Source organism: Lygodium microphyllum, chromosome 8 (genome assembly GCF_053477565.2).
Source record: "Lygodium microphyllum isolate KBCC chromosome 8, Lygodium_microphyllum_v1.1.10, whole genome shotgun sequence".
Classification (NCBI taxonomy): domain Eukaryota; kingdom Viridiplantae; phylum Streptophyta; class Polypodiopsida; order Schizaeales; family Lygodiaceae; genus Lygodium; species Lygodium microphyllum.
The window spans coordinates 102,222,356-102,294,444 of NC_141142.1; the positions used below are offsets into that span (position 1 = coordinate 102,222,356).

Below are 72,089 nucleotides of genomic sequence, written 5' to 3' on the forward strand. Positions count from 1 at the left end.
AAAAATGATGATCAATGAAGAAAAACGAGCTCTTATTTATAGGAGAGGGGAGAGCTAGTACAAAAGGGGAAAGTGGAGTAGCACAAGACAAGTGTCCAGCCACATGTCATGAGATGTGACAAGTGGTGGGACACTTGGAAACTTGTGTGACAAGTGTCTTGACACTTGTCTCTTCTCTATGGCCTTCCTTTTTGGGTTGAATACTGTCAAGAATAGAAACAACCAAATTTAGTAAGCACAGTCAGAGTACAGAACTTACTATTTTTAGAATGACATCCCTATTTTTTAGGACTAGCATTTTTAGGCTAATTCGAGGCTCCTAAATTTTAGGGACCTCCTAAAATTTAGGGATCTCCTAAAATTTAGGGACCCCCCCAATATGGGTGTCATATGAAAGCTTTTTCCGTGTACATCGCAAAAATGGTATCCGAATCTTCATGTGACTTTTCTATGCAAAGAAATGTGCATTTCAAGCTTTCAGCCCACACATGCACATTATACAAGCATTTCATGATCATGCCATCTTGTTGATTGTAACTGTCTGTTCTAGTGGATCTAGCCCACACTTCAAGGCATCAATCCTTTCTGTGTGCGAGTCTAACCCTGATATGCGTGAGTTCTAGTCACAGGCGCCCAATCGGATCATATAGGTGGAAGTGTGAACTATCTTTTCTCTAACCCACTGCGTGGGTCCACCATAACCTGTGACCACTCATCAGTGGCCAGCTCCAATGCACTTTTCTTTATATCTAATTAGTGCAAAGGAAATAAATTTAATAAATCATTATATAGACAAATTAATGAAAAAGGATACAAATTCTGTTTCTATAGAGTTGTGACATGATTTGAGGCCATTTCGGGGTCTGTTTTGGAGGCGGAAGTTTTCTGCACGCACTCAAGAAAAAGCCATGTTTTATGATGTGCGACCCACTGTTCTACATGTCGATGAAAAGTTACCACAGATATTGCATCGTATGCTCGTGTGCAGAGACATTGGGAGTTACAGAATCATCCTTGGTTCCTATATATGCAAATCGTCACTAGGAAGTGACTGTGTGGTCAAATACCACTTTCGCCAGTTTTGTAGATTTGCCCTTGTGAGGCTGAAGCTGTGTTCTTTGCAGTGACAAAATTTTTTACAGTGTTCTATAATGGCGTCTGATTCTCTTTCACAGATTGTCACTGAAAAGCTTGACAAGAACAACTTCCAAGCATGGAAGTTTAGAATGACGAATTTCCTTATGGGAAAAGGATATTGGGAATTTGTTGCAGGAAATAAAGAAGAACCAGTTCTTCCTGATGTTCCCAATCAACAGCAAATGCAGGCATTTAAAGCATGGCATGAGAGAGCCAGGAAAGTTATGTACTGGCTGTCTATCAGCATTTCAGACTCTATGATTGTGCATATTCACGATGCAAGTACGCCAAAGGAGGCATGGGATACTTTGTCAAAAATGTATAGCACAAATACGCAAGCCAGGAAAATGCAACTCAAGCACGAGTTGCAAAATGTGCAAAGAGAAAGTATGAGCATCAATGACTACCACATGAAGGTGAAGAAGATTGCAGATGCACTTGCTTCCATTGGGTCGCCAGTGGAAGATGATGATTTAGTTTCTGTGACCTTGAATGGTCTAGGAAAGGATTATGCGCAGTTTCGGACATCCATTTCAGTTCGTGAAAGATTTCCTGATTTTGAGGAGTTGATTGCTCTTCTAATTTCTGAGGAGCAGAGAAATGGTGGTGCATCTTCTTCAGGAGGAACTTCAAAAGAAGCTATCTTCTACTCAAATACTGGAAGAGGTAGAGGCAGAGGTAGAGGAGGCCGATTTGGAGGCCATGGTAGAAATCAGAATATGCAGCAAACTCAAGAAAACCAGTCCTATGGAGGAGGACGTGGTAACTCTAGAGGCAGGGGGAGCCAAAGAGGTCGTGGTGGATGGCAAAGAGGCCAAAATGCAAACAGCAATGTTGAATGCTACTACTCTGGTAAAATGGGTCATATGGCTAAAGACTGCTATAAAAAGCAGAATGACATCATGAATGGGAAATTGCAACAAGGGAATTATGCATCTTCTAGTAGACAGGGTGATGACACAAATGAGCATTTGTTTATGGTGCAGCACATGAACAATTCTGTGACAAGTGCAAAAGAAAGCAACGATGTGTGGTATGTTGACTCAAGTGCATCAAACCACATGATAGGTTATGCAGAATGGATGGAGGATGCAAGGAAAATGGAAAAACCAGGATTTGTGGTGGAGACTAGTGATGATACTGCACATCCTATTGTGCAGATTGGAAAAATTCATTTGTCTATGCAGGATGGCAGAAAGAAATACATGTCCGATGTATTTCATGTCCCGAATATCACCAAGAATCTGGTTTCTGTTGGTCAAATGGTTGAGCAGGGCTTGCAGGTCAGATTTTTTCCTCATGGATGCTTTGTTGAGGATATGAAAAATAAAGGTCGCTTAATAGCAAAAGGAAAGAAGGGCAGAATGTTTACGTTGGATGCAAACATGTCTGAATTGAGTACAGCAATGTTTGCACATGGGACCGGTGTAGTTGCAGATATTGATATTTGGCATAAACGCATTGGTCATGTTAATGTACAGCGACTTAAATCAATGCATGCCAAAAATATTGTTGCAGGATTGCCTAAATTCAAGGTTGCAGAAATGCATAAGGTATGTGAAGCCTATCAATTTGGAAAACGGGCAAGGAAACCATTTCCTAGACATGTTCAAGAGAGTAAGAAGCCATTGGAATTAATCCACTCTGATGTGTGGACTACTAAAGCTGCATCTCTTGGAGGCTGTCATTATTTTGTCACTTTTATTGATGACTATAGCAGAAAAGTTTGGGTGTATATTATGTAAAAGAAAAGTGAAGTTTTTGGGCATTTCAAAACTCTTAAAGCTATGGTTGAAAAAGAAACAGGCCTGCAAATAAAATGCCTAAGGTTAGATGGAGGGGGAGAGTACCTCTCAAATGAGTTTGCAAGGTTCACGCAGGAGCATGGCATAAAGCAGCAATATTCATGCAGTCATACCCCACAACAAAATGGAATTGCAGAAAGGAAAAACAGGCATATTGGAGAGGTATCTCGTGCCATGCTCAACGAAAAAGACTTGCCAGATTTTTATTGGGCTGAGGCAATTGCTACAGCAGTCTACATAATGAACAGGACTCCCACTGCAGCCATACATGGGATGACTCCAGAGGAGAGGTATACTGGTAGGAAACCAGATATTTCTCATTTCAAAATTTTTTGTTGCATTGCCTATGTACATGTGCCAGATGAGTTGAGATCCAAGTTGGATCCAAAAGCTGAGAAGTGCATCTTTATTGGTTACTCTCTGCACCAAAAATGGTATAGATGCTATAACCCTTCTACTCATAAGTTTACAGTGAGCACAGATGTTGTTTTTGATGAGATGAGTAGCTAGTATAAACCAGTAAATGTGATTGATGATGTAGATGCACAAAATGGTAATGCTGCACAGAATTCACAGCAACAGTCACAAAATATTAGTGGACCTGGAGCGTCCTCTAGCAGTGGTTCACATTCTTCGCCATGGACAGGCAGATTGAGATCAGGAGAATCTTCTCAAAGCAATGCAGATAATGGTATGCAGGTATCACGCAAAGGAAAAGAGAAGGTTGATCAGCCCATGTTTGATGTGAATGCAGGTCACTCTTATGTGGATGGTGAATCCAGTGGCTCAGAACAGAGCATTGATGATGAGTTGGGTATTCCTTCTATTGTTACACCTGGATTAAGGAAGACCAAGGATGTTTTGAGAGCACCTGGGAGTGAACCTACTTTGCGCAGGTCTACGAGAACTAGGTATCCTATGGATAGGCTGAAATATGATAGATTTACAGCCATTCACTATGCATATATGGTCAAAGTGATACAAGAACCAGAACCCACTTCTTTTGAGCAAGCCATGGGAAAAGAAAAATGGGAGAAAGCCATGGATGAAGAAATGGATGCCTTGGAAGCAAATGCTACATGGGAATTGGTACCTTTGCCTAAAGGTAAGAATGCAATTGGCTGTAAGTGGGTTTATAAGGTGAAGCACAATGCAGATGGTTCTGTGAACAGATACAAGGCAAGATTAGTAGTCAAGGGGTATGCATAAACATATGGCATTGACTATGAAGAAACATTCAATCTGGTTGCAAGGATGGCAACCGTAAGAGCAGTCATTGCTATGGCTGCATCAAAGGGATAGTCTTTACATCAAATGGATGTAAAGAATGTCTTCTTGCATGGTGATTTGCAAGAAGAGGTCTATATGGAGCAGCCACCAGGTTATGTGCATGCTGTTCATCCTGAGTTTGTTTGCAGGTTGAAGAAAGCCTTGTATGGCTTGAAGCAAGCATCTAGAGCATGGTCTGACAAGATAGGACAATATCTTGTCACTATTGGCTTTCAGATTTTCAAGGCAGATTTCTCACTTTATGTGAGAAAAACAGAGAAAGATATTATGCTACTTGTCATTTATGTTGATGATTTGATTATGACAGGTGACAGTGATGAAGATATCCTTCATGTGAAAATGCTATTGAAGCAGAAGTTTAAAATGAAGGATTTGGGAGAGCTGCGTTATTTCTTGGGCATTGAGGTGATTAGATCACCAAGTGGGATACAGCTCTTGCAGAGGCAGTATGGATTGGACATGCTGTCCAAATATGGGATGACAGGCTATAAGCCTATTTCAGTTCCTTTGGAGCAGAATGTGAAGCTGAGCGCAGATGCAGGTGAGCTTCTGGAAGACCCTACTATGTACAAACGCATAGTAGGAAGCTTGATTTATATGACTATTACCAGGCCAGATTTGAGCTATGTTGTTGGATTGGTAAGTCAGTTTATGCAGGCTCCAAGGAAACCGCATTTGGATGCGACTAGACGTATACTCAAGTATGTGAAGTCCACATTGCAGTATGGACTATTTTATGAGACTGGGGTTCAAATACAGTTGCATGGATACACTGATGCTGATTGGGCTGGTAGTATTTCTGATAGACGATCTACCAATGGATATGTGTTGTCTTTTGGGAGTGCTGCAGTCACTTGGAGCAGCAAGAAACAGCCTACAGTTTCCTTGCCGAGCACAGAGGCTGAGTACAGGGGCACAGCAATGGTTGCATGTGAGGTAGCTTGGTTGCATAAGCTACTTTATGATATGCATCAGCCTACAGATGGGCCAGTTGTCATTTATTGTGACAACATGAGTAGTATACACTTGGCAAATAACCCAGTCTATCATGCTAGAACAAAGCACATTGAGGTGCATTATCACTATGTGCGGGAGAGGGTTTTACTAGGTCTTATTGATCTAGTTTATGTCAGCACAGAGGATCAGGTAGCTAACATATTTACGAAGGCATTGGGCACAGAGAAGCTGCGCAAGTTCAGAGACCTGCTTGGTGTGCATGAATTGGGATTGAGCTCGAGGGGGAGTGTTGAGATATCGAGCTCCACTCGTGATATGCCAGGGTGACCGTTGTGCATTTATGTCACCGACTTGTCAGTTGCAGATGCGGTTGGTACACCGCCCATGAATAATAGCTAGATGACAACTATCCTTATCTACTCTAGTTCGTGGCTCAGTTAGTATGCCACCTTAGTTAGTTGTCTTTGGTTTGAGACCCATATATAGGGTTCTTCTATTTCTTTGTAAGAGAGTTCTTTTTGGCTTACACAACTAAGAAGAGGAAAACTGTTTTCAGCCTCCACCTCTGTGTGTATTCCCCCATTGTGCAAGCAAAAAAGCTACAAGTGAGACTCCTTCCTTCTCTCCCACAATCTTGACAGCCATAATGCCTTTAGGATAGCCATATACCATCATCACATATAATCGCCTCAATACCAAAAAGTATCTTAGCTCACCCAAATCCTTCATCTCAAACTTCTTCTCAAAAAGGTCCTTCACTTGAGTAATCTCACTATCACCATTACTTGTAATAATCAAATTATCCACATAAATGACTATGATTACCAAACCTACATCTACCCTCCTCACATAAAGTGATTGATCAGCATCAGAAACATAAAAGCCAATATTGACAAGATACTCTTTGATCTTGTCAGATCATGCTCTAGGTGCTTGCTTCATCCCATATAGATCACCTTCTTTAACATGCACATGTATGTGGGATGCTCTGAATCCCCATAAGCTACTAGTTGCTCCATATACACCTCTTCTTGCAATTCACCATCCAAGAAGGTATTATTTACATCCATTTGCTACAAACTCCAACCTTTGCCTACTACTAAAGCAATCACACATTTAACTACCATCCTAGCAACTAGACTGAATGTCTCTTCATAATATATGCCATATGTTTAAGCATATCCTTTTGCAACCAGCCTATCCTTAGGACACTAAATTCCAAGTCTCATTAGCCTCTACTGCAACCATCTCCTCATCCATTGATGCATTGCAATGAGCATGACCAACAACATCCTCAAAACAAGTGAGTTCAATATCCTCAACCACATTTACCATATAACCGTAATGATAAGCTACATAACATTCAAAACCAAATCCTTTAACAGGGTATTTGACCCTACTAGACATGTGTAGCATTGGATCACTAAGTGCAGCATTTACATTACCATGTGCTCTCTATACACCTAGTGTCCTAAGTAAAGGAATACTGGGCTCATTATCCAAATTCTCTAAACCATGGAATCTCCATCAAACCCCAAATGACTAGTAGATGCATCATTACCATTTGATACTTTCTTCTTCCCTTTGTTTTTACTTGCAACACTTGACGTTACTTGGAGAACATGTGGCTTACTCCCACCATTGACATGTGGATTATTGGATTGCTTTATGTTTGGGGTCAATAGGGTGTCTCACTTTCTTTTGCAATGAAAAACTTGCAAGACCACATCAGTCCAACATTGACTAATATGGTTTCTATCTCTCATGGTGGCTATAAAGTCCTTGGTGGATAGTGCATTAAGGGATTCCATGACAAAGAAATGGTAGATGTGATACCTTCATCAAGACATTCATGCATATTTTAGGGTTTTTGCTTTCTTCAAAAGGATTTAATATGGCAAGTAGGGATATGGGGTCTAGTGTTTGTTTTGCTTCCTAGTTACTATTGTACTCAATGGCATGTTAACTACTCAAGTATGCTTTAATAGTTTAGGTTCTTCTTTATTGCTTCTTATATCTACAAATTGCTTAGAGGATTTTGTAGTCATGGACTCTTTGAACATGGTGTTTAAACAAATTAGTCTGAAGATAAACATTTCTAAGCCACTTATGCATATATGTTTAAAGATTTCAAAGCTTTTCATTATCGAGGTAAGACTTATGGTTTTCTAAGGAATCCAATTGGTTGGTAGTTTAGATGTGCTAAGAAATCTGAGGTTACTTCTCATATATTTTAGATTCTTTTGAAAAGGTAGACACTACCATTTGATCAAGATTGAAAAGTTGATGGGCCCCTTGTGAAAACATTTAGACAATGCAACCTATAGTTACCTTGCAAAGCACATGAAATCAACATTTCAAGGTTGTGCTATATTGGAATTAATACATACAAAAATATGGAAGGATCTAAGAGTGAACCAACCATATAATGTTTTGCAGGTAGGAATATGAGCTCATTAGTATTTCAACCATATTCATAAAAGTTCATACAAAGTCAAGGAGGACTGACCCACATCTCTATATTCAAAGCCACTGATGTTTGGGTGTTTGGTTAATGGAGCAAGCAATCCCCTTTCCTCTGTCAAGAAAAGACAAGACTTCATACAATCCAATGCTAGGTGGCACCTCAGAGTAAAGGAGTCATGGACCAAGCAAGAACATTGAGGCACCTTCAGAACTTGGAAAAAATGACTTAAGAAAGCTATGGGGAGTGATTCATGGGGTTGCCCTATTTAATATTTGGAAGCATAGGAATGGATTGGCCTTTGGCCATTCAAATTCCAAATATATATTTGTTTTCTCCCTCAGCAATGTATTTTTTGTTGAAGCACCTATATATTTAAGAAGTTAGCCAAGAAGGATGTTGCTTTCAAGATTTTATCTAGGCTTTTTGGTACCTTGACATAGTTGTTTTACCCATTGTGGTGCTGTAAATACTCTTACTTTCTAATACAAATTGCACATTATAAAAAAGGTCAAGCACCTAAGCAACAACGATTACCCTTTTCTATTTGTCATGTTAGTACCATTATTCTTACATAAATGTTGTAGAAGCATGAATGGTACATTGAGCTAAAAAGGTAATGTGGATTATTGTCAACATCACATTAGTCATCAATATTTTAGTTTTGACATTTCTTTAAAAGAGACAAATCTATACTTTATCAAAAAAGAAAACAAACTCATAATTTACACCTCCCACATCATATTACCAAAGTACATGGTACCTCAAGAAGTAGTAACTCTTTGAATGTGGGAAAATCTTGGCTAGGAAAGGATAAGCCACAAGCTTGCTACAATTCATAACATTAGACTTTGAATATAGCACACATTCATATCCAAAAAAGACAATAAAAATGACAAATTTGGAGATACAAGTGGTAGATTGCATCCTAAATAATAAGAATGGTCATGTCTAAAATTGCACAAAATGAGAATTAACTAAAAACACCATTTTAAAAGCATTGTGACCACACAAGCCCCAAAAATAAATCCACTTTGCTTTACCTTACTCCTCAAGAGGAAAATTATTGCAATGCCCTATCCTTATAGATTCTCTTTGCTCTTAGAACCCTACTAAGAGGCAGACTGTTGTAACACTTTGTCCTTTTATATTCTACTCTGATACAAAAGTACTACTTTTCCCCCCCTACAAAGCAAGCACAAAAACAAAGTAGCTTAAATTCACTTACAAGTTAGCATAAATGTTGTTAAATACATTCCAAACTTTCTACTCTTATAATTACAATATCATATACGTAGATTCTAACCCATCCATTGACTTTAAAATAGTAACTCCTCTAAAAATTTGTGTCCCTCAACTAAGAAATTAACTTATATATCTTATCACGTATTCTACATCTTTAAAGGTTCCAAGGACACAACACAAAAATTGCACTAGGACATGTTCTATGAGGACACAAAAAATCTAAAGCCATTAAGAAAAACATGGATGAAACTTTGGAAACAAAGGAACGGAAACAATAATAATGTATCAAAAATGAAGATGACATAGTAACAATGGAGGTGGTGGGTTCTTGTAAAACTTTGTTCGACTCTCTAATAGAAAAATGTAATGTACCATGTTTCTTTGTGCTAGATTTATAGATGTATCAATGTCTTGAAAAGGTACAACTTCACTTCTATATTGTGTTTGTGTATTAAGCTTGAGAATGACTAACATATCAATAGAATCCAGAACACGTTGAAAGTTAAAGGCATGTGTAATAATAGCAAAGTAGTATTTTACAAACTAAGCTTGGCTGATTAGACCTACCATTCTAGCAATTAGACTCTATAGCCTAGGTTCATTCACATGTAGATGGTAATAGATCTGTTACCATATGGGTTATGTTCTATTTTAATGCACATATACATGGTTATAGTTTCACCACCCAATGAGTTTCACATGTTTTAATTGGATTCAAAGAGAATGTCGAAACACCTACACAAGTATGATCCAAGAATTTTCATAGATACTAAATGCTAGAATGGCCCCTTCCATGCGTAGCTTTTAAGAGTACGTATTACCACCATTACATAGCCTTCAATTGACACCAAACATAAGAGGAGATGTTTTTAACTACACAAAGTCATTGTGCAAATGATTATCAACATCTATATATGCAAAAACCATATGTGACACATATGTCAATAGGTGAAAGATGCGAAGCCTCAACCATGAGACAAAAGAGAACCAACAAATTGAAGACATGGATACACACAATGGAGCTATTCTCATGAGGGGATTTCCTAGAAACACTCTTCTAAGTGGTTTTTGGTATGTAGGAAACCTCTTTTCTTCACATTATGAATTTCTAATCTACCCAAAATTTAAAAAATGCAGAGTGTCAAATTTATGCCTCTTTCTCAATCATCGTGGGAGCTAAATCCAAAAAAAGGAAAGACCAATGTCTTATTTTGAGACCTTTCCTTAAGCAATAGTTTCCAATAGAGAAGATGACTCTTACAATAACAAGTTATGATCCCAATCCTTAGAATCAAGTTCAAGACTTAACAACAAAACAATGGCCCTAAAAAACTAGAAGATGACAAGGCCTGAAACAAATGTTTAATAATCACTCAATATTCTACATTTTCAAATTAAGGACTTCATGAAGATTCAAAGCATAAGAGCAATCGTGATTCACATACAGGGTCCCACGAACTTCTATGGAGAAATTAATTGATAATAACATAAGTTCCTTAAGCGAGTCAATGTAGTAATGACTTTGCATTAGCTATTGCTTGAAAGGTTAATACACTAATATTCATTCATAACATTTATGGTACCTAATGCAAAAATTTGTAACTTGATATTGAGGAAATCTTTATTTAAACTCCCTATATTTTCCATTTTCACAACCAAGCCTTTTGTAAACCTCAAGGCTTCTTTGCATTTTGATTATTGAATTAGCACTTCGTATTATTAGTGTAAAAAATCAAGAACTTTTCTCACTTGCTCACCTTCTCACTCACAAATATAAATACATGTACCAAACAAGTACTACACACAAATTGTTTTACAATCACACACTTGTGTGTACAATAAAACAAGTCATGTGTACAATAAGACAAGCTAGCATCTAGGTTTACAAGTCACTAAAGGCTAGAGAATGTCAAACATGCCAAAAAATAACCAAATCAACTTTTTCTTTTAAAAACCCCCAAAGTTGGGCCAAGACAAATTGAGAACTAGATGTGTTCTTTTACAAACCCAATACTTCTTTCAAGATCATTTGAGGCTATAACAATCATCAATGAGAGGACATTTTCTTGCATGCATCAATCAACATCATCAACAAACATGAATAATTATGAGCAGCTATGTCGACTTCCCTACAAACTACCATTCACAACACTGTAGAGCTCCACAATACCATTTTAAAACTGACCAACTTAGTTGGGCTATATACTTCTTTACCTTCCAAAGGAAAGAGAGTATTACAAATGAAAACAAAGAATGTAAGAGCAAGGTAATGATACTTGAATTTGCACAGTCCAAGCTTCCCTTACATGAATAAAATTTTTATAGTGGCGTACCTTCTATCTGAGACAATTTTTCTAGCATATGACACATGCATATATACCCAACATACGCTCAAAACACGCACAAGAGAGTGCAACTTGAAAAACAATAGATCTTGATCACACCAAGATCCTCCCTTTCGACAACCCTAGTAAAGAGGAGAGCCAATCAAAAGTTCAACTGGCCATGAACCCCCTTAAACCTGCATGGATACATGATGTGGGCCTACAGGTCCAACCAAATTGTGCATTCAAGAATATTTGAACTAGTGAGTTTGTAGTGATGAGCCCAAGGCTTGAACATTAACACCATCCTATGACCATAGAGTCTCATTGGCTCACCATTGCACCAACACCCATCAAAACATTATGAGAAATTTTAGGGCCTCGAGCACAATAACCCTTTGCCTATGATTGGCCTCAAGAATACTTGAACTAGTGAGTTTGTAGTGATGAGCCCAGGGCTTGAACATTAACACATCATCCTATGACTATAGAGTCTCATTGGCTCACCATGGCACCAACGCCCATCAAAACATTATGAGAAATTTTAGGGCCTCGAGCACAATAACCCTTTGCCTATGATTGGCCTCAAGACTCCTATTTATAGGCCTCCTCACTTTACCTTGCCCCACTTGACTTTTAACCATTGCTAAACACTTGCTAGTACTCACAAATCAATTTGATATCCATGGTTTACCTCATTTAGATTGACTTAATCCTAGGGACTTTGTATATTTCGTCCTCATTAACCAATGTTGGTTGACCTAATCCTAGAGCCCTATCATATTTCTTCATTGTGAAAGTGTAGACAACATCCTTAACTACAAAACTAAGACTGCTTGTGACTATACAAGTAGCCTCCACCTTAGGGCTTCCACTTAAATCAAATAGTTTAAATATGTCATGTGAAGGGGCCATGACCTTTAATCATGAACCAATTCCAATTCACGTAAACATGTATAGGAATAAGCTTCGCAATTGTTAAGGCATCAGACCATAATTTGCATTCACCAAGTCATGGGTCGTGCAACTCCAAAATCCATGAATGCACCACAATTTGCTCAATGGGATTTGAAACTTGTGATCCACTTACCTCTAATTGTCTCAATTGGGGTTAACCTCATTAAGCCTCAGAACAAATGTCGCATACTTCAACCCATCCCATTACATATATGCCCAACAATCTATTTTCTTAAGAGAGAGAAACAAATATATTATTATAACTTGGTTACATTATACCGTGTAAAACAAGCTTTGTCAAACTCCTAAATTTATAAAGATCTTATATAATTTGGCTAGCTCGTAAAATGAGCTTCCTCAAACCCCTAAGTAATATCTAATTCAATAATAACTCGATCACCTTACATCATGTAAAACGAGCTTCCTCAAAATCCTATGGAATATCTAGTTTAATATAACTTGACCACATTATAGCCTGTAAAACAAGGTTCCTCAAACTCATATGTGATATCTGGTTATAAAGATATAATAGCCAGAAAAGTCTATTAACAAAACTATGCTAGCGTGACATAAGCCAAAGCAATTAAAAACCCAATTCATTTTTTTTCTTCCAATTAAATCGACAAAGATGATATCTAAAGAGACTCGAGATCAATAGAATACCATTGGAGCTATGGTCCAAATCCCTCATGAACTTGTTCTTGCTAATCTTTAAACTTGCAAATCTCTTGACATATCCCATTTCACTCTAATAACCTTAGAAACAAATGAGCATGTGTCTCCAATGCTAGCTTACAATGAAAGAGCTCTACAAAACAAATTCTTGATCCTATTACATAGTCTAAAATTCTTAAAAAGATCTAAAGCATGGGACCACCAAGAACAAAATCCCTCATAAACTTTATCTTGCTAATCTTTAAACCGACAAATCTCTTGGCGTGTCCCATTTCACTCTAATACACCTTAGAAACAAATAAGCATGTGTGTCCAATGCTAGCTTAAAATGAAAGAGCTCTACAAAACAAAATCTTGAACCTATTACGTAGTCTAAGCTTCTCAAAAAGAACCCATAATTTCATTGCAAGGGAGCTCAAAATGCAAGTTAGCTTTCTTAAAGGTTGGGGTTGAACCATAGATCAAAAGATCTTGGGTGACTCACATTTGGTAAGTGCTTTTGCAATGGTGAGCCATTTTAATGTTGGGAGGTTGATCAAAGCTTCTACTCGAAATAAACAACTCCTACCTTAAAAGAGTTTATCACAAGTTTGTATGGTTTCCACTTGACATAAAAAAGTGACTTACTCCATAGGCAAAACAAGAACCTAGGCAAGATTTGACCTTGATTACATCCAAAGCATGCCAATATTCCAAGTCCAATTGATCAATGGCACATAACTTGATATTCTCGAGTCCCCTACAACTAATCTCAAGGATCATATTTATAGGCCTCAACTATAACTTGACCTAAACTTTGACACTTTGTTAAAGCTCATTAATATTGCCCACTTGACTATCCACACATTGCTAATCTTCATAGATGCATTGCTCAAGTCCCTAGTACGTACTTAAATATTAGAGCCTAAGCTAAACCCTAAGCCAAACACGAATGTGGAGGATCAATTAGGAAGTGCCCAAGAGTAGTTCAAGTGAGAATGTTGAATTTTGTCTTTCATTCTTTAGTCTACAACTTTACTAGGATTGAGAGCATCTCCTTATTCTCCCATAATTGACCACCCATTATTTATGAGGCTTCAAACAACACAATGTGGAATCAAAATCTTCTAGTAAAACCATCTGCCTTTGTGAAACATTGCCCTTACTAGAACCAACCTAATCATGTGGGTGCAAACAATATGTAGCACAATTGAAGATAATATTGTAAAATTTATGTTACTCACACAACCATCTAGCAAATAAAGGGCCATCTAGTAAAAGAACACCTTGCAAGGATGAAAAGTAACGATAGATAAGTCCAATATAGTAACTATAGGATATTGTCGTGATTATTTTAGCCCAAAACCCCCACCATTTTTATCTTGAAGCTAGTTCTATTACTCTAATTTATCAAAAGCACTATGTTTACCTTATGTCACAATTGCATGCAACACCCATGCTGAATACCTTCGCTCCAAAAAACAAGGCTTACAAAATACTACTGCAATTTTGCAAACCTCTTTTATCATCTCTGATAATCCCTCCTTAACATGCTCACTCCTATATGGAATCCCAAAATTAGTATATTATAATATAGACGTCAATATGACGGATTGTGACTCTCATTTCTTACCATCTTTTTCCCTTCAACATTTGCTCCGACGAGCAAAGAGCATGCTTTTGAATTGGAACTTTCTGATACCTCAACTGGTCTAAGGAAAATTCAATGCCCTTTTAACCATAGTGACAAGCAGCTTTATGATAAGAGTAGAGAAGTATCCAAATTAATGTTCATATCCATTCGAACTCCTGAAATACAAGGTACATTAACAAAAACGGTTGGGAACAATGTTACAAACCCAAAATTCCCACTTATTAAGACCCAATTTGATACACAAAAGAAGAGCTATACAAATTTCAAGTGACTCAATTTTATTTTTTCTGGAAAAGAGTAGAGTATGGAAAAGTGTTGTACCAAACAAGGAAGAAACTGATCTGTTGACATCACAAGTCTCCAGTTCACATGCCTTCTATTCCAAAAAAATTAAGTACAAAGCACTAACTTGATGCACTTTGGAGAGCAGTGGAAAACTACTAAACTGCAGCTGCTGAACCGAAGAAGGGATGCAGGAAAATCAGAATTCGAGTATTCCATCACTAGCAGGAAATTAACAATTTCCCTCCAAATACACAGTTGAAGGTCCTACATAAGCCTTCTCATGAAAGACAATGGACCAAATCTGGGATAAATACCATCTCTTTACTAAATTACAAAGGCTACTCTCAAGCTTAACTTTTGCGTCTCCAGATCTCTGTAGCATTCATCTGCTGTGTGCCACCTTCAAATATGGATAATCTCCAGTACAAGTTGGAAAACCAGGAAAGCACCACCATGTCTCAAGTATTGGATTTAGATGCTCATCCCTGCTGCTACCACAGCAATAAGGGCAAATTCATACACTCCAATTTCTTAGCATCTAGAAGCAGACGTGATACAAGTAGCGACTTTAATAACAGTCTAGCAAGCTTCAGACTCTTGAGAAGAGCAACCAAACAACCAACACCCGTAGGATTTCATGCCAATGCATGGATGTAATCACATTAAGAGGGAAAGAGACAAGCATCAAAAAGTCGTCTGCAGCTGTCACATAGTGCATGTAGAGGAATGGCAAGCTAAAAAGGGGAAATGAATAGAAAAAGCAGATAACAGGGGTGATATTCAGGGCTCACTACAGCCTTCCAAGTTTTGTTACTTGTAAAAGTTAACAATCTCCTTTCATGTGGCCCATGGGAATAGGTCCTGACCCACCAACTCTTTATTGTGCTAAGACCGACTCCTTTACTCACCAGAATTCAAGTTCTTAACTGTCCACATTGAAGCCTAAAAATAGGCACTGATGATACATCAGCAACAAGGCTTTTTCAACAGAGTAGTAATTTGCATAATATAGGCACTGATGATACATCAGCAACAAGGCTTTTTCAACAGAGTAGTAATTTGCTTATTACGCAAAATTGTCAACCAAACCTGGCATAGTGTGAAATCCTTGCAATAATAACCCTTAAAACCGCAAGCCTGCTCTAGTACAGCAAGCTGTCTGATGGGATATGGTCCCAAGAATATGCATGCATTTGCTTAGATTTACCCAACACCCTGGAAAAAAAAAACTTAACAGCTCTGACGTAATGCATTTGTAACAGATAGATTCTGACATGCACAGCCATACAGCTACACAACTGCACAATAAAAGGATGGTATCTGTACTTCATTGAAAGCCATATCCATGATCCATTAAGACATCAAATTTACCTCTACTAACATGGCATTCACATTTAACTTCTATATGGGCATGTATGTTTTTAAGAAAAACTAGTGCATCTACAGAGATGGTGAGTAACAGATTTATGAGCCGGGTAGGAACATACTTCATGGAACTAGAAATTATATTATGTTAAATCAAGAAAAACCTTGATCACTTTCCTCTGTGGTTGAATTGCAGAACTGCCGCCGTCAAAATACCACTAGCAGTTCAGTTGAATATTGGTTGAAACATGCAGTTGAAATATACAAAGGTAGACACCAGTAAGGCCTTACCTCACTTGTTCTTTTTAACATTCGCAGAATTACACCATCTTTAAGCCAGCCCCATCATAAATAGGAGCATAACCAAAATGCAACCCAGTTCACTCCCCAGTCACAGCTTCAGGTATTTGTCAACATAACCCTGTCAAAGAACAATCCTACAATTAGAACTGTAATAGTTCAGAATAAACACAGAGAGAGAAAGAAAGTTGTAGTAGCATCTACAAAAGGCCAAATTGGCCTATGAGACATAATAGATACATCTTCAAGGAACTGTCATGTTTCCCAACTAAAGTAAAGGAACTGTAATCTAAAAGAATCATCTAGCTAGGAAACAAAATAACTGGAAATACTAAAAACAGCACTAGAGATCTAATACAATGTGGAACTGATATGGGAGTCAGTATCATGCCAAGCTCTCTCTCATGGATCTATCCAACATAGATAAGCTGAACTGTTGAGGTAGAGCTGCTCGATGGTGTGCTAGTATTGCATGTATCCTCCGATGGTGCTTCAAATAGGGATGTGGACCGGCAGGCTGTGGGCAGCATGCTCTGCATCTCTCAGAGGCTCTAACTAAGGTGACTCCTTGTGGTGGAGCCACAACTTGATATGGAGTATGCCCTGAAGTATCATGTGTAGCTACAACTAAAAAGTCTCCCAGAGTGTGCCGTCGTGAATCTCCAAGGTACCTCCCTTGGGCTGTAAGAGGTGATCTCTATGGCAGCATAGCTCCAAAAGGAAGAATCCAAGTCAATGCTGATCTGAGAAGTCCATCACCCTAGATAATGGTCAGAAACCCTCTCAGAACAAGCAGTTGAAGCACCCTCTGATTTCATAGTACACTGGTCACCTACATATGTGCTCCAACTCAAGCTGGCAAAGCTGCAAATCTAACCCTCCAGGGAAAGGGAATCTGCTCCATAGCGACCAGTCATCTATCCGTGGACCGTAACTACTATAAGAATGTGCGAAGCTGACCAATGGCACACCATACTAGATGGGATAGTTGTCTGTCCATGTATCTCAGTCGGATCACAAAACTATCAAGGGATACATGTAGAAGATGCTTTTGGTAGAAAGCCAGCTTTGTCCCCACATCCTATAGGCATCAACCAAGTGCTAGCCCTGGGTAGCTAAACAATGTCCATCCTCATGATCCTGTTGAGCTTCTCTTAGCTGAGCTCTAAGAAAGGGGAGTCCAAGCTACATTGTAGAGGTGGAAGGTGATCCATATGTAGCCTTTGTAGCTACACCAATGTGTCTACCTGAGCATACAGGCACAAAATGCACCTTGCGATTCGCACAGACGGCAGGGTGTGGGTGGCTTGGGTGGGAGATGTATATTAGTGACATCAAAAAGTCAAATTGACCTGTAAGGCCCAAATTCAAATCAATATATAGATGATGTCATACAAAATGCAATCGAACATCAAAATGTAAGCTAATGACCAATGAGCATCTAGGAGTACATCAAATAGAGGGGAATATTGCTCTAGTGTTACATGAATAAAACCTATAATGTCCCTGATTGGGGCTACAATGTAAATACTATCACCTAGATGCAATCCTATAATGTCCCACATTGGGTGCTACAACGTAAATAGTATAAGATGGATGCAATCCTATAATGTTCCATTGTAACTTAGAGAGTAACAGATCTCAGTCTAGGTGTAACAATGTTAGGCTTATCTTGAAAATGATAACAGATGCATCCGGCCACTATATCTAAATCATGGTCCGAGCCCTCATGGAAGGGACAAATGGTTCAATCGATCTCCAAAGCTCACCTAAAGTAACCCCGACAACCAGCTCTTAAGTCGATGGGAGGAAATCTAATGGGACCTAGGGGGCCTAGGGGCCTAGAAGATGCATGTAGTTGCTCATGGCTAGTTCTCTCAATGGTTCATGCTGATAGACGCCCTCAATAAGACCCTATGTTTCCATAATTCTAATAAGAAGAGGTTGAGGCATCTCTTATCTAGAACTCCAAGATCCAAAGATCGGATCGTAACCATCTCACAGGATTCATTCAAATCCCCCAAGGATCTCATAATAAGTTGGTATTGACACATGAATGCCCTTCCATCTTGGTTTCCACATGGCATAATCAAAACATCTAGACCACTAAAACTACTATTCATGCTTCATATCTACCTATCTTCTAGGCTTGATGGAGAAATTGACTAAACCATTGTGCTCCATGTCCTTTATGTATATCGTTGGATTTTGTGCCTGAGATCAAACAAGCATCCATGTCCTAGGAAAGGGGAGATACCATATATACAAACCAAGTGCTTACCTATGCATACTAATTATATATCATTATCTATTGCCAATTGTCATGATTAGCCCAAAGCAAGTCAAGAGTATCCCTACTATAGGAGTCTTTGTGATCTAGTAGGAAGGCAGTGCCCTTTAGCAACACTTTAAGCCTTTAACACCTTTCTATGACAAAAAGCATGTGATCTTCTTTCCATACCAAAATTAATACAATAGTCATTTCCAACTACATTTGTACTACTCTGCCTTCTTCTCTCTTTCCATGGATGGGTAAAAGATTTGAGCATGTTGAATAGCACCTTACACTAATGAAACACACGAGAGCATTGCTATCCTACCTAGAAATCAGCTTGTAGCAATCCACTGCCAACTGCTGCCCAACTTGCCCAACAGTTACAACCTTGAGTAACATTGTACTCGTGAAGCTCGTGGCTCTCCAAATGATGGTGTTCTCTGCTGCCACCAATATGTTGTTTCAATGCTGATCCCAGCTGTTTTTCCAGTTTGTGGAGGCTGTTTATTGCTGTGCTACTATTTTGCCCTCATCTGTGCAAACAAATGATAGCAAATTGCATTGTTCTTGGCCCCCCCCACATATTGGAGGGAGTCCAAGTTGTGTTAGATCAGCTAAACTAGTCCAACGCATGCTTATATCATAGTTCTACGGAGTTCCAAAAACAAGGGAAACAAAAATGCCAAAAATTTGAGTTTAAACCAATTTTGGAATTGGGGAGTTGTGGCGGTGGTAATCTTTTCTCCTTTTTTTTCCTTTTTTTAAAGTGTGTGGGGTTTTGAACTTTAGCATTAAAACCATACATTGGTACTTTAAGATATCAATGCATGCATCACCATTTACACAAAACTTCAAGCCCTCATATCACATGAACTTCATACATCATCATTACAGGATTGAAGAATATTGAACAAACAATGTGTGCTGAGCATACATGATCACTACAAGACTAAACAACATTGAATAAACAATGTGAGTCGAGCAGGTAACAAGGCTACAATCTGTATGGAAACGACATACTAGCATAAACCATGGAGGCAAAAGCAGGCTGCATAAAGGAGGAGAACGAGCCTGGAGGCAAGCAAAGATGGAGGAAAAAAATGCAGGGGGAGGGGGCTCAACAAAGGCACAACAACTGTTGCACAAAGAACACATGCATGCTCTAGCCTAGCTTCTTCTTTCATTGCACATTCCTCCTCTTACTTTCCTACATCTTTAGCATGCATACCTTTTAGCAGTGGAACCATCTCAAACCCAACACATTGCACTAACAAGCACTTTTCATTGAAGTTGAGGCATGTATGTTTTACGGTCTTATGTGATATTTTTGCTCCTAACTATTAAAAGTGGTGCAACAATGGAAGCACAAACAAGTGCTGAAATAAACTTCTAAACACAAGATAGAAGAGAAAGAAAATAGAAGAATACTATGAAAGAAGAGAACTCGGAGATGTGCTCGAAAAATGGAATCCATATACCAAACATGAGACAATCACAAACAACAGTGAGTCATTCGTTGCGCAAGCAATGACATTGGCTCCTCTCTCCAACAGGAAGTCCACCTCCTGAATGATAATGGCTAAAGAGGAGGCGAAGCCTCACAATAAATAGGCATAAAATGTGAAGATATGTTAGGATTTGCACTAAGGAAACACAACATGTACAAAAAAGACTGAAACACAAAGACTCAAACAGAGAGAAGCAAAACTCAAACCCTAAACACAAAAAGCAAAACGCCCCCGAAGGGAGAGATGGCAACAACCTATTACTTGGCACCAAATGCTAAAAACGCAGGCTAATCAAGTGCTATGATAACACAACATGTACAACAAAGACTCAAACAGAGAGAAGAATACTCAAACCCTAAACACAAAAAGCAAAACGCCCCCAATGGGAGAGATGGCAGCAACCTATTACTTGGCACCAAATGCTAAAAACGCACGCTAATCAAGTGCTATGATAACACAACAAATGGTGACCTCCAAACAACAAGGCGATAGCTGAAAACAGGGCCGCCTAGGGCTGCAGTTTGTGATGGCTGGACAGCAGATAGTAAGTGACTGATGGCTGAAATCTGCACAGTAGAGTGAGAAACCTGTCCAAAAGGATCAGACTAAATGGTGGGCAATTATAGATGTTGAAGGGTGGCCCAAAAAATTAGGGTTTTGGGGGACCACCAAAACTCTCTCGAACCGCGCACCAAATTTGTGTTTTTCATTAGTTAAGCGTGTTTTGGGGCTGTTTGAAAATGCTAATCAACTGCAAAGAGTGGTTTAGCTCAACATAAAATGGGGCGTAAATAGTAGTTGGTCCACCAACATTAAATGCTAGTCGCCTGCACTCACACATGAGCTAACAATCTTGCTAACACCCTCTCTCGGATCATGGGTGATTTGATACAACGATGAAAAAAGAATGACTCATCATAGTCCATACAACATAGAACCACCAAAGTAGAACTATGGATATCCAAGCAATGGATGATCAAGCCCCGACCAAGATGCCTCGGAGAGAACCTAATGTTCATATCCATCGTATCAACTCCTAAAAATAGAGAAAAACCATAGCATGTCCCTATGTCTGTTATCAAGGTCTCACAATAGCATACAAGATCGTCCAATCAAAAATGCCTATAACATACATGACCATGGATTCCCCACCTTTGGCCAAACCACCAGAGTGTCCCCTCATGTGAGCACAAGACTAGGAGCCAAGCCCACTCTCTATCAAATAACCAACTCATCATAAACATGGATGTCAATCTTAGCTCCAAGGTTTGAAACCACCAAACTTTGGTCAATGTGTCAGGAATGTCCCTCTCTGGAACCTGTGCACCTCTATACTTGTATGGGTGAGGCTCAGCTGCCCCATCTCACCACCTTCTTTCACTCTCTCTCTAACACTAGAGAGTCGTGAGGGATAACCACTTCACCTAGACTAGAAAGTAGTAAAGAGGGGGGCAACTAAGCCCTTCCCTCAATCCAAAGAAGCGGATCCCTTCCATGCCTTGGACTTCTCCTTGGTCGAAGGATCAAAGTTTGAGTCTGAGTCTGAGGATGACTCGTCGGAGGAGTTCACATCCCACTTCTTTTTCTTCTCCTTCTTCCATGAGGCTAGTAACTCCTTGTAGTCCTTCCACAAGTTTCCCTTTCTACCATAGTGATAACATTGTGCCTTCAACTTCTTCTTCCGATCACCCCTCTTTGAAGTTGTAAAGGCCTCACTAGAACCTCCATAATGAAATGGAAGCCTCCCCTGTAAACACAAAGATGCCTCATGCTTAAGCAACATTGAGAACATCACAGGTGTAGATGATGTTTGCGCCCTCAAATAGTTACCACTCCAAACTCTAGGAGGAGCTTGTAGAGAACTGTTCCCATGAGATGGCCCTTTAGAAGGGCAAACAGCATATGTCAAAGCTAGTCGTAGACTTGTGTAGCACGGAGTAAAAATGACTGAATAGTGTCCTTACACTCAAACGTCATCTACTGAAGCTATCCATAAAGAGTCACTTTACGCATGGTGGAAGATGCCTCATACAACATCTCAAGCTTCGACCATATTTCTAGAGACATCCAGCAAGAGGTAACCGCTAGTAGGACTTCTTTAGAAATACATCAAAGGCACGAGCATCATCTAAATCCCATGTAAGCACAACTTCCTCATGGTTGTCCTTATCAAAATCTTCAGCAAGTGAAAAAGGACACTGAGGATGGGGAATAGCTACACAAACAATATTCCAAATCCACCTCTACACTGTGAGAGTGCACAATAGAAGGTCAAATACACATACACGCACATAGCAAAAAATGAAAAAAGAAAAACTAGCCGACTGGCCCTAAATCTGACTAACCTACAAAAAATGCCCAAAAAAGGGCTGCCTGCCACCCGAGAAGGAAATGCAAACACACACAAATGCTGAATGAACTGACAAAGCTCTTCTGTCTCCACCCAAACTTTGATGGGAGCTCACAACCAAGAGATGACAAACTCACATACTAAAATAGGCAAGCTAACACCCCCTCTCAAGAGTCTGAAGACCCAACAACCTCATGTGATGAAGCAAAGAAGCCTTGGGCAAAGGCTTCATAAAGAGATCAGCCGCATTGTCCTCCATGGGACAGTAGGCCACCGCCAGCTCCAAATCCACGATCTGCTCTCAAACAAAGTGGTACTAAACCTCAATGTGCTTCGTGTGAGCATGAAACACCAGGTTCTTGGCCAAAGCTAGGGCACTCTAGTTGTCCACGTGTAACTTTACCCTTGATTCAAGTGTCTGTACTCCCTTCTTTGGCCAAAGAAGACCGGCTTGATGGCTCCAACTACTCACTTTGGTCATATAAAGTGGAGTGTATCCTTGATACCTTCGATCTTTGGGAGTTTGTTACCCACTCTATTCTCTGTCTAGTGGAGAATCCCACCGTTGGATCATCAATGGATCGTGTGACCTTATGGGATCAGCTCAACTCTAGGGCCCGATCTTTCCTCTTTACGAGCTTACAAGATTCTGTCCTAGTGCATGTGCGCACGTTACAGAAAGCAGCGGAAGTGTGGACAAAGCTTGCTTCTTTTTGTACCATCAGAAGACATTTGCCCACCAAATTACTCTCGAGAAGAAATTACGAATGCTTATTGTTGATGATTCTCCTTCCATAAAGGATCATATCAACAGGTTGAAGAACATAAGGGATGAGCTTGCATCCCTAGGCAGGATGATCTCTTCAAAGGATATGACTATGATTCTTTTAACTTAGCTACCATCTCCCTAGTTTGATGTCTTTTACACCAACCTTCTTACATTGAAAACCCGTGAGAAACTTCTATAGGAGGAGCTTGCCCCGCTTGTTTTGGAGTATGGCGAGCATATCAAAGAGGTAGCCAATGGATCCACCTTCACCAAAGCTTTTGTTGCAAGTTTGGGAGGGGGAAATAAGAAGAAAGGAAAGCCAACGGCTAAACAACAAGAGAGTTCTTCAGGCACTAACTCCGACACAAAAAAGCCTAAATGCCCATATTGTGGGAAGGGGACATATCTAGAGGAGAAATGTTGGAAGAAATACCCTCATCTTCATCCACAAGCAAAGGATGGAGCTAAAACGTCCCAGCCCTCTACCTCTACCCAAGGTTGTCTTCACCAAGCAGGCTATTTGTATTGAGGATTCTTCTAAAGGGGCTGTTATCACAACAAGTTGGTAAGAGAGTGGGCTTTACAAGCTTGATTTCCCTTCTATTATGCAGGGTCCTCCGACACAATTGTCTATTGCTACACTCATTTCCACTTGTACACCATCTTTTCCACTGGTTCCTTCCCATTCCCCACCCTCTCCTCTGGTGCTTCCCTCGTAACCCCCATCCCCTTCAAAGAGGCACGACCGGTGATGCAGTTGTGGATTCCTTGGTCCCTAGAGTTTTAGAGGGAGTTTCCCGAGATAATGAAGAGGTTCTTCACTCATCAACAATGTTCATTGACGGACTTCATTGATATAGACATTCCTCTTGCCACCCCACGATCCGTTTCTTCCTTGGTCTTTCACCACATCCAAGATCTGAGAGGAAATGTTAGCAATCATGTTTGTCATGCCTTGTCATCTCTTGCATGTGAGCCTCAATCAAAGTTAGACGAGGACTTTTGGAGCTCTGATAGATGTGTCGTGTTTTATTGGGGGAGGCTACTCATTCTAGAGTGACTATCAAAGTGCATTTCTTTCGTTTGTCGAGTTCCAATGTGTTTTCCAAGAGCAATTTTTACATTTCCTAGGCTATCTACATCTGCTGAACATTGTATAGTCAACCAACATTTATGGCATTTCCAAATTTTAGTAGGCCAATTTAGGGCTTTTGTGGATATTTATAGTCATTCGCTACTTGGTCATCATTCACATTATCTTCTTCCTTCCTTCCTTGGAAAGTGCACGCTCCGACTCTGTCATCTTCCTCCGTCTCCGATCCTGCCATCATCATCAATCTGATTTGGTGCAACTGACATTGTGGGCTGCATGCAGGGACTGATTAGTCCATCATCATTGTATCAAGATTCTTCTTCAATCAGTGCAATATTCTTCCCTCATCTCTCATCTCTCTCTCTCTCTCTCTCTCTCTCTCTCTCTCTCTCTCTCTCTCTCTCTCTCTCTCTCTCCATGTTTCTCTTCTGTTGCGCACTCTCACAGCATCATCACTGCTTGATTCCATCAAGCTGTATGAAGACATATTGCTGTAATTTCTCAGCTAAGTGCAAAAATCAACACTAGAACAAAGCTTTGATTTACAATCAAGTGGCTGGCTCGAGCCCACCAAATCAAGGGAATGAGTGGTATCTCAGCAATGGAACCTTGAAACCAGTCTCCCTTCTTGAAAAGTGTAGTAATTCCCTTATCAAAGCACTTAATTACAGCAATAAAAAAATAAACATAATTTGAAATGCACAATTTACCTTAATAATCTTCGACATTAGACACCCTGTTGGCCCCAAAACTCACGCCCCTTTCAGTATTTCTTTAACTAAAATTACTAATGAATTGAGTACAAGCTGAAATTCCACAATCTCCTTTACTGATCCAAAAGCCCCTTGCCATACAAACAATCAACAAGCGATTTGGGCCAATTGCCCCTTGATTTTCACCTAAGCTTTGCACAAATCAAACCACCAACTGATCAAATGCTGCCCCAATTCACAATGGATGGCTAGGATCTAAAATCCCTATCAATACAACAAATTGCAGGTGTTGATTTCAATGTATAACGCCTTATTCTATTAGCACAAGTCCCGAGGTGGCTGCAAAACCCTAATTTCTAAAGAAATTTAGTTTTTACAGTAGAAATCCCTCTGTTGTCCACCAAATATGGCTGAGATTTGCTAAGAATGGTTGGGAAATGCTGAGATCTCTTGAGAATGGGCTAGAAAAGGTGAAAGAATGACACACACACAGAGAGAGAGAGAGAGAGAGAGAGAATTCTCTAAATTTTCACGCTGGAAATGTTTGAAATCTGATTGCTGCCTGTACCAGATTGTGTTAGATGTTCTCGCTTGCTGCTAGGAGGGCAATAAATGCTATCACCAGCCACTGACTGCTGTCAGCTACACTTGGGAGGGCTAAAACTGCTGTCACCTACTCATGAAGGGTCTTCTTGTGCTCCTACCTGCTCCAGAAGGTCCTCCAATGGTTACAAATCAGACCAGCAGCATCTCCTTCCTCTCTCTTGCAAGCTGAATGCATTGAAATGGCTCAAACCAAGCCCAAAAACGTTTTTCCTCAGTTGCATGGGTAATTGTGCCAAGTGGCAGCCTTCTAAACCCATTTTCCAGCATTATCCAACCATTAAGTTAATTTTCAAATTTGAATAATTTTGAAAATTAATTTCAGCCCTTTTGACCCTGCCCAAAATTAAATGTGTCCATCCATAATTAAAATGGCTAGGCCACTTGCAACCTGGAGTGATCCCCAACCTCTATTGACCCCTAGACTCGCATTTATAAATTAATTACCGCTAGTCCCTAGTGTCACCACTAACACTTATTGGCTTGTCATAGGGTCAAAACTAACACCAACTAACTACCAAAACTTAGTAAGTATAACTTTACACAACTTTTGCCTTTGACACCCACTACATCCTCGAGGTCCTTAGCCTGACAATCCTACTGACACTAATTTGTCTTTTCAATTTGGCACTAACCCTTACAAGATCTATAGATTTATTAGAGCGAAGACTTGGATCATTCGGTACTCATCATCTTGGTTGCCCCTCCTTGATGGGGCTTCATACTCTAGACCAATAAGGAGTCTTTTCCTTTGAAGGCCAAGTTCTTGCCTTCCTTGACACAATCTTGGAGGCCGTTCATTTTACAGGTTTTCAAATCAACACATGTCTCACTCTTCTCCTTTGGGTGCTTCTTGGTTCCCTCATCGACGCCGAGATTTTGGAAAGAGAGGAGATGCTTACTTTGCCTTCCATCATCTAGTGTTGGGAGAGGGCGGTCTTTTTTTTTTAGTGTTTACAAGGTTTTGATTACTTTCAGAGACATTATTATTTGTAATTTGTATCATTCTCTCTATCATCAGGATGATTATGATTGTAAGGGCACTTGGACAAGTGAACAATTCCCTTACAAGGGCACTACCAAGTGACACCATTGCATTGCACTTTGCTTGAGCGTAACCTATAACATTGCCCTTTGCATCACCCCATATATTGATATTCTATTCTTATAAACATGCCATTTGTACACATTTATCCGTTTTTAATTAGAGAACAGACAATTCTATATCAACCATATTCACGACAACTCACATATCAATCAATGTAGGCAATCTCTACGGCAACTCTATACACATACCGCCTTATACTTTTCTTCTTCATTGACACCCACGAGTGATCAAGATAGCTTGTTTATTCTATAGTATGTTGATGAAAACCATAAAAGAGGGCACAATCCCTTCACAAGATGACAAATAACACAATGCAGAGTCCACCTCGCACCCACGATCTCACCATCCCTTCTATTTTTCCCCAAGAACATAGATACTTAATAGAATTATATCAATCTCCTTTTTTTAAAGCAACAAAAAAGTTCAAAGTAGTTTCATCTGCCTTTATAGGTTATGGCAAGCCACTAGGTAGACAACAAGCACCCTTTGTCCAAAGCTTTGGCCTCTCTAGGGTGACCATTTGAGCTCCCTTGGTAAGATAATCATCACCTCTATAGTCTTTATAGTCCTTGGATAGCCAACGTGCACCCTTGGAGGTGGGGCACCTTGGGGCAATTATGGACTCAAGCTATTTTTCCAACTCCTTCCTAGTTCCACTTTTGGGCTTGAGAGGTGTCGAGCCAAATATTGCAAAGCTATGTTTCTAGTCCCTTTTTGGTTTCAATTTTGGGCCGACAGAGTATTCAGCTAAAAAATGCATTATAAACTGACTGACTCTCTAAAACTCAAATATTATCAAACTTCCATTAACAAGAAATGCATTTGTCACGACGTGAAATTTTATTGCATTGCTTTGCATTTGATTAAAAGTTAATTAAATGTGATGATATGACTTGCACATGTGAAATGCAAGTCAATTATTTCACAACGTACAAGCTAAAGAAATACTACAAGGGGCATTAGTTTTGGGGCCAACAAGGCCTATTGTCCAAGATTAAAGCGGTAAAGTGTATGTTTTCAGTTTGTGTGAATTTTATGCTTGTTGTAATTGTTAATTAATCAAGTCATTACCACCCTTCGGAAGAAAGAGGGTTGGTTTCAACATTCCTAGAACTAGGGAGGATCCATTAGTCTATAGATAGATAGGCTACCCACTACTCAAGTCTCAGCCCATCCTTGCTTTGCAGATTGTTGGCACATCTCCTCTGCTATCCAATCCCCTTTCTAGCAAATATCTCATTTCAAGGTTGCTATCTATCAACTAGCACATGCATCCAACCCTCCTCCATCAACTAGTAGTTGTTTTCTTCCTCCAAGACTACAATTACCAATGTGTAGCCATTGGGCAACACTTTCCAACCATCATCCACTACATTGGAGTCACTAGATTACTGTGTTTACCGCTGAGCAAACATCTACAGCCTATGTTTTTAGTCCAAAAGCTTTCACCAATCTACTATGTTGTTATGTCCCTGGACATTTGGATGGGTGCTAGTACCATTGGTCACAATGACCGTGAAGTGACTTAGTACAAATGCACTAAGGACACTTCAAGGTTAGAGCAATTGAGTCCTATTTATAGGACTCAAGGCCCTATTGTGCACATTCTTTTGCGTGATCACTACTCTTGGGACTCTCTTGGGACTCTTCGGCCTTTGGCCGACGCATTTGTACACCGGGATGGTGTGGGCTAGTGGCATGCAATGCTAACTCTTGGGATGCGGTCGTGATTCAGAGTGCTGATAGCTCTCAAGCTCAAGGGTGAGCCCGTTTGGCTCTATGTCTAGAAGGTGAGTCTAATGTCGAATTCCTCAATCCCTTTTATTGTGAGAGTTTGGATTACACCATGCCTTGTGTACAGGTTGGATCCTAGGGGGGCGTTTCATTGGTATCACAACGTCAATCTGCAATAGAACGTGAGATCCGACGATGTGCACAAAACCACTTTTGTTCATAGAACCGTGATGGTTTACACCTAACAAATACGCCTTTATCTCATTAAGGGTGGTATGGGACAAACTACTAGCAAGAGGGACGTGCACGAGGGGCATGTGTTGCAAGCGATGGGTATGAAGCAAGGTATATTTCTTGTTTTATACTCGTGCTCAAGTTTCTATGTTGGGGCGATGCTTGTGCACAAGGATTTTTGACAATTTTGACAACCGAGTCTAAGGACTATCACTCCAAGGCTATGAGTCATAACAGATCAATGACTAAAGCTAAAACCTTGTTGCTTGAATAAGCATCAGAATTTCAATTCATAATATTTTTTATATTTTGACGTTATGTTATCATTAATTTTAAATCTAATGTAGCATTAAATGATAGTTTGGCATTAACATTTAATGTTTATGTTAGCCCTACCAATATGTTTATTACTACTACAAACATTATTGTCAAGTTGTGATGATGAGTCATGGAGAGAGAGAGAGAGAGAGAGAGAGAGAGAGGTAAGTTGCAATTGTCGATGTTGAGCTTTTTAAAAAATGGATTACATGCTGATTAGCCTCTTAAATAGCCCCAAAACATGCTCAATTAATGAAAAACCCTAAAATGAAAAACAGTTCGAGAGAGTTTCCATGAAAATCTTAACTTGGGAGTGTCATGAGGACATGTATTTTTAAAACCTCACTTAACATGTGGATAAATTTTTAATCACATGATTAAGTAAATATTACACATATAAAGTGCAACTGGGGTTAGAGTAAATTTATGCATGGGATGTCAAAGGCAAAAGTTGCTATAAGTTATGCCGCACATGTACTTGGTGGTATCTAGTGCCAGTTGTTGGCCTAGGTCATTCATTTGGCCATAAGTGTCAGTTGGTAACACTAGAGAAGTGGCGTTTAATGGTACCTAGCACCAATCTCATCGTCAAAGATAACGCAAAGATACTCGGGAGTGGAAGATGCCTAGCCAATTTAATTATTGGCTAGTCATATTATTTTTCTGGGCACCAAAATAATTATTAGATTAATTGTCAGTATTTAAAGACTGAAAAATAATATTTAATTATGGCTAATGCTGGAAAAACCATTTGGGAAGGCTGTCATTTATCCAAAATGCCCATACAAGATTGAAAAACGTCTTTAGAGGCTAGAGAGAGGCATTTTTAGTGTATTCAGCCTACAAGAGAGAGGGAGGAGATGCTGCTAGTCTGATTTGCAGCCATTGGAGGACCTTCTGAGGCAGCCAAGGGCAAGAGAAGACCAATCAACAGCAAGTGATAGCATCTACACGCTGTTGAGACAGGACAGCAGCAGTAAATGACTAATTTTCTTCAATTCTTTGCATCTACAAGTTGTTGTGGCAAGGCAGCAGCTGCATTTGACTGATTTTCTGTCATTATTTTTGACAAAACTCTGAATTTTCTCTCTCTACAACTTTCTCTCTCATCTCCCAATCATTTCACAATCTTGCTCCGAAGATCTCAACATTTGGACCCTTGGAGGCTGAGACATTGCAGATTTCTCTGCTGTAAACCCTAATTTGCAGCAAAAATTAGGGTTTAGCAACAGACTCAAGAAGCGTGCCAAAAATTGGAAGCTCCAATTCTTGGATTTTTCAGGGCTGAAGGTGAGTGAATTTTAGCTAAATTCAGGTGGAGGACTAGCCAGCCATTGAATCTGGGGCATTTCCATCGTCTATGAAGTGGGTGAAGGCCAATTAAGTGCCCGAATCAAGGGGCAAATAGATTGTAATACCGAAAGGGGCACCAATTTTGGGGCCAATCGAGTGTGCATTGTCCAAGATCAGTAGGTAAATTTGTATTTTCAGATTTGCATTAATTGCTTTCTGTTGTAATTAAGTTGTAATTAGGGATTTACCACCCATCCACGGAAGGAATACTTGTTACAAGGAGAGTCCATCCACATCTATAAATAGACACGTTGCCCACCATTCAGTTAATCCTTGTGTGCAAATTTCTTACTCTTAAACTTCAGCCCTCAGCCTATTGGCAAATATGTAAGTTCGTGGTTGAGTCTATATTTAGGCATTTTTATTTGGCCATTATGATGTGGTTATTGGCATTTTTCAGCCAATCATCCAACATTAAACCTGTCATATTCTTGGCATTTCTTTTGGCCTATTTATTCACACTCCTATCATTCATTCATGTCATTTAGAGATCCTTTGTAAAGAGAGGAGCCAATGCCAATGCCTTCACAGACAATGACTCACATTGGTTCTAAACTATCTCATGTCTTGGTATATGGATTCCATTTCCCGAGCATTCATCTGAGTTCTCTTCTTTTGCAATGTTCTTCTTTTCTCTCTATCTTGTCTTCAACAATCTATTTCAATATATGTATACATTTCCATTGTTGCATCAGACATAGCCTTCCTCCAGTGGTTGTCAAACCTCTACCATTGCTGCCACGTCGTTTTCATCAGCCTTGGCACCTGGCAACCGCTCTTCTGCTGCCGCCTTGCAGCTTGGCGCTCTCCCTACTACCACTTTGGAGCTTACAGCCATTGCCAACACCTTCCGCTACCTGCCAGCTTGCATTTGCACTCCTACTACACAACGACATGCTTTCCATAGTCAACCAACTGCCCCCTACAGCTACGTTTGGTAGTTTCAACCATCGCCAACATCCTCAAGAACCTCCACTAATGTCGCCACACATCCTACTGCATCTGGTGATTTGTGTTTTGGTCTTCTACACTCTCCAACATCTCTGACTCGTGGTTATAGCACTAGGGATCCATTTCTAATGGACATCACACTCCAACACTCTACTACTCTGCGCTTGAGCATTTTGTATACTCTTACATTCACTTACTACATTGATTCATTCACTTCAAAGTTCTCCTCTTTGTTTGTGTTTGTGTTTTTGCGTTTTGAGTTTTGAGTTTTGAATTTTGCATTCACAGTTCAAGTTTTGCACGTCACTGTCTCTGTCTTTGTGTTTCTGTCGTGATTGTATACTCTGTGTTTCCTCAATGCAGACCCTCACATTCTTCTCATGGTATCACAAACTGTGCTCTTGTAAAGTGTATCCTACAGACATTGTGGACGCTAGGTTTTGTGCGAGACGCACGAACAACTCATAATCGAATCGCAATATCTCAGGCACCTTCTTCTCGGGACCCCATAATGTCTTATAAAGCTTATCCGTCATTGGAGGCCTTCAGGAGGCATAATGGACTTGGCAAGGAAGATGACACCCCACCTTCACCTTCTTTGTTTTCTCATATTCCAGATTTCAATCTCATAACAAAGGAGTTTGAAGAGTACTTGTGTATCACATATAGTCAAGCTTACACCCCTCCTACCAACTTTCCTACACCTTTCGAACAGTTGGTGAGGCTTGTCAGACATAATAACCTTCGGCCGGGCAAGTAGCCCAAGATGGCCATTAATTAGTGTATCTCGGACAAGGGCAAGAAGTGCCAAGGTCCAAAGCTCGGGGGATACCCTCAGATTTCTTGTTAAATTGGGTAGGACTTGTATATTTGGGAACACCGGTCGGGTGCACCATGAAAACAGGCCCTAGAGACCCGATTAGAAGGTGGGAAGAGGGTATATTTGGTTGGGAGGTAAGTAGAACACACAAGAAATTTTCTTCTCTCTCTCAAATTTGGTATTTGGTATTAGAGCTCGCGGGTTTCCAAAAAAAAAAAAGAGATTTGGGGGTTTTTTTGTCACGACCACACAAGTGAGATCGTGCTGCAGTCGCGAGAGCGCACAGGAGTGGGCAACGTAAAGGCATCTCTGCAACACACCACACAAGACAACGCAACGTGAAAAGCCTCTTTCTCTGCAGGTGGCGGCACCCACCACAAGGTCCAGTGGCAGCCGAGTGAGCCAATCACGTGAGCCCGTGATGGCCAATAGCACCACCAAGGCCAAGGCACACTCCATCACACAAGAGAGCTCTCTCTCTCTTTTACTTGAGAGAATGACCATCTCCCTTTCACCTTTTATCCTTGGTAAGTTCCTTGTGGCACTCTGCATGTGGGATAGAATCCCCTTTTTACCAAGCTTGTGAGCCCTCCATCCCCTTGTAAATAAAAAAAAGGGTGTTTTCTCCTCTTTCTGAGCACATTTTCTGAGATCTATAACTTCTTGGTACAACATCCAAATTGCAAACCGATTTCACAACCTTCGAGAATGATTTGAAGACAAGCTTCTGAAGTATTATCATCGCCAATTGAGCTTGGGAGCACTTTTGAAATTTCGTGCCAAAGTGACCTCTTGAGGCGGGCAAAAATTGGGATTTTTTTGGGCTCCAACGGACTCCAATTCAAGTGCTGTCAATTCCTGTGGTTTTCTTGCATCGATAAGTATCAAATTTCAGCATATTTGACCTCTGGTTTTGACTGGCGAGGACATTTCAAATTGCTTTCGTGGTGCCACATACGTACCATCTCTACCTTTTGGGGCTTAAAATTCACTACTTTGAGTGCGTCTATGTATGCTTGAGAGTGTGGATTATATGCATTTGGATGTTTGTGCATGGCTTCAAAGAGGATTTGGTGACTTATTTAGCTTTGCACTTTTTTTTGAAATGTACAAAGAGACTTGCTTTTGACATGTATGCTTCTTGTCCGGAAACATAGCAGTTTTCTAAAAGTATTGTATTTACATTTACCTTGCTTTTGTTGGTTTGAATTATCAATCCAAAAAAAAAAAAACAATCAATCAATCAATCATGTCAAGCACTGAAGATATGCCTTTGAACGACATTGATGTAGAGGAAGAACCTCTTATGCATGATGAGGAGTTGCCCTCTTCTTCTAGTGATGTGCATAATCGTCTTTCTTGTTTGGAAGGCACTATGTAAGTTTTACTTGAACAAATGCAAATTTTAACTCGAAATGCTTTGGATAAAGGCAAGAGACCTTTAGATGAGAGTTTACCTGATGCATGTATGCCTGACACACAAGTTGTACATGACTCCTCCGTAGTTGTTCCTCTGTTGCCAGAAGCTAAGTGGCAGCTTAAAGACCTTAAGTCGCCTAAGTTCGATGGCACGGCGGCACGAAGGAATGCAAATGCGGTGGAACGGTGGCTCTCTAAATGGAAGCAGTGTTTTAAGTTATGCCATATTCATGAGGATGCTTTAAAGATACAGCAAGCTACATATAATCTCATGGATGCCACTCACCATTGGTGGTGGAAAATTGAGCAGGATCATGCAAAGCCATCTACTTGGATTCCATTTAAGACATTGTTTTATAATAATTTTGTCCCTCCAGACCAGCGGACAAGGGCTCTAGATGCGTGGTTCTTCATAGCTCAAAAGAGCTACTCTGTCCAGAAATATGCGGACAAGTATAGAGAGATTCTGATAAAGGTCCCTAAACATGTTCCTGGCTTTCTGCAAGTACATAAATTTGTCATGGGCTTAAAAGAAACCTTAAGGCCACTTGTCAGGAAGGAGAGATGTAAAATCTTGAATGAGGCAGTGGAGCTTGCATTGGTCCTTGAAGATAGGAAGGCCCAAAGATTTCCTTGGACTAGAGGTGCACGCCCTGTCTTTACTCCTGCAGTTGCATCTACCGCTCCTCGTGCGAAGGACACTAGAGAGGTGCATATGATCTAGACAGTGTTAGATACCGAGAGGAAGGTATCTGCTATGGCTGAGAGAGCCTACAATAAATCCATGATCACTCCACAACAAAGGGAGAAAGCAATGAGAGAAGGACTCTATTATGGATGCCTGGGGCAGTATAAAAAAGGCAAGAGTCAATGCTCAAATGGTGCTTAATCCAATGCAGGATGTGGATAAGGCGAGAGATGACCTAGATGAGTCACCTCCACATGACTGGTTATCATGAACAGATCCTAGCCGTCATAGTAACAAAGAAAGTACCAACTGTGCCAGATGTAATGTTATCGCCTAAGGCACAAAAGGGGTACCAATTGTTGTGCTAAGAAATGCACTTAGCCACAAACAGAGCCAAAACATGCTTATTTTAGGCTTATTTTAGCCAAAACCCTAAAACAGGGAGCGGATCGAGAAAGTTAAGTGGGAGAGGATCTAGAACCCTAATTTTCTATAAATTGGCAGCCAGCCCTCCACTCTTTTACAATCTCGTTTTTGCAGGTTTCAGGTGTTACCAACTTGCTGCCCACACCCCGGTCACAGAGGACATCTCAGCCCTTGCTGTCCATCACTGTTCCCTACAGTCTAGCATCTGTTTCCAGCCCTCCACACGCTGATTGCTGTTGTTTCTGCCTAGCGACTAACTGCTGTTCATCTGCACTGTTGTCGTACAGCCTGCCACGCCAGCAAATTGCTGCGTTTGCAGGCTCCAGCTGCCGCCCTGACAGTTTTCTCTCTCCTGCTGCAATCGCTGCAGTCTTTCTCTCACCTACAAGCTGTCCTGCCTGCGTTTTCAGTCTCTCTCTCTCCTGCAGGCTCCATTTTTAGTTTTTCTCTCTCCTGCAGGGTGTCCTGCCTGCATTTTCAGTCTTTCTCTCTACAGGCTGTCCTGCCTGCGTTTTCAGTATTTCTCTCTCCTGCAGGCTCCGTTTTAAGCCTTTCTCTCTCCTCACTGCTATCTGCATCAGATCCAGCTTCTCATTGCTGCGTTTGCTGGTGTTCAATATCCGGAGGCTGCCTTGCTGCGATTCGGGATCCATTCGGAGTATGACACACTCTCCAACTCATTATCCCTGCCCTATTCCTAAAGATACAAGAGTTCGAGGTTCAGTATTCATTCACTGCATAGTGTGTTTGCTGCATGAGCATCATATTATTAGTAATCATATCATTTCATTTATTCATTGTGTTCATTGTCTCTGAGTTACTCTAACCCTAACCCTAACTGTGTTCTTTTTATCAGCCTGTGCTTTGTCGTACGGTTTCTGTTTATGTTTTTGTGTTAGGGTATTTTTCTTTACACCAGTTGTCAGAGTGCAACGATGCGGAAGCGTAGGACAAAGACTGAGAGAGAGTGAACACAAAGAGGAGAGAGAGAGAGAGAGAAAAGGAAACAGTGTAAACGCAGAAAATCTGCAGTGTAGTATGTTGTATAAGAGTCCAGAAATATACACGGGGGTAGGAGAAATATCTGTGTGTGTCTCCGACTTGATGACCTTGATCTCCGTCAACTCGAGCACAATCTGTCTCAGCCAACAGATCTCAAGACCAGAATCTGAATGAATGAATAGGAGTGTGCACCACGGGCTGGCTATTTATAGCCAAGATAAGAGCAATCACCAGCAACAGGTCGGCTGCATTTCAAAAAGTGCAAAATCTGTCCGACTGCCCATAAAAAGTGGCGCATGTGCCTGCTCTGCCACATGGCACCTGTACGTTGCGTACAGGTGCCTACGCAAACAGTAAACTGTCTTACTGTTGACGTGTCCTCTGCTGTACGATTGTCCAAGAAATGATTGTCTAACACCCCCTCTCATATCCTGGACGGGTCAAAAGACTGAGGGATATGGAATGTTGCCGAAGAAGAGCCTGGAGAAGTGCCTTTGTAAACAAATCTACAAGATTATCCTCTGTCTTGCAGTACTCCGCATCAATGGTCCCATCCAGAAGTTTCTCCCGAATGAAATAATACTAGATCTCAATGTGCTTCGTCCGCACATGGAATACAGGATTCCACACCAAGGCAATGCAACTCTCATTGTCACACTACAGAAGAGGAGGACGCATCCAAGCTCCTCCAACAATCTCCAAAGCCACACAACCTCACATGTGGTGGAGGACACAGCCCAATACTCCGCCTCAATAGAAGAAAGGGCTACCGTGGGTTCCTTCTTGCTACTCTAAGAGATAACACCTATACCCAAGGTAAAACAATAGCCTGCAGTAGACCACCGGTGGTCTGCATTGCCAGCCCAATCTGAGTCACTCCAACCTGCAAGAACAAGAGTGGAAGCATCTATACATGTTGGATAAGAAATCCCGATATCAGAGGTCCCCCTCAAATACCGAAGAATCCTTAGGACAGCCTGCCAATGCACCTGTTTGGGTTCACTCATGAACCCCGCCAAAAGACCCACGGCAAAACAAAGGTCAACACGAGTGTTGAGAAGCCAAATCAAGGACCCAATGAACTGACGATAGTGGGAAGCATCCGTCATCAGAGAATCTGAGTGTGAAGTGGCCTTCCAGTTCGGATCCATAGAAGTAGTAATGGTCCAACAAGTCTCCATCTCAAAAGTCACCAAGAGCTCTTGAATGTACCTCTGTTGAGAGATGAAAATCCCCCTCTAAGACTGATAAATCTCGTGACCCAAGAAGAAATGAAGAAGCCCCAAATCCGTCATCTAGAACTTTGATGTAAAGCTATCTTGGTCTCTCGAACCTTCTGTGCATGATCCCCTATCAGAATCAAATCATCAACATACAACACAAACAACACACGACCAACCTCGAAAGTGTGCACATAAAGTTGTGGATCGGCCTTGGAGCACCCATATCCCAACTTCGATTGAAGAAACTAGTTTATCTTCTCGTTCCATGCACACAGAGCCTGCTTGAGGCTATACAAGGCCTTCTTCAACCTGTAAACTTTCCCATCCGAGAATCCAAAGCCAGGAGGCTGCTCAACATAGATCTCCTCCTGCAAGTCACCGTTGAGAAAGGCCGACTTCACATCCAACTGATAGACAGGCTAGTTCCTATGGCCAGCCAAGGCAAGTACAACTCGAATAGTCACCATACAAGCAGTGGGGGCAAAAGTATCCATGGAAGTCAATGCCAGGTCACTGAGCAAAACCTTTAGCAACAAGGCGAGCCTTGTGCTTGTCCAAAGAACCGTTGCTAAGGTACTTGGTCTTGAAGACCCACTTAACACCAATCACCTTCTTGTGAGAGGGACGAGGCACAAGAGACCAAGTGTCATTCCTCTCAATAGCCTCCAACTCAGCTTCCATAGCCTTCCGCCAATGATCAAACTACAAAGCCTCCTTCACTAAAGTGGGCTCGTGATCCTGCATAACACGGATCATCAAACAATAGTTAGAGCAAACAAGCTCCATAGAATGTGCAAGGTTCCTCCATGACCTCCGCGGTCCATCCTACGGTGCCCACTCCTCAAGGACCTCCTCGATCCTTGAATCTCAGAGTGTCACGGGCCCAACAAGGAGAAGGACGAACCTCTCCCCATCGCTCTCCATCTATTGAAGACTCGGGTACATCCACCGGCGGAAGCTCCTCGAGGGTGGCCGGGAGAAGGGAAGATTCTGAATTAGAAGAAGAATCTCCATCAAGAAGCTCTAGCTCCAAAGAAATTGTCTCAGGAGCCCAACTCTCCCCTGGATCTCCAAGGACGGGATGCTCCTCACCCCCCTCTGTGGCTGGAACTTCCGCGAACCACACATCTCGGCTCGTATAGACATCCCGCTTGACGGGATCAAATAGACAATAACCTTGGGACTAGGAGCTGTAGCCAACAAAAACCTGTCGTCAGGAAGCTGCCTCAAACTTGTCATGCTGTGTCTTCAAGATATGCACATAGGCGTCACACCCAAAGATCCTGAAATAAGAGACATCACGCTTCGTCCCAAAGTAAGCCTCAAAATGTATCATCCGGGCAACGGCCGAAGTGGGAGATCGATTAAGGATGTGATTTGCGGTAGCTATTGCCTCAGTCCACAGAAACTGAGGTGTCTGTCGGTGCTCCATCATGGTGCGCGCCATCTTGATCACACTTCGGTTCTTCTGCTCCAAAATGCCATTCTCTTAGGGAGTGTTGGTGTTAGCAAACTCCTAGGTGAATGCCCCTATCTGCACAAAAACGAGCAAACTCATTAGACATAAATTCACCTCCCTCATCTAAACGCAAGGTCTTCAGTCACCGGCCAGATCGGTTCTCCTCAAAAAGAAGCCAATCCTTGAAGTTAGAAAAAGCCTCCGACTTCAAAGTCAAGAAATAGGCCCATGTCATCCTACTGTAGTCATCTACGATCAACATGAAGTACAAGCTCCCCTTCACGGACTCGATCATCATCGGCGGGCCATAAAGATCCGTAGATACAAGCTCCATGGGTGAACTACATGGGAATTAGAAGCTCTGATTCAACGACACTTCCCATGGCTAATCATTGAGGACAATGATTTTTTAAAAGGGGGAGAGAATGTTAGACATAATAACCTTCGGCCGGGCAAGTAGCCCAAGACGGCCATTAATTAGTGTATCCCAAACAAGAACAAGAAGTGCCAAGGTCCAAAGCTCAGGGGATGCCCTCAGATTTCCTGCTAAATTGGACAGGACTTGTCTATTTGGGAACACCGGTTAGGTGCACCATGAAAACAGGCCTTAGAGACCCGATTAGAAGGTGGAAAGAGGGTATATTTGGTTAGGAGGTGAGTGAGACACACAAGAAATTTTATTCTCTCTCTCATAAGGCTAGCCACCTCTTTGATCGAAGAGGACATACAATATCTAGGACAACTAGCAACCCATCTTCTTCATCTTAACCAAACCCAGTGTCAGGTGCATACAACCCCTTTGAGTTGTATGAATCAAAACCCTCTCTTGTTTCTCCTTTTGGTATGCAAGATCCACATGATTTTCTATATGTAAACTCATAGTTCCCTTCGTACGTGCTACAGACTGGTTCGTACGGTATGAATTCGTACGTGATTTTGCGCATGTTTCGGTCACGTCGCCTGCGCCACCCGGATCCCACATTTTTTGCACCCTCGCGTTTACTCTGCGTGCCGGCGTGGCACTTTTTGGGGGCTGGGAAGCCTTGGATACCTCACCCCACCTCCTTTTCCAATCATGCACTCCCCCCCCCCCCCCAACCCTCTTTGGATTCCTTCTAGCTGGCAGCCCTCTCTTTGACCGTTGATCCCTCTTTGATTGTTTGAACTTTGACCTTTCTCTCATCTACAAAAGGTGCTCCTCACCAATTCAGCAAGCACTTGTGACTTACCATTCTCATCTTCCTCTCTTGGATCTCGTCGCTCGATTCTTGAATGGACGTGTTGTCAGAGTGCAGCGGTGCGGAAGTGTAGGACTGAGAGAGAGAGAACGCAAAGAGAGAAGAGAGAGAAAGACAGTGGACGATGAAGATCTGCTGTATAAAGAATACTGAATACAAAGATATGCAAATATATACACGGGCGCAGTGCGCTGGACTGCGTGTTTCCACTTCGACGATGCAACCTGCTGTTCACCTCGAAGTCCGCTGCAGTCTGCACTGTCTGCTGTCTGAAATCTGCGAACAGAGACGGAATCTGCGCGTGTCACCGGCCGGTCTGTAATCTGCGAGCAGAGAAGTGTACCAGACTGCTGAAAGTGCCAGGTATAAATAGCCGAGAAATGGGGCAAAAGAGGGCGCCAGAAATAGCCAGGCGGTTGCATTAAATGCAGCCGACTGGCTGCTGCAGGTCGGACTGCCACGTGGCAGTTCAACTGTGCAGTCCGACTGCACCAGGCCACCTGCTGCCCTGATCTGATCTGATCTCTAACACCCCCTCTCAGAGCCTGGGCAGGGCAGAAGCCTGAGGGATCTGGAATGTCTCCGAAGTAGAGCCTGAGGAAGCGCCTTCGTAAACAAATCCGCAAGATTGTCCTCCGTCTTGCAGTACTCCACAGTGATGGTCTCATCCAGAAGCTTTTCTCGGATGAAGTGGTACTGGATCTCTATGTGCTTCGTCCGGGCATGAAAAACAGGGTTCCTTGCCAAGGCAATGCAACTCTCATTGTCACATCGCAGCAATGTAGGACGAGTCTGGGGACACCCAAGCTCCTCCAATAATCTCCGAAGCCACACAACCTCGCATGTGGTAGAAGACGCGGCCCGATACTCCGCCTCAGTAGACGAAAGGGCTACCATGGGCTGCTTCTTGCTACTCCATGAAATAACACCTGCACCCAAAGTAAAACAGTAACCTGTAGTAGACCGCCTATGGTCCACATCACCGGCCCAATCCGAGTCGCTCCAACCTGCAAGTACAAGATCTGACCCATCTGTCCCTGTGGGGTAATGAATCCCTAAATCAGACGTCCCCCTCAAATACCGAAGTATCCTCTGAGCAGCCTACCAATGCACCGTCTTAGGTTCACTCATGAACCCTGCCAAGAGCCCAACAGCAAAACATAGATCAACCCTGGTGTTGAGAAGCCAAATCAAGGACCCAATCAACTGTCGATAGCGGGACGCATCCGCCAAAGGAGAAGCTGAATGGGAAGTGGCCTTCCAATTCAGATCCATAGGAGTAGATAGGGCCCGACAATCCTCCATCTCAAAAGACACCAAGAGCTCCTGTACATATCTCTGTTGAGAGATAAAGATCCCCCTCTGAGACTGATAAATCTCATGGCCCAAAAAGAAATGGAGTAGACCCAAGTCCGTCATCTCGAATGTCTGATGTAAAGCTGACTTCATCTCTTGGACCTGTTGTGCATCATCACCTGTGACAATCAAATCATCAACATATAAGACAAACAACACACAACCATCCTCGGAAGTGTGAACATACAGCTGCGGATCGGCCTTGGACCGCCGATATCCCAACTGAGATTGAGGGAACGAATCAATCTTCTCGTTCCACGCACGCGGAGCCTGCTTGAGGCCATACAAGGCCTTCTTCAACCTGTAGACTTTCCCATCTGAATAACCAAAGCCAGGAGGCTGCTCAACATAGATCTCCTCCTTCAAATCACCATTGAGAAAGGCCGACTTCACATCCAACTGATAAACAGGCCATCTCCTATGGCCAGCCAAAGCAAGAACAGCTCTAATGGTCGCCATACGAGCTGTGGGGGCAAAAGTGTCATGACAGTCAATACCTGGGCGCTGTGCAAAACCTTTAGCAACAAGGCGGGCCTTGTGCTTATCCAAAGTACCATCGCTGAGGTATTTGGTCTTGAAGACCCACTTGACTCCAATCACCTTCTTCTTCGGGGAGCGGGGCACGAGTGACCAAGTGCCATTCCTCTCAATAGCCTCCAACTCAGCTTCCATAGCTTTCTTCCATGGTGCGGACTGTAAAGCCTCCTTCACGGAGGTGGGCTCTCGATCCTGCATAACACGGGTCATCAAACAATAGTTGAAGCAAACAAGCTCCGTAGAATGTGCCTGGTGCCTCCGTGACCGCCGCGGACCATCCTGCGATCCCCACTCCTCAGGAACCCCCTCGATCCCTGAATCACGGAGTGTGTCATGGGCCCAACGAGGAGGCCAAACCTCCCCCCGTCGTTCTCCATCAGCAGAAGACTCTGGAATATCCACTGGTGGTAACTCCTCAGAGGTATCTGGTGAAACAGTAGACTCTATGTCAGAAACAGAATCATAATCAAAAGGCACGGGCTCCAGTGGAATTGTAGAAGGAGCCCAACTCTCCCCTGGATCTCCAAGAATGGGATGCTCCTCACCTGTTGAAGTAGTCGGAACCTCCACAAACCGCACATCACGGCTAGTGTACACATCCCGCTTGACGGAATCATACAGTCGGTAGCCTTGGGACTGGGAATTGTAGCCAACAAATACCTGTTTTCGGGAAGCTGCTTCAAATTTATCACGGTGAGCCTTGGGAATGTGAACATAGGCATCATACCCAAAGACCCGAAAGTAAGAAACATCTGGCTTCGTCCCAAAATAAGCCTCAAATGAAGTCATCCCTTCCACGGCCGAAGTAGGGGATCGATTAAGGATGTGAACTGCAGTAGCCACAGCCTCGGCCCACAGAACCTGAGGGGTCTGTCGGTACTCCTTCATGGTGCGCGCCATCTCGATCACACTGCGGTTCTTCCGTTCAAGAATATCATTTTCTTGAGGAGTGTTGGTATTGGCAAACTCTTGGTGAATTCCTCTATCTGCACAAAATCGAGCAAACTCATTAGAAACAAATTCACCTCCCTTGTCGGAGCGCAAGGTCTTCAACTTCCGACCCGATCAGTTCTCCTCAAAGAGAAGCCAATCCTTGAAGTGCGAGAAAGCTTCCGACTTTAATGCCAAAAAATAGGCCCATGTCATCCTGCTGAAGTCATCCACGATCAGCATGAAGTACGAGCTCTCACGCAAGGACTCATTCCTCATAGGGCCACATAGATCCGTAGATACTAGCTCCATCGGTGAAGTAGACCGCCGCGAAGCTGTGTGGGGAATGGCATCCCTATGTTGCTTTCCCCGTATGCAGGAGACACATGGCTGCTGGCTCACCACTATATCCGGCAACCCTCGAACAAGCTGTCCACGTGACGCCCTCCGAAGATAGTCATAGTTCAGGTGACCAAACCGAGCATGCCATAATTCTGACTGTGACTGAGAGGTAAGAAGAAGAGTAGAGAGGGCGGTGGAAGACTTCAGTTTGTAAATGCCGTTCTCCTCATATCCGGATGAGAGAACCTTCCTCGATCCACGATCAAGGACTCGCACCGTAGTACTGTTAAACTCCACCAAAAGGCCAAGGGAGCAAATCTTATGAACTGAAAGGAGATGGTACCCTAATCCTGGTACATGCAAAACCTCTGAGGTATGGGTACCACCTCGTCCATCGGGAATAAGTTGCATCTTACCCCGACCTGCAATAGAAACTGAAGAGCTATCTCCAATGAGAATATGCCCACGCGAGGATTGCAGCTGGGCAACACCATCTGATGAAGGAGTCATGTGCCGTGAGGCACCACTATCAACAATCCACTCTCGAGCTTGAGGAGCCGTCATCGCAGCATCAGAAGCATTCGATGAAGCGTCCTCAATGACAGCTAGATGAAGAAATGCAGCTGATGAGGGTGCAGCCACCGCTCCAGAATCCTTGGTATCCTTCTTCTTGGTGTCCTTCGTGTCTTTGTCAGGGCAATCCTTCTTCCAATGGCCAGTCTTTCCACAAATATGGCATGTGGAATCTTTGTCCTTGTCCTTCTTGGACTTGTTATCCCCCTTCTTCTTCTTTTGGTCCTTCCCCTTCTTCTGAGAGGCTTGACCTGTCAACGCCTTCGACTTGGAAGCATTCTGTCCCTTTAACTGTTCCTCTTGGTCCAAGACCATAGGAACCAACTCTTCCCACCGAAGAGTAGACTCTCGCCCCGAGGCTATAAGGACAGAGTAAAATGTGCCGAATCGTGGCGGCAACTGGGACAATAGTGTGATCGCCATGTCTTCGGAGGAAATCGGCTTCCCCGCATTCTGAACCTGTATCTGAAGCTGCCTTAGCTTGTTAATGTGCTCCCGCAACGAAGAAGACTTATTTACGGACAAGGTCCGCATATGTACCTCCAAAGAAACCCGCTTCATTAGGGTCATCCGATTGTACATCTGATCAAGCTCCAGCCATATCTCCCGAGCCACCGTCAAGTGCTTGATGTGAGCGATCACGGCTGTAGTGCATGATAGAAAGAGAAAGGATCGAATCCTAGCATTCAGTTTGTCCCAATGAGACTGGGCCTTGGCCAACTCCGCACGAGCATCGGAAGAGAGTTTGGACTCATCTCGTACGGAGGGCCGGTCAATCTCCTCCTGTACCAACTCCGCCAAATCATAGGACTCAAGGATGGCCAACATCATGACGCGCCAAATGCGGTAGTTGTCGCCGTCGAGCTTCTGATCTGTAGGAAGAGCCGGTAAGACAGGCACCTTCCGGTCCATAATCGCCTGGAACTCCAAGTCAATCTCTGTAGACATATTCACCTGCAATGCCTTCACAAACGCAAAAGCAGCCCCCTCTGACTAGGAAAACTCAGCTTGCTAAGGCTCTTCCGCGTCCTGATCCTTCTTCACCCACCGGAGGCGATAAAAAAGCAAGACCTGCACTTGTAGGCTGAAAACTCAAACTTCCTCCGCATCAAACAGCAGTAAACAGCAGCAAATCCACCACCTGTACTCCTTTCTTGTGCGCCCACACTCGTTTCAGCCTTGTTCCAAGGCGCAACCCTCCTGTCTGCCCTTAAACGCAAAAAACGCAAATTTGTGTCACAATGGAAACTCCTCTTCAGGTTTGATTCTGCGCTCAGTCAGCCCTCAAACACTGCTCTGATACCATGTCAAAGTGCAGCGGTGCGGAAGCGTAGGACTGAGAGAGAGAGAACGCAAAGAGAAGAGAGAGAAAGAGACAGTGGACGATGAAGATCTGCTGTATAAAGAATGCCGAATACAAAGATATGCAGATATATATACGGGCGCAGTGCGCTAGACTGCGTGTCTCCACCTCGACGATGCAACCTGCTGTTCACCTCGAAGTCCGCTGCAGTCTGCACTATCTGCTATCTGAAATCTGCGAACAGAGACGGAATCTGCGCGTATCACCGGTCTGTAATTTGCGAGCAGAGAAGTGTACCAAACTGCTGAAAGTGCCAGGTATAAATAGCCGAGAAATGGGGCAAAAGAGGGCGCCAGAAATAGCCAGGCGGCTGCATTAAATGCAGCCGACTGGCTGCTGTAGGTCGGATTGCCACGTGGCAGTCCGACTGTGCAATCCGACTACACCAGGCCACCTGCTGCCCTGATCTGATCTTATCTCTAACACGTGTGATTTGTCATTCTCAAATCTCGCCTCCCATCTCCTCTTTCCCGCACCCTATCAAAGCATTTGCCATTCTCAAATCTCATCTCCCATCCCCTCTATCCCGCACCCTATCAAAGCATTTGCCATTCTCATCTCCCATCCCCTCTCTCTCACTCTTGCTCTTTCAACTTTACCCCAACCCTTGGGCCTCTCAAGTCTCCCTCTCAACTTTCAAGAGTTGAGACTCAAGCATCTCTCTCTCTCTCTCTCTCTCTCTCTCTCTCTCTCTAGCCTCTTTATCCGTCATCAGCACCATGACTCGTGAGAAGCACGAGGCCTTCAATTTGCATGCGATCCATGTGGAGAGGGACACAAAGAAGTCCAACTCCACCATTGGACATGCAAGTATTGCGGGAAGTGCTATACAAGTGGTGCAACTCGGCTTCTCCAACATCTTTCCAAGACGGGGGGGCAAGTTGCTCCATGCAAGGAGATCCCTCAAAACATTGTGGAGGATATTCTCGCCAAGATGAGAGGGGGATCCACAAGAGTAGGAGGAAGTAGCTTATCGGCACCAACTCCTATGCCTACTAACGAGGAAGCATCCAATGTGGGCGTATCTTCAACCGATGCAGGAGAGGCCTCTACCATTGGTGGTGGGGGCTCCACATCTGCATCCGGCTCCGGTAAAGGACAAAGAGTGGAGCCTCATGCGATGCCGGAAAGACAATCGTCTCTCTCTCTCAAGCTCCCGGACATGTGAGTGGATCAGTTGATTTTCTTAGAGAAAGGCAACGACTTGCGGACATTGAAATTGCACACACGGTGATTGAGTGCAATCTTGCATTCAATGTTCTAAAGCAAGAGCAATGGAAGAAGATGGTAAAAGCCATTGCCAATGTGGGTCCATGTGAAGGATGGACCGGTGTCACGACGGATAAAGTGATCATAAGAAACGGGGCATCATCAACATACTCATCTCATGTCTACTCGGCACTTACTTTTTGCGGGCTCTAGATACCACCAAGAGGGGGAGAAAAACAATGAGCGCATTCATCTACCGCCACATTCAAAAAGCTATCATTGAGGTATACATTGCAATTTGCGTTTTAAATTTGTTTCACTTTCTCTCATTATGATAATATCATGATTCATAATTAAAATTTGATTTATACATAACTTGTAATTTGTAAATCATGGTTGTAGGTGGGTCCCTCAAATGCAGTGCAAGTTGTTACCGACAATGCATCGAATTGTCGGCACATGGGCTGTTTGCTTGAGGCTGAGTTTCCTACGATTGTGGGGACTCCATGTGCAAGTCATTGTTTGGACTTGCTCACGGAGGACATTGGGAAGCAAAAGTAGGTGAAGAGGGTGGTCCACAAAGCTACATCAATTGTCACATTCTTCACGGTAAAGGTAAAGGTGCTTGTGATGTATCGTGAGCATAGCACACTGGAGTTAAAGAAGTCTTCTCCAACTCGCTTTGCTTACATGTGGTTATTGCTAAAGCACCTTTATGAGGTGCAGTCTGCCTTGCGCCAGACAGTGGTGTCCACTCTATGGAATGAGTGAGATGAGCATAAGACAGAGGAGGCCAAAGCCATGCAATGCTTGTGCCTTAATGAGCAGTTTTGGAAAAAAGTCTGTGCCGTTGTCATTGTCGTGACTCCCTTTTATAGGGTGTTACATATAAGTGATTGAGAGGGATCCACCGAGGGCCTTCTCATTCACTTCTTTAGAGCGGCATTGGCAGAGGCACGTGCTTGTACAGTGATCACAGAGACACAGCGTGCACATGTTTTAGAGATAGCAGAGAGGAGGTGGGTGTGGATGCATAAGCCAATCCATGGTTTTGCCACATTGGTACATCCGGCCTACTAGTCACTGGCGGTCATGGATGATAGGAAGTTGCGTTCAGACCCGCTTCCTTATTTAACTCGTGCGGTCCCTTTGGATGACCACAATGCAATGCTAGAGGAGCTAGGATGCTATGCAAATCAGAGAAGGCATGTGGCTTTTGCTTCTCCCACTTGTTGGAGAAGAGAGTCACTTGTGAAGCCTTTATTTTGGTGGCAAAACTTTGGATACGCACTAGAGACCCTTCAGCCCTTAGCCATGAGGGTCCTTGCCCAGGATTGCTCTTTGGGTGCATGTGAGAGAAACTGGAGTGCCTATTCTCTCATTCACACAAAGATTCGTAATCGGCTTAGCACACAACAGTTAGAATGGCTAGTCTATTGCCGCACTAACTTACGCATGATGAGGCCTATGATGAGCATGGATAGTCCAAAGCAAGTAAAGTTTAAACACTTAACCATAACATTTAAAATTTGTTGTTTTAACTTTTAAACTTTGAACTTTGAAGTTTAAACTTTATTCTTTACAATTTAAACTTTAGCATTTACAATGATCAATCTTATATGCATCACTGCATTGTGTAGGTGAATGTTGATACATTTAAGTTGACGGGCAACACTCTTCCGAGTATACATAAGAAGGTGGACGAGGAGGAGGAGATGATTTTTGCAGAGCTCTATAGAGAGCTTATAGCAGCAGATACTCGTGACACTCGCAGATAGCGTGCTTGTGGGTGAGGAGTTCGAGTAGGTGGTAGCAAGGGCATGGTCATTCGACGCCCTCCATCATTGAGGAGGGATGGTTCGAGCCCATATCGCAGAAGAGGTCCTAAAAGAGGCAACCGCCGAACAAACTTCTTTAGAGAGATAGCAAAGAAGGGCAGAATATGCACAAGCATCATCATTATCCTATGTGACCACAACTTCTTCATAGTTGTCCTCGTCAAAATCAGTTGAAAGAGGAGTGGGACGGTCAGGATGCTCAAAAACTCTAGAAACAACGTACCATAACCACTTCTGCACAAACCATGCTTTCATAACAGCACTCCATATTAGGTAATCAAGGCCGTGTAATTTGTCACCAGTAGAACAATAGGGAGGAAGCCATCTAGACAAAATATGAAGAGAAAATAAAGGTAACAAAGACAAGGATAGAGAAAGCACAGCCAAAGCACAACACAAACTACACTGACTGGAGTTTACACGCAGTGTAGAGATAGCTGATCACAAAATAACTGCTGCAAAAGAACAAAATCTGATCAAACACAGTCAGAATGTGAAGACTACAACCAACAAAACCTGAAACTATATTCGCCCAGCCTATGGAAGTCAAAATGCAGACAAAACAGGCAATAAATGCAGCAGTACCACAATAAAACAATGCAAAAATTGAAAATGCAGACTGCTGGAGACAAAACGCAGGCAGTAGACGCAATAAATGCAGTAAACACACACTGCATAGTCTGGAAACAGGGAGATTCACAGCAGCAGCCAGGTGTCACCAAGCTGGAAGGAGGCGGCAACAAGTAGGGGAAATCAGTGATCAGCAATAGAAGACCTGTAATCAGCAGAAAATAACAGCAGGAGTGTGAATACTGAAATATAATACTATGTCAGAAGTGGATGCAGCAATGGAAGCATGAAAGAATGCTGAAATTGACTGCTGAACACAAGACGATAGAGAGAAAAGAGAAAACACAAGAACACTGCAAAGGAGAACTTAGAGATGTGCTCGGGAAATGGAATCCATATACCAAACACGAGACAATCACGTACAACAGTGAGTCACTGGCTGCGTGGACACTCGCACCGGCTCCCTCACTCCACAGAGCATGCACTAGATCTGCTAGTGATGAGTGAATGAATGTGGAGGAGCCTGAATAAATAGGCCAAAAGAATGCCATAAATGGCATTACGTCAGCCAGCATAAAATGCCAAAATAATCACTAATTTGACCACTAAAAAATGCCTAAATAACTCAGGATTGCCTGGCAAATCCCAAACTCGCACATGGGCTGATCAGACTGCTAACATGAACACACAGTTATTATTAACTAAGGGTCAAAGGTTACACCTTAGCCTATACGTACTGCTAGCATGAACAAACAGTTAGCATTATACTGCTAACACGAACACACAATTAGCATTAACTAAGGGTCAAAGGTTACACCTTAGCCTATATATTGAGAATGTACTTGCGAGAGCTCTCTCTCTCTCTCTCTCTCTCTCTCTCTCACCCGCCATGGAGTTTCATCCACCTTAGCTGCTGATCTCCACTCGAGCTCCACCAACCCAAAATATCCTACCCAAAACCCTTAGGTTTATTATCCAACATGAATTTACTTGAATTTTCTTTGTGGGGCTCTACAAGAGCTAAATGAACTGACCATAGATTTTTTTCATCTGATTCTTCATAGCTCAACATACAGCACCAAAAGACCACCTGACACTATATACCTTAACTACAATCATCAATAAGATCCTCCTCAGAGTCCTGATCATAACTAGTGCAGACATTATTAATGAAACATCTACAATGAGCTGTCACATCCTATCTACTAGGATCACCAAGGATGCCTGAGTCTCACGTTGAAACACAAAAAATATGAGCATCCTGATGCTAAAGAGGCAAACACTTTGCCATGATTTGAACCTTTGCAAAATGAACTGCACTGTAATGGCTTTAGTTCAATCTGATTGCAAATATTAACCTACTGACAGCCCTACATATAGCCTGTTCATGAACATGCTCTCTGCTGAAAATCTCTAAATCAAGCTCATCATCCAAAAAGATGTAGAATTATCATTAACTGCTAGAATACACAAGCCACAGGCTGCATACTGCATCAATCTAGCCTCCATTGACTCTGTTTTGATTTTACTAGAAGGGCCATACTCAAGAATATCCAGATTTGTTAGTTGGCTCATCAGTCCATGAACTCCACACAGTTGAGATTATCCAAGATCCATAAACCCTCCAAAAGTCTTAATAGGTTTACAGGCTGTCTTCTTGAATTCATTGAGCCCTGGCATATCTTTGTTTTGAAAATAACAATTGCTATACTTCCAAGACTTACATATCCTTTGTTAAAATTGCAAAAATCACACTTCACTGAGACACTCTATTAAATACTCACCGATCAGCCTATTTGTGCACTAGAGACAGCAACCACAAACATGAAAAATACTGAAACCAACGTGCATCCACATAGATGAAAGGAAGCACTAACCTGTACCAACTTAGAGATTTTGGAGCGAGATACTGCCATGAACTGATCAACCTTTTCTTGTGACTTAGGTATGTGATGACTTGGCAAATTCCCAGTAACCTTTTCCACTGCTTTCTTAGCAATTGTCTTAAATGCCTCTTTGCTCATGTGTCCTTCTCTCCAAGTCGGCTTAAGCAATTCTTTGACATGCTCAGCAACTGCAGCCCTTAGTAATTTCAACCCTCGAATGCTCTTCTTATCCTTGGATTGTGCCTGGTCCTGCCCACTTTCCGCCAACTCTGCTGGACCTGGACTCCAATTAGCAGGAGGACTAACATTTTCAACCACGCCAACATCAGCAGTCGCCTCATTTAAATTAGCAGTTTCACCCTCTACTGTATCCATTCTGTTACTCAGTGCATTTGCCTTCTCCCCTGCTGGAGCTTGACTTATGTTTTCCAAGTTAGATGTCCTGGCATTCGTCTCTCTACCATCCTCAGCTGATGTCAAAGGTCCATAGGTTGATGGTTTGGTGGCAGCAGCTGCATTAGGGTCTAGACTGTCAGACAATGGATCGTACTGATCACCAGTTGGCAGACCAGCAACACCAGGAACCTTTATCAGGTTTGAAAGAGGAGGTATCGTTGTGAGGGAATATGAATAATTTGAAGGCTCCCCTGTTCTTGCTGGTATTGCTGATGAAGGTGGACCTGACGAATGAAGAGACCATGGATTCTGACCAGATGGTACAGATGGTGCAGACGGTACAAGAGAAGTTCTGGGATATGCACTTGGTGTGCTACTGTCCATCACACTAGGATGCACAGCATCATTGCTAAGTGAATGCTGAAAAGGAGGCCGTTCGGGTGGTAAGGAAGATTTGGCACCAAATACACCTTGCACAGGAGCCTGAATGTTTCCCACATTACCTGGAAGCGCATGTTGTTGTGGAGCAGGCAGCTGCCCAGGAAAGCTTACAGGCTGACTTGAAGGAAACCCCAATTGAGAGGGTACCAAAGACTGCTGAGACATCATTGTACTCTGAGGAAAACCTGGCTGAGCAAAGCGAGTGCCATAGTTGAGCTGATTAGGTGGGCCATGTGCTTGAGGGGACATGTCATGCATAGAAGGCCCAGGGAAAAATGTTGGTCTATTCTGGATGGAACCAGGCGGAAAGGATTGGGGAGGCCCTGCATGGCTGTTGATTGCACCTGAGGGTTGACCAAAAATCTGATGCCCAAAAGGTTGTCGTTGTTGTACATTGAAGTTCCCACCAGCAGGAAGATTTTGGTTTGCATTTATAGTGTTCATAGGTGGTCTGAAAGAGCTCGATTGATTATAAGGTGGTAGATTCCCTGGTGGTAAGGAATGGGGTAAAGAGGTAGTTTGCTGGTGGCCAAAAGTTGCATGTGGCTGACTAGAACCGATATGTGGTTGACCAAAAGGTCCTGAAGGGGCTGAGTTAGCCATGGGGTTGGTTGGCTCCATAGTGTTGTTTGCTGGGATAGGTGGTCCCATTATGTTTGACTGAGGGAAGGATAGTTGAGGAGCTAAAAGTGGTGGTCCGCTGATAGATGGCCTCGAAGGGAAAACCTGAGTTTTCTGGCCCTGTGGTAAAGGTCGCTCCAAATCAGGGTTTGCTTCAAATTTCTTAGCAACTGCCCCAACTTCCAATTGCTGCAGAGAGCTCAATCCTACAGTCGCTTGTGATATATCAGTCATCTCTGGTTCAGTGTGTTTTGGTTTCTCAAACTCATGCACGAGCTCCTCTCTCTGTTCAATAGAAACTTTGGTAGCAACCTGTTGCCTCTCAACCATCAGAACTCCAGGAGATAATTTGGGTCCTGCAGCAGCACTTACCTCTACACTTGGTAAATCCACACTTTCCACTTCAGATAGTGATTCTGATTTTGTGGCAATGCTTCTCTCTGCAACAATTTTTGTATCCTCATCAACAGGAAGAACAGATTTTGGACCCATGATGTTTGATTTGTCAGTATCCTCTGGTTCTGATGAGATTTCTATCTTTCCAGCCAAAGCTTCTCCTGCAATCACTTCCTGCTTCTCATCCGTATACTTTTGCATATGCACATCAGCATTCTCACCTATCTCAGATTTCTCACTAAGAATAACTACCTGAGCAGAATAGGAATTATCTGCACCAATTTCACCCCCTGTGCTTGCTTTCTCTTTGCCCATCAAAACAGAAGGTTCCACCAACACATCCATTTCCCCTCTTCTGTCTATAGTCCTCACCTTTTCCAATTCTGTATCAAAATCGGGTTTCTGAGGCACCAAGTTTTCTCCATAATCCCTGACCATCTGTGAATCATCAATTATATCTACCTTGTTGGCCATACCCTTGGATTCTGACCATTTAAATTGGTCTACTAAGTCTGATCTCTTAGATTCCTTTATTTCTCCATTAATGTCTGGCTTATCATTGCCCTCAGCAATATTATACGTGTCCAGCATCTTAAAATCTTCTCTGTCAGCAATTACCTGAACAACATCTCTTACTTCTGCTGCCATATGCCCATGCCTTGTCAAATCTGCGGAAGCTTCCACATCTGCCTCCTTTTCCTGGAGCGTGTCAGAGTGTCTGTATGATTCTGATTCTTCATTTCTGACACTAACTGCAACCGATCTTTCGGTCTGAGCATCTTTCTCCCAAAAACCCCTCTCCTGTCCCATGGCTACCCTCTCATGCCTTTCAGGCTGCACCTCTCGCATCCAGACATTCTGTTCATGGGTCATAGCTTCTTGATTCGGCCTTTCAGCCTGTATTCCTCTCATCCAACCACCCCGTTCTTGTGCCACAACTTCCCTGAAGGGTCTTTCACCTTGAAGCTCTCTCATAGCACCCCGATCTTGCACAGGACCAGCTTCCCTATCTGATCTTTCAGTCTGCCCCTCTCTCACCCAAATGTCTCGCTCTTGTGCACCAACTTCCCTATCTCTGTCAATCTGTCCCTCTCTCATCCAAACACTCCGCTCTTGCACCATAACTTCGTCATCAGGATGAAAAAATCTGCATGCACTGCCTCTGAAACATCTTCCTCGTGCATAATGAATGCAAAGAATAGGCCCACTCCCTCTTCCTCCTCTCCTTCCTCTCCCAAAATATTCTCGATCGTTCCTCCAATCCCTGTCACCTCTGACAAAGCCTCCCCGCCTTAAGTCCCTGGGTGGTGTTCTGCTAAAGCTTCTTCGCCACCGTGGCGATCGGCTGTTTGAGCAACAAATCAAAGGCTGTTTGTAAGCAATCAGACCTCAAAATGACCCATGTCTAAAGGGAAAATACACAAATTATGCCACTAAAAGTTCACAGGCACAAGCATAAGTGCAAATACGTGCAACTGGTGCAAATGGTCATGACTTCACATGTCAAGCTACATTCAGAACTGAAACCATCCCTCAGTTTGTGAACTGTACAGCTCACCTGCGGGACCTGCTCCATCGGCCCCTTCTCCGTGTTTGTCTTCTCCACCTTGAATCATCAGGTGACCGGCTCCGACTTCTGCTGTCAATGCTTCTGCTCCTGCTCCTACTTCTGCTCCTGCTGCTTATGCTTCTGCTTCTGCTTCTGCTGCGGGTCCTCCTCTGTTTCCAAGGGCGATGCTCTCTGTCTGAATCACTTTCTGATCCCCCTTTTCTAACCAATCTCCCAAACTCATCGACAATCACAGCTTCCTCACTCCCACCTTGATCTGGACCAGCTCCAGGACTGTCATCAGATCTATCTGCTTCCTTTACCATAATACCAGCATCATTGAAACTGCTGGTGAGATTTGGGCTAGCTGATGCTTCCCTCCTTTGTATACCACCATCATGGAAAAATTCCTTAGGACTTGTCTTCCCATGATCGTGGCTTTCCAGGGTGGCCTGAAATGGCTGTGCAGGAGGCAGAGTTCCCCAGCGAGAGACTCTACCAATCCGGTTCTCCTGAGCTATAGCTGTCAAATGATTCAAAGGACGGTCAGGGGACACCAGCTCATCCTCACATTGGTGTATAATCTTGTCTCTGGGTATATAATTGACCTGATTTGAAACAACAGCCCCCTTCTTGAACTCCACGTGGGGGTCGGACCTGAATCTACCAGACCTTTGTGGCCCATCCTCATCATTGTATGGATTCTTTTGAATGTAAATGTCAGCAGTAACATAGGCTTTATCAACTCTGGAGTCAGAGTGACCGACAATGTGTGAGCTGTGGTTTGGCTTGCTTGTATTTGAGGTGTAAAATTTTTCATCTCCTACAGGATCAAATTCAATTAGTTCTCGGGCAGGACCTTTTTCCCGATTTTGTTGTGAAAGTCCACTTCCCCATGGACTGCCAACTTCTAAACCTCTATCAAAGGACCTGCTAGAAACCAACAAAGTTTCCTGCTTTTGATGCAGTAGCACCTGCTCTTGATGGTCAACCACCTGCTCTTTTGAAGACTTGTCTGGTTGTTCAGAAAGCCCGATCCTCTTAGAGTGCCGGTCCCCTTCAGTTGAAATGATATTTCCATCTTCCTGCTGTCCAACAGGCTCCCTAACTTGAGGTGGAGATGCAAAGTCATCTGCTGCACACAAAATTAGAAGTATGTTGTGCCACATTCTCATACTGTAAGACTCAAAGACTTGTAGAAAGTAGAACGCATACCTTCCATGTCCATATCAGACATTGCTGGTGAGCCTGGCACAGCAGGCATATCTTCTGCTTTTGCAAGTTTTCCGTTTGGATCATGAAACTGTCCGAAGGATTTGAGCTGTTCCAACTGCTTGCCTGACCTTCCCTCAGCTTCAAGCTGTAGCTGCAATGCAAAGATTTGCTTTCTCCACTTGTAATAGTTATGGGCAACAACAGCTTCAGGGCTCCCATCATCGTCAAACAGAAATGCAAACTTAGGATCCCCTGCCTGTCTTGCTCGTGTGATGCTCTCAAAGCGAGGACCATTTTTCACAACATATGGAACCAGTACCTCGATATGCTTCAGTATTTCTGGGTCGTTCGGCTTTGCAGGTTCTGGAGGAAACAACGGTGTTGCTAGCACCTCCTCACTTGGTGGAGGAGGCGGAGATGAAGGTGGTGGAGAGGGCGGTGGAGGGGGAGGGTTGTCTGATGGTGGGCTAGGTGGTAAGGGAGGCACAAAATGTGCAGCCTGACCTGCCTGTTGGGGCAGATGCAAAACAGACAAAGATGCTGAAACAAGGGCTGGGCGAGGTAACAGGTTGCCACCAGGAACTCGAAGGGCAGAAGTATTGGCTGGCAGAGGAGCGGAAGGAGGAGTGGATGTGGGAGCGGGGAAGGAGAACTGAGGCATGCCATAAGGTCTCACAGATAAAGGAGGCATTTGTGGGGGCATTTGTGGAGGTGGCATCGGTGGGGGCAATGGTGAAGGCAGTGGTGAAGGCATGGGTGCACCATATGGGCCCATATTCATCATACCAGGTGGAACAGGAGCAGCTGGTACAGGCCGAAACTGAGAATTATCTACCCCTGGCCTGTACATTTTTGTACGCTTCTGGTTCAAAGCAATGAGGTGGTGGCACTAGAAAAACATGATCCTCAACGACTTCCTTTGCTCCACCAACTGCACAAAATTGTCATGCAAATCACTGTATATAGCCAAATATTTTACACGCTCAAACAAATGAAGCAACACAAGGTGCCCAATTCACTTGATAACACAGACCAAAAGTGAAGAAAACCACAATACCACGGCTGTCGGACAACAATCTCTCAAACCTAAAATGAGCTCAAGGAAAGGCCCAATCCTTGCTCCAGAAGGAGCAGACCTAGATTTCAGCCCCTGAGTATAAACCCTAATACTACAGCTAAGAACAAGGACAGCAAATAAACGAGAATGTCTGAATAAGATATTTATCTTTGATCACGGGTTAACTGAAGAATCCGCGATAGTGAACGGAAACCTCAAATTATCGACATGGGAGCAAAAAGGCCTACCTTGCAGCAGCAGAGAGCCGCTAGCGGCATGCGAGCCTTCTTTCCCGTTCTCTGGTTCCTATTCTTCCTTCTTCTTCTTCTTCTTCTTCTTAAATCTTTTGGGTTTGTGGTTTTCCTGTCTCGATGTCACGAAAACGAACAAGAAGGCTGTGTATTCTTCAATTTAGAGAGAGAGAGAGAGAGAGAGACCCCGACTCCAGGAAGATGTTTTCTTTCAGCTTTCACAAAATCTGTTGACGAATTTTGGCTTTTTAAATTTCCCCGTTAAGTCACTCTCTCTCGCTTTTCAAGGGAGGATCTAGGTATGTATGGTATTTTGCGTCGTAAATCAAGTAATAATACTTGAAGCTTGCTTGGGGAAACACCCCCAAATCCCTTGTCCAATCCAACCATTCCAGTCGTTTCCATTAAGTGGAGAGATACAATTGTTAGGAGGAAACCCAATCATTATAGGGCACTCATCAATGAGAGCTTAAACATTAATTTACCAAGATTTTAGGAGGAAACCCAATCATTATAAGGTGCTCATCAAGGGATCATAAACATTAATTTACCGAGATGAAATTTGTGGAAGTTAAAAACTTGTGGAAGTTAAAAACATGTGAGGGTTCGGACATGAGATCATCCAATTTGAGAACACCCTATGATTGGTTCAAGTCATGGTTAAGGGATTCAATGGGGTACTTCCATCGACCTGTGAGGCTGACTCGAAATGGGCAATGGCTTTGGAACCTTGGGTGATGTCCCAACCAATAATAATACAAGCCAAAAGTTTATATATTAGGCAAGGTATCGTTAGAAGTTGCTAAAATTCTTAATTGTTTAATTAATTTTCTTACTTTGTTCATTTCCTTGCGCCTAGTCTTAACCTCGTCTCATTGTTTGGTAAACCCAATCCTACATAAGCTTTAACAATACTATGGAGTTTGTGATGACCTTGTTTGCCACTCTTCTTCCTAGTTCTACATTTAGTGCTCTTTGAAACTTGTTGCACTAAGCTTACAAGGCTTTAGGGAACCAGTTGATTCTTTGGTTCTCCATCCTAGTTTGCGCTTGTTGCTCTTAGTTAATGAGTTTTTCCATAGAGTCGCAAATGAAAGGGATGGGAGTTTGAAATAGAAGTTTATCTTTAGATGAAACCATATTTTACTTTGGGTACATCCCATCTCTACAAACATCTAATATGTTACAAGTTTGTGCTTATTGGCCCTTAATGGCTTGTGGCCATTTTTGTTCTACTTTTGCAAGATCTAGGCTTTATACATGTTGGGGGTAAAGGCGCCTTCGCCTAGCCGCTCATGTATTACTACACTAACAGTACCCGCCACTGCACACTGCATGTGGCGGGCGTCCGTCACAATCACTTATTTTTTATTCTTTTAGTGACAGTTTGAATAAAGGAAGGCCCAGCCACACATTATGGTCGTTGGAGTTCCCACTTTTGAGTCTCTCTCTCTTGGCTCTTGCTCTCCATCCGCCATAGCTCTCACCGCCAAGCTTCTTCCTCCTGGGTTCCACTTCCCTTTTAACTGGTATCAGAGCAAAGGCATTGGAGCTTTCCCGGCATTCTCTGCAGTCTGGATTTGAAGAGCTTCAACCCGAGCTTCAATGGCAGCCATGGCACCTTCATTTACAGGTACATTTTGATCTCCCACCTCCTCCCTGAGCTTCCGAACCTTCATCGGCTCTTCTTGGGCTGCATTGAAGCCCCCTTGACATTGCCAAGTGCCCCCAGGGATGAAGAAGATCCCCCAGCCCCCATGAATAGCCAATGCAATTTTCGGCACATTTCTAGGGGACTGGGCTGATTTGCTCCCCGGCATTTCCCTGCTCCTCCTCGGCTTCCTGGCACTCTTGGCAACCTTTCCGAGCATTGCTTGACTCCTTTGGCATTGGTGCTTGACTCCCGGTGATCAATTTTAGTGCTTCCCCCTTCAGCCCTTTGCTGTATACACAGTCCCAGGACTGTCAAAACATGGCAGCACTTGACATTCATTGTTTAATGCTTCTTGGCATTGCCTGTTTGATGCCTATTAATGCCCGGTGACGCCCGGATGTTATGGGATGCTATGTCTATGCTTTGGGACTAATTTGGAGCAAATATGAGCACCATTTGACCTTCATATAATAGTAAATTGCTTGCTGTAATATACTGGGCTGAAGCTCATTTACTTTGTGTATAGTGGGTTGAAGCTCATATAATAGTAAATTGCTTGTTGTAATATAGTGGGCTAAAGCTCATTTACTTTGTGTATGCATTGGTTTATGAATACGGGGTGCTTCCTGGAGATTTGAATGATCATACTGATGTATCTGGAGGTTGTCAAATGCTTCTTCTTGGTTCCGAAATGCTTTTGAGCTTGGATTAAGCTCCGACTTAGTCATTCTTCACTGGCATTTGGCTTCAGTTTTGGCATATTTTTGGACCAGTTTATGCCTATTGTCATTGCTTGACATTTAGGCTTCTTGCATCTATGCTTTGGTCAGATATGGATGCCACTTGGTTTGCCCATGCTTGACAGTTACTTGGAGCTTCATCTTCAGATATATTTGAGCATTTTGGATCTATTGGGCATTACATTTGATTGTTAGTTACATACTCTTTGAATGCTTTCAAGCTTATGCTTAATGGGTCTGAGATAGCTTGAGATTTATGCTTCGGATGTACCCTACTGGGATATGGCATGTCTGATGCTATCTATTTGATGTATTAGAGCGTTGTTTGCTCTCTTTGCATCTGACTTTACTTCTAGTGGGAGCCTCTTGGTATATTCGAATGTACACAGATTCTTATTTACAAATGAGCTTGACCTTGTGGAACATGTACATGCATTTTCTCTCTTGAGAGCTTCATGTCTGCAGTTTGTCTGTAGTGGGCTGATTTGATACGCCTATCGGGGCAGGCACCTATCTTTGTCATAAGTTTGTCAGTTTTGTATGCATCTTGGATGGTTATGTATTGAGCTTCTTGCTCTATCAGTTATGTTTGTGCTTGATCTCTTCTCTTACCCCAATACCCATTACATGCATGACTTCTGGACCTATGAGATGTCTCTTGCCTCTGACAAGTTATTGGTTTGATAGTTCTTGGTACCTTCTTGCCCCTGGGAACTCACTGTTGGATGTATCTTGCTACCTGGCAGCTGCAGTGACATATATATCAGTTTGATTGCTTCATTTTGGGACAGTTTTACATACTATTGTCATTTATTACAGCAAGCTGAAATCTGCAGATTTTGAGCACTTCTATAAGGGTAATGCTTACTATTTGATGTTATCTTGGTCATATTTGGTGGACATATGCTTCTCTTGGTGAAATCCACCCTTTCAGTCAGTTTTAGCAATGGTTTTAGTACATTTTCTACTAATTACAACAACATGCAATTTTGCTTTTTTGCTTTGATTTGGGACAGTATGACTAGTCATCTGAAAGATACAACTCTCTTTAACATTGCCAAGGTGGATGGTACCAACTATGGGTATTGGAAGCTCCAAATATGGTAGGTTTTGGTGTAGAAGTTGGAGATTAAACCCTTGCATTTCAAGGGTGTCAAACTTGAGGATATAGATGATGATGCTTGGATGGAAGTTGATAAGCTATGCAAGTCTACCATTATTTTGTCACTCTCAAAAGAGGTCCATCATAATGTTATTGAAGATGAAAATCAGAGTGCATGGGATTTGTTGGAGAAGATTCAGAAGCTCTATGCGCAGCAGAGTCCTGTGTCACAAATGTATTGGCTGAAGCAGTTAATGGACCTTCGCATGAAGGAGGGGACCTCCCTTTCATCTCATTTCAGTCAGTTTCATGCTATCATGAAGAGTCTGTTGTCTCAGGGTATTGAGTTCAAAGACAACTTGCACCTGTTGTTTCTGCTTGGCACCTTGCCTGAATCATGGGATGTATTCCGTACTGCCATATACACGAACAAGCTTGATGGGCTAAAAATCAAAGATATTGAGAGTGCTTTATTGACTGAGGAAATCAACAGAAGAAACAATGATGCTTCCCGCTCTTCACATGCATTGACCGTTAGAGATGGCAGAAATGGCAGGCATGATAATGATCATAAGGGCAGGGACTCTCAGAAGTCCAAGTCCAAGTCACGTGGTCGCATTAAGTCCCGTGGACGGAAGTCTGATCTTACTTGTCATTATTGTGGGAAAGCAGGACATATTAGGCCACAAGTGCCATAAAATGCGCGATGATAAGAACAAGGAAAAGGGAAAAGAAAAAGTACAGGAAAAGTCTTCTGAGCGCAATATTGTACCTGCAAAGCCCAGTGTGAAGATAGAAGAGGTTAATGTCATGCAGGCCACTGATTCAAATAATGATTACATACATGCAGCTTCTACATGCAATGCCTTACAGACTTCTGAGATACATTCTATGTATGCGCAGTGCTAGCTCTTGGATTCGGGTGCATCCTTTCATGTGACACATGTAGAGATTGGTTTCATACATATCATACCATGTCTGGTTCTGCACGTCTTGGTGATGACAAGTCTCTTGACATTGTGGGCATTGGAGATGTTAGGCTGCAGTTTCCTTCTGGCAGCTCTTTTGTTTTGCATGATGTACGCCATGTACCTACATTGACTCGCAGCCTTATGTCAGCTGGACAACTTGATGATGCAGGGTATTTTGTGTTCTTTGGAGACTCGGCATGGAAGATTACTCGTGGCGGGCTTGTACTTACAAGAGATGCCAAGTCTGGCAGCCTCTATCCCTTACTTGTATCTAGAGCTACATTGGATCATGTTTTGTCTGTGGGTTCTATTCCCCATGTATCCCTTTGGCATCCTCGTTTGGGGCATATGTCTCTTAAAGGAATGAAAATGCTATGTGCTTTGCAGTATCTTCCGCCTTTTGACTCTTCGCATTTTGATTCTTGTGATCATTGTTTGTATGGCAAGGCAGACTAGAAATACACATAAAAAGTCTGGTAAGAAACGCATGGGTGAGCCCTTGGCTCTTGTGCACTCAGATGTATGTGGGCCCATGCCCTGTCAATCACTTGGTAGGGCAAAGTACTTTGTTACTTTCATAGATGATTACTTACGTAAGGTTTGGGCTTATCCCATAAAGAGAAAATTCGATGTCTTAGACACATTTTAGCGTTGGCTTGCATTGGCAGAGAACCAGTCTGGGAAAAGGCTCAAATGCCTAAGGTCAGATAATGGGGGTGAATATGTATCACGTACTTTTGAGCAGTTTTGTGATGAGCAGGGTATTAAGCATTAGTTGACCGCCCCTTACACCCCACCCCAGAATGGTATGGCTGAACACATGAATAGGACCATTTAGAAAAGGGTCAATAGCATGCTTAGCTAGGCTGGCTTACCACAGCACTTTTGGGCTGAGACAGTTACTACTGCAGTGCATCTCATTAATAGGTCGCCTAGCAGTGGCATTGACTTTCAGGTTGCAGAGGAGGTATGGGCAGACAAGCCCCACTCTTATGATCATTTTCATGTCTTTAGATGATCATTTCAGGTTGCAGAGGAGATATGGGCAGGCAAGCCCCCCTCTTATGATCATTTGCGTGTCTTTGGATGCGAAGCATTTTGCCATGTGCCCAAGGACAAACGCAATAAGATGGATCCTAAAAGTGTTAAATGCATTTTCATTGGCTATGGAGATGCAGGAGAGATGGGTTACCGTCTATGGGATCTACATGCGTGGAAAGTGATCCGCAGCCATGATGTCATCTTTCATGAGGACAAAATGCATATGCAGCTTGAGAAAGTGGTTGAGGTATGCAGAGTTATCTTTCAGGAGGAGCCACTTGCTCCCGTTCAGCCCACTCCCCGACCAGCTAGACAACGTGCAGCATCACCTGATGCTAGACATGCTGATGTTAGACAAGATGTTAGTCAGGCAGCATAGCCTAGATTGAGGCGTTCTACTAGAGATAAACGACCTCCTGACCGTTTTGCGCCCTCTATGGATTATGTACTGGTACAGATGCAGGAGATCCTCTCACTTATGATGAGGCTATGCGCAGGGGTGATTGTCACTCTTGGGAGAGGGCTATGTAGTCTAAGCTTGACTCATTGCATAAGAATCAAACTTGGGATTTGGTTTTCTTGTCTCAGGGTAAGAAAGCTTTGCCATGCAAGTGGGTGTACAAGCTGAAAAGTACCCTGGACACCCCAAGCCGGCATACAAGGCTCGATTGGCTGCTAAGGGTTTTAAGCAGGAGCATGGTGTTGACTTTGATGAAGTCTTTTCTCTTGTGGTCAAGATGACCACCCTACGCTTAGTCTTGGCCTTGGTTGCACAGCTTGACCTAGACTTGTACTAGATGGATGTCAAGACAGGTTTTTTACATGGGGACTTGCATGATGAGATTTACATGGAGCAGCCTAAGGGCTTTGCAGACCCTGGCAGGGAACACCTAGTGTGCAAGCTAAAGAAAAGTCTATATGGCTTGAAGTAGGCACCTAGGAAATTGTACCATAAGTTTGATGCATTCATGCAATCACAGGGCTACAGCCACAGTGCTATGGATCCGTGCTTGTACACGAAGAAAGCCCGTGATGGTTCTTTACTGATTTTGGTACTCTATGTGGATGACATGCTTTTAGCAGGGATAGCTCATGAGGAGCTAGATGCTCTTAAGGCTTAGCTCAATAAGAGCTTTGAGATGAAAGATCTGGGACAAGCCTCTCGTATACTTGGTATGTGCATTATGCACGATCGATCTCAGGGACTACTCGATCTGTCACAAAGTGAGTACATTCATAAAGTCCTTGAGCACTTTCACATGTAGGATGTTAAGCCTATTGGCTGTCCATTACCTTCTCATGTGAAGGTTGCACAGGCCGATTGTTCGCAGACAGATGAGCAAAGGGCCGAGATGGCCAAGATTCCCTATGCATCAACCATGGGCAGTCTTATGTATGCCATAATAGCCACCCGTCCAAATATTGCTTTTGCAGTTGGGGTTGTGGCACGTTATATGGCTACACATGGCAAGAAACATTGGGATGCCGTGAAGGGTATCATGACGTACCTGAAAGGCACAATAGATATGTGTCTTTGTTATGGCAGCCAGGATACACGAGTCGTGGGGTACACTGACTCTGATTATGCAGGACATGCAGATAGTAGGAAGTCCACTTTTGGCTATGTGTTCACTTATGTTGGAGGGGCTATCTCTTGGATGTCTAGGGCGCAAAAGTATACGGCCCTTTCTACTACAGAGGCCGAGTATATTGCAGCCACAGAGGCTTGCAAGGAGGCTATCTAGTTAGGCCATTTGATTGCAAACCTTGGTATGACAGATGCTATGCCTACACTGCACTCGGATTCTATGAGTGCCATTCAGTTGGCCAAGAATCCGATCTTCCATGGGAAGAGGAAACATATTGAGGTGAGGTATCACTTCATTCGTGAGGTCGTTGAGGACAAGTCTGTTGACCTTGTCAAGATTTCGACTGAGCTGAATCCTACAGACTTGCTCACGAAAAGCCTCGCTACTAAGCACTTTGCCTTTCTCAAGAGATTGATGGGCATTGGATGAGATGATGTCTTTTTCCTCATCTTGTTGTACATGTGTACATGTTGTACTGTCTTTTCTTTTATTCTCTCCCTCACTAGGGCAAATTCGTCTTTAAGTGGGAGGTTGTTGGGGGTAAAGGCGCCTCCGCCTAGCCACTCATATATTACTACACTGACAGTACTCGCCACTGCGCATTGCAGGTGGCGGGCACCCGTCACAGTCACTTATTCTTTATTCTTTTAGTGACAGTTTGAATAAAAGAAGGCCTAGCCACACATTGTGGTTGTTGGAATTCCCACTTTTGAGTCTCTCTCTCTTGGCTCTTTCTCTCCATCCACCATAGCTCTCACTGCCAAGCTTCTTCCTCCTGGGTTCATACAAGTTGATTCCTCTGAGGTTTCCTCGTAATTGTGTTTAGCTATTTAGAGCAGTGATAAGTCTCAATTGTCATGCTCATCACCAATATTGCCAAGAAGAGTAGAGAAACACAAGAAGAGAATAAGGTTTTCCTTCCTAGTCCCTCACTCTTACTCTCTTTCTTAATATAGAAGTAATGGCCACCTTAACCTCCATGGGTGGGTATGGTAGTAGAGAGGAAGCAATTGGGGTAAAGCCCAATGTGTAAAGGCTAGGTGGGCACGTCTTGTATAACACACAATGTATAATTCATATACAATTGAAGATAATGAAGAATAATGGTAATTGATTACCCATCAAAAGCATGGTATGCTTTATGTGTGTGTGCATGTGCACATGCATGCCTACTCTTTGAATTCTCATTTCACCATTGCTTTCCTCTCAATTGGTATCAAAGATGCATTCATGGGAGCTTGTGGTTGGTCCAAGGAGTGCAAGAAGTCGAGCTTTGACACGAGGTCAAGCATTTGAGCTTGTTTTGCAACATTGCTTACTATCTCACTATTGAGCTCTCTATTTTGAAGCATTTAGACAACCAATATTTAAGGAAAAACATATTGATTTTGGAATGCTTGGGAAGAGGTTTTGGTCTATATATCTGATGTATGCAAGCATATGGGAGTTCTTTGTAAGTAGTCGGGCCATCTTGTGCTTATATGTAGGGAACCTACTTGTTGATTAGGCAAGGGGCTTGCTAAGCTCAAGGCCTACTTGTGTTTGGAAGCACAAGGCCTACTTCTTTTTTTGACAATAATAAAGAGGATAAGAAAGAAGCAAGTGATTAATTCTATTGATATTATAAGGTTAATAGCCTCAAGCAAGTCGACTAGGACCAAAGCACACACTCAACAAGCTCAAACAAAGCAAAAATGTGATCTTGTCCTTTACGAATTTGAGTTGCTTCTTCATTTTTTATTAGGCTTGAGAATCCTAAAGGCTTAAACTATTAAGGTTATAAAGCCCTTTGCTTAATCCCCTTGCTTCATAAACCCCGTTCATCTTGGGATTTTTTGAACTGGCTAGTTTGGGAAAATTGGTCCAAGTGTATTTTGTTCACACTACAGTAAGGAAACTAATTACATTGAAGACACAAAGGACTATTCATATGCAATTGTTTTAGGGGCTATTTTATGCATGAAAGTCATCCAAAATTTTCTAAAAATGTTTAAAAACTTTCATACGCATTGGGGAGTGCATGAACATCGTTTTGGCATTACTTTTGGGTTGTTTTAATGTTGCATTAACCTTTATGCTAGCACCTAAGTTATAAACATATTTGTTCATTTTGACTCACATTTGATGCATCTTGGCTATTGGTGTTTGGCACATATTGCAATTGATATATCTTGGTTACTTGGTGTTTGGCACAAATTGCAATGACTATGGCTTCTTTTTCTAGATTTGAAAATGCATTATTCAACATAAAATTTTGGATGGTACAAATTATTTGTATTGGAAAGAGCAGATTCACAATGTATTGGTACAAAGCAAATCATGCCAATTCAATTCCGCAATGCAAAGCTTGAGGACATGGACAAGGATGCATGGGATGAGATGTATGACCTTGCACACTCTACCATGATGCTTGCTCTCTCTAAGTTGATGTTTTTCAACGTAAAGAATGTGGAAGGTTGTGCTTTTGGAGTTTAAAAGAAGTTACGTGACTTGTACGATAAGGAAAGTGTTACATCATTGGTATATTGGCTAAAGCACTCATAAACCTTTGCGTGGAGAAGAGAAATTCTATGTGTAATCATCTATGAGTTTAGTAACATCTTTAGCCAGTTTATAGATAGAAGATTACATTTCATGACTCAATGAAGGCAATGTTCTTGCTTATCATCATACTTAAAAGTTGGGATACTTTTAGAACTACCATTAGTAAATCAACACTTGCTAATGGATTGACTAATGCTAAGGCAGAAAGCAGCTTGCACAAGAGGCGAACGCAATGCACAATGCAGGTTTTAAGAACTCTAATGCACTTACAGTTAGAATGCAAGGGAGGAGTCTTATGATACAAAAAACTCAAGGAGCAAGTCTCCACTAGAAAATACATGGAATGTTACCTCTATAAAAGCAACAAAAAAATATTGCATAAATAATGATTATTACAAAAGGAAAACCAAGAATAAGGGGGTAGAAAAGTAATGATGATGGCAAAATCCAAAATATCAATGTACCCTCTCAATGTAGCAAATCTATACATTCCCTTATGAAAATAAGGTAGTCATGATTTTTACCAAACATTACCTCAACACATAAAATCTATGTATGTTGAACATTAATGTGATTGCGAGTGGCATATAGTTACTAAATAATCTTAAAGTATCAAAACTAAAACATTCATAGTTATGGTGGTCATAAGAATAGATCATTTCTTGCCATAGACAGTTTATTTGCAATAGATAATTTAAATTGTTTAGTTGGTTAATTGTACAGGATCTAAGAAGATCAAGGATAGTAGTATTGGTTGCTTCTACTTGGGCATTGCTTGCTACCTAGAAATGATTATAAATCCATCATCACAATAAAAAAGCATTACTTTTGGAAATTTGTGATAAGAGAATATGGTATTGATGAATAGTTAAAAGGCTTGAGGTGCGAATAGGGTCTTTTTATAGGGAAGAAAGTAAGCTTATTTTCTTAATCTATCCACTATAGTCCATATCATGTCATTGTGGGCAGACTAATAATAAAATCCATAGAAAATTGTTCCCATGGTCCATTAGGTACATACAAAGGCATCAGTAATCATAGGATTTGCCATGATGATGCTTAATCCATTGACAAACAATGTGCCCAAAAACAAATGTAGCATGTTTCATATATCATGCCAATAAAAATATTCATTATATATAACTATAATAGATTGAATGCATCCATGTCCCATGTAAGTTAACGTATGCATTTCATTTATGGCAATGTTCATAAATGGTGCATTAATACATAATTTCATTGATAATACAAGAATCCACTAATAAACATATAATGGTTTAAAAAAGGCATTCTAAAATCTATGCCATGTAGTAGAAAATTTAGGATTTGAGGTATATATAGGAATCATGGAATCAAAAGTTTTGATTTCAATATGGGAAATATGAGCCAAGTACGCGTGTTTAATTTTATCAAAACCAAGTAGATGATGTGATGAAACATTTTCATTAAGTCTACAACTCAATGCATCTACACCACATTAGTATGCCCAAGTTGGCATTGGATCATTGGAAGAAAGTTTTGAATGAAGGTTTTTTGTTTTATGTGATGGTAAAAAACGAGGGATTGGTTCAATAAATATTTGATGGCTTTTTGGTTAGTTTTGATAAGAACTTTGGATTCCATAAGATAATGTTGTTAGATATCTATGGCATTTACTACTACCAATAGTTCTTTATCATGGGTATTTTAATTTTGTTCCAAGGGTATAAGTTTTGGCTTTCATAGGCAATAGGGTAATTGTTTTGCATTAGAACTACTCTAATGCTGACCCACTAGCATCAGTTGTTGCTACCAAACAAGAAGGCAAATGAAAATTTGGTACTTGGTATAGAAATTACATGGTGTAGTGAATAGAATCTAAGGAGTAGAAAACACATAACAAATATAAGAAGAAAAAAACTACTTTTTTTAGACGAATTGATATAAAGATGGCTCTGTCCACCCATGTGCTTCCACTATGAAGCTTGGATAACGATCTAAATAGATGATAAGTAAAGAGCTTAAGGGTAGCTGGAGGAACTCTGACTAGGTGAAAGATATAGTGACAATGGCTTTAGAGGGGTCTTCCTTTTATAGCCCAGGAAGGTAGTTTAGTCAACTTATACCAACATATTATAAACCTTCTCTAGTTGGCTAGGGAATATTCCCTTTACCATTGCGTTGAGGAGGATACTACTCTCAGACCCTCATCAGGGGGTGAGAGTCCCCCAACTAGGGGCCACTTCTATGGCCCTTGGATCCCAAAATAGGGATCCTTGATAACTCCCACACCCCACAACTCGATGCATCATGCTTTGAGTTGGTACCAATATAACTACTCCATCTAACCCAAAGGTTAGATCCACAAAGGTTATCTTTTTGCCATCCCGTCACATAGACCTCATCTAATATATAAGTCAAGACCCAACCAATGTCCATGCTCACACGTGGCTTCTCCTCATGACGGGGGCTTTATAACTTAGAGCACCATGGATCATTGGTGGCACCTTACAAGGGTGGGGCATTAAACATATCTAACACCCTCCCTCCCCCCTCAATGTCCACTTGTAGGTGAATTGTATACTTGGTCTAACATCAAGTCTCTGAAAATGAACTTGAAGTAGATTATTCATAATAGCTTTGGTGAAGATTGTTGGACAATAGATTAGCTCTACTATTCATTCTCGATCAAGTCATGCATATAGTGATATTTGATCTCAATGTGTTTGGTGTGTATATGAAAAACTAGATTTTTAGCAATGGCAATGTAACTCTGATTATCACATCTTAGCATTATTGAATCTTCATATTGTACTCCCATATGGCATAGGATCCTTCTTAACCATATTGCTTCATATGCAATAAAATAAGTTGCCTTGTCCTTTACTTCGATAGAAGACAATGCCACAATTGGTTGCTTCTTAACTGATCTAAGAGAAGATTTCTAAACCTAAAGAGAAACAATATCCATAAAGTAATTTACTAGAATCACTGTCACCTGCCCAATCAGAGTCACAGTTCCCCGTAAGGGCACTTCTGGAACTATATGTGATACCATAGTCAAGAGTTCCTATTAAGCATCTAAGCACCCACATTTGAGCTTTGTGATGAATTTCTCATGGTTTGTTTGAGAACCTGCTCAAAACACCAACAACAAATTTGATATCTGGCTTGGTGTTGCACAAGTAGACGAGGCTAGTGTTGATGTATCCTTAATGGATAGCTTCACATTGACCTCCATAGGTGTAGCTATCTCCTCACACTCAGATATGCTAGATGCTTTTAAGATCTCCCATGTATACTTATTTTGAGAGAGAAAGATTTTGCTAGGCTCATAGCAGACTTTAGTCCCTAAACAATAGTGCAACAAGCCCGAGTCTATCATTTAAAACTCAAAGCCCTTTTGAGTCTAATGGATCACATCTTCATACTCATCTATAATAAGAAGGCCATCCACACATAAGACAATCACTACAGACTTTTCACAATCCTTGTAAACATACAAGTTAGCATTTGAGGCATATCTTTTGAGTTTCAAGCCTAAAAAGAATTTATCTATTAGTTGTTGGTACCATGCTTTAGGGGCTTATTTCAGCCCATATAATGGATTCTATAGCTTACAAACTTTTGTTCTCTGAATGGGGGGCTAAAACCCCAATGGCTGAGCCATGTATACCTCCTCCTTGAGGTCACTATTCAAGAACATTGATTCAACATCCATTTGGTAAATTTACCATTTTTTATAAGTGGTTGTTACAAGTATTGTGTGAATAGTGGTCATTCTAGCAATTGGAGTAAATGATGCTTGAAAATCAAATCCTTTAACCTGTGAAAATCCCTATGCAACTAATCTAGCTTTGTATCTAAGCTTCCATCAATCTTGTACTTAACCTTCCAAACCTACTTGATACCAATAAACTTCCTATTTTTTTGGCCAATCCACTAGCTTCCAAGTGTCATTTTTTGGCATTCTTGATTATGTTGTCATACTTAGCTTGCATAGCAGCTCTCCATGCTGGATTGGCAAGTGCTTTCTCCAAGTCTATTGGCTCCTTTATTTCTTCCATAATCTCAACCACCAAGGCCATATTGACTATGTGAGTAGAAGCCTTTATTTGCTCCTCTATTCTTAAAGACCTCCTTGGTCCATCTAGCTTTTTCTCAACTATGAAGGATTACTACAATCATAGAGCTGCTTCACCACATGACAATGGCTTTTTTGGTGTGTGATTGTAGATTGGTGAACTTTTTCCTCATCGTCTGAAGATGATGCTTCTTCCTCCGTGAGGATAGAGTAGCTCTTGGGATATGTTCATAGTAGGCTACTTCTTTGTTGGATGATAAAGTGGAATAACTTATATTCTCCTCCTCCAGTATATATGGTTGCTCCATGAACACCACATCTGGCTCACTATGATTTTCTTTACCTCTTGGTCATCCAATTTGTAATCCTATTGCTCATCACTATAACCCAAGAAGATACATTTTGTGTTTTTTGGATTTAACTTGTTTCTCTTATCATTTGGAGCATGTGCATGACATTTATATTCAAAATGTGAGATAGATGATTTCTTACCAGATATGCCTCATGAGGAGTTTTGCCCTTAAGAGCCTTTGTCTAACTCTGATTGAGAATATATATAGTGTATAGTTAATAGCTTCTACCTAAAACTAGTTAGGTAATCCCTTGCCGATGTACCTTACCATGTCCAAATGGTGTGATTTTGGTGTTCAGCAATGCTATTTTGTTGAGATGTATGAGGTGTCATCAATTGATACTTAATCCCTTTGCTCTTCCAAAAGTCTTCAAATTCCTTTGAGTTGAACTCGCCACCACCATCTATTCTAAACTTCTTCACATTTTGCCATGTTTCATTCTCAATTAGTTTTAGTCATTCTTTAAACTTACCAAAATCTTAAGCCTTATTACAAAGGAAGTACACCCACATCTTCCTATTGTAGTTGTTGATGATCAACATAAAATAAGAAAATCCTCCCAAGGCTTGTATAAGCATTTTACTGCACAAGTCAAAATGTACCAACTCCAGAGGAGCCTTTGCTCTATTCTTGATTTCTTGTGGAAATGTCTTTCTTTATTGCTTGCCCATCATATAAGCTTCAAATGGTTCCCTCATTGTCACTTATTGCAGGTAAGTGAGCAACCATACCTTACTTATGCATCTCCTTCAACATTGCAAAACCAATGTGACCAAATCTTTCGTGCTAAAGTTTACTTGTGCCCATACCAGTGGTGGCTGTAAGAGCACTTAGCTCATACACATTGTTCCTTCTTTCTCCTTTGCTAATAACTTTACTAGCATTAGCAATGATTTCTCCACCTATCTTAATGAACCTCACTTCATGGCCAAGATCACTTATAGAAGCAACTAATAACAGATTTCTCTTAATCTCTTGAACATACAACACATTTGAAATATTTTGTAGTGCACTATTTCCAACAACAAAGAAAATAATACAGGTGCCCTCAATAGGTCCTCATTTTCAACCATCATAGTGATGGATTCTTATAGAGGCTTCATAGAACTATATAGACCTTTCCTGTTGGTCATGCGATGGGAGGCGCCACTATCCAATATCCATCAGCCAGTGGTAGATATTTCTTGTGCCAAGAAATACACTTCCTCAATGGTCATTATGAATAAGTCCAAATGTGCTTTAGTCATATTGGCTATCTCCTTCCTTTTAGTTTTCACGGTCCCATTCTTTTCATCTACCTTCTTAACACAACCATCTGTAATTGCATGTTCTTTCTTCTTCCAATAGAAGCACTCTCCTTGAAACTTTTACTTACCACCCTTATTCTTCTTGTCACTATTGGTAAAAAAATCACATTTTTCTTTCACATTGGCAAAGAATACAACATCTCCAATGTTACTACCTTCTCGGTCTTTGAGCTACAACTCCTCATCCATTAGTAGTGCACAAAATTTCTCAAACATCAAAGATTAGGGTCTCAGTTGAGTGTTTAGGGTAGTTACCAAACCATCAAACTTTGGTGGATAAATCCAAAGACACCTCCAAGCTCGCTTCTTACTAGTCTTTTGTATCCCAACGCTAACCATTTGGTCCCATAGATTCTTGATCCAAGTGATGAATAATTTAGCTATCTCTCCTTGTTTTAGCAAACTTCTCTGATGCTAGTTGATTCTCCAAGTTCTGAATCCTTGTTTGATTTTGCATTTTGTAGTGACTCCTCA

At 42.1% G+C, this 72,089-nt stretch overlaps 1 protein-coding gene across 5 annotated transcripts; it reads right to left on the reverse strand.

Annotated features, from left to right (window-relative positions):
* Positions 1-14,782: 14,782 nt before the first annotated feature.
* LOC148032675 (uncharacterized) lies at positions 14,783-56,481 on the reverse strand. Of its 5 annotated transcripts, none has more exons than XR_015691655.1 (6): positions 56,249-56,481; positions 54,944-55,874; positions 53,738-54,863; positions 50,317-53,524; positions 16,429-16,558; positions 14,783-15,987 (listed from the first exon to the last, which is right to left on the reverse strand). XR_015691655.1 is itself a non-coding variant. In XM_087683302.1 (5 exons), exons 2-5 carry the CDS (start codon positions 55,791-55,793, stop codon positions 16,529-16,531), a joined length of 5,211 nt encoding a protein of 1,736 aa, XP_087539428.1. In that variant the 5' UTR covers positions 55,794-55,874; positions 56,249-56,481; the 3' UTR covers positions 15,994-16,528. The 5 variants fall into 5 exon arrangements, 2 of the variants coding, with proteins under 2 accessions (XP_087539428.1, XP_087539426.1); XR_015691656.1 differs by having other exon boundaries at positions 14,785-15,260; XR_015691657.1 differs by lacking the exon at positions 14,783-15,987 and adding an exon at positions 19,038-19,245 and having other exon boundaries at positions 15,994-16,558.
* Positions 56,482-72,089: the final 15,608 nt, after the last annotated feature.

Coding starts and splice junctions, on each gene's coding strand:
- LOC148032675 (XM_087683300.1), bottom strand. CDS start 55,793: ATGTACAGGCCAGGGGTAGATAATTCTCAGTTTCGGCCTGTACCAGCT. Junction 54,864..54,943: donor GTCTGATATGGACATGGAAG/GTATGCGTTCTA, acceptor TTTTGTGTGCAG/CAGATGACTTTGCATCTCCA. Junction 53,525..53,737: donor CGATGGAGCAGGTCCCGCAG/GTGAGCTGTACA, acceptor TTGCTCAAACAG/CCGATCGCCACGGTGGCGAA.